General features: G+C 39.1%; 2 pseudogenes; both read right to left on the bottom strand.

The window, feature by feature from the left end:
- Nucleotides 1-11287: 11287 nt before the first annotated feature.
- On the bottom strand, nt 11288-11381 carry LOC130037111 (uncharacterized; annotated as a pseudogene).
- Nucleotides 11382-52668: 41287 nt separating this feature from the next.
- On the bottom strand, nt 52669-52765 carry LOC130037155 (uncharacterized; annotated as a pseudogene).
- Between the last annotated feature and the right edge of the window lie 8183 nt (nt 52766-60948).

Genomic DNA, 60948 nt, shown 5'->3' with positions numbered 1-60948 from the left:
GTTTCTGACTGACCTGATACTAACCAGTCAAGAGATTTTCCCAGGAAAGGGTAGTTGACTGGCTGGGAACAGAAAAACGTGAAAAGTGTTTTGCTACTTTTAATGTATGGCTAGAGGAAAATGATCCCAGTCAATTCTCAAAACTAACAAGCTTCAACTCCCTTGAAAGAAAGTTATATTAACTGAGGAAAAAATGCTGGGAGAAAAGTCTGAAATGATGGGAAAAGAGACAATAAGTGCAAAAGGAAGGACTTGAAGTTTGGCGAAAACAAAGCTTGAAAAAACAAGATCTGGTGGGAACATGATTTACTGGGAATGGGATCTGAGGAGGAGAAGAGTAATATCAGGGATGTGAACAAGGAAAATCCAAGTTAATGAAGACTTAGCTAGCTGACTACTCAATGGGCAACATGGTTCCAAGAATACCAGAACTTACCAAGGAATTTACTTTAATTTTCTTTCTTTTATATGGTCAATTACAACATGTATTCTTTGCCTTCTTAAAACACAATTTGGAGTGTTCATTTCTTTCTCAATATTCTGTTCATTTGTGTAAGCATCTTACATAACTGCTGGATAACAGAATTATTTTATCAGACTTATTTTTTACTTTAATGTTTAGTTGAGATTACTGAAAACTAGGTCTAAAGTGAAGTTTGTCTTGATTGCTACAAGTAGAGAAGGGAGGACTAGGGATGGAATTAGAGATTATAGGGTACCACATTTAGTTCCTAATAAAACAAGTAAAGCACAGTGTCCCAAATAGACTATTGAAGAAGATATTCATGTCAATTTAACCTGTAAATTCAGCCTTTTCTCTATTTAATTAAAAATGAAAGAATGTTCCTATATTTGGTCTTTTAAAGACATTCCAGGTTGGTTAAGGAAACAAACACTGCCTATGAAATCATAGCAACATAACGATAAAAACCTGATTACTACTTAAATTTACAAGAATGTCAGTGCTAAGAATTATTTCCCTGGATTTCCTTAGTGTACATGATAGTCATATGAATACACCTGTGTGAATATATCGCTGGTATCTAATTTAGAGAATAGATATATAGAGATTAGATCACATAGCTGAGTGTGATCTCAACTTTTCTACACACTCCCATGCCCCACACACCCAAAGACTTGTACTAATCCTTATAGATCCATGACTTTTCCTCCTCCCCTCTCCCAGAGTCTTTTAAAATTTCTTTTCAAGTACTAATGTGATGCGCTTTAGAAAATGTTGAGTTAAACTTAATTGTTGTCATTTAGCTTTTAGATAGAGAACCAAGAAAATCTTATTAAAAGAGTATTTTTGTATTCTTTGAAAATGATAATAAGAGCATTATCCTTGAGTCCCTCAATAGACATTATATAAAGAATTTTGTGAGGAATTCCCTGTACAAATCAATACTCAAAGAAATAAATGACTTCTCTGAATGAGGATGAACTGGGACATTTCAAAGTATCAATCAGTGAATCAAAGCTGAAACATAGCATCCTATAGCTAAAAATGATCTTGATTTAATCTAGTCAACACCATTACATTTTTTTCTTATACCAGCTGATAGCACTTTTAATTTTTTAGTTTTTGTTTATTTACTTTTATTAGTGAAACACCATGAGGTACAGTTGTAGACTTACATACCTTTGTACTTGGGTTTCAGTTTTACAAGAATCAAGTACCCATCTCTCCAACAGTGCCCATTCTCCACCCCAAGGAACCCAGTGACCCTCCCATCTCCCCTACTTTGCCCTAACTCAGGGCATTCACTTTTGCTTTTTCTTTGTTTTAAGGTGTTGTGGTTTGCAATGAAGGTCAATACCATTACATTTTCAAAGAAGAACATAGGCCCCTATATGTTCAAGCACTACTACTGTCCTGCGGTTCTTCCCACCATGTACCCTGCTCCAAGACAGCCCTTTGGAAATATGCTGGGAAGGACAACTGGATGTTCCATTCCTCACACTGACCTGGAAGACTCTTGCTGATTCTCAACCACATCACCTATTCATTTGTTGCCTGATATCACCTCCTGTCCTTTATTTTTTTAAAAAAAAATTTGATTTGTTTCTGGAATATAAAGAAAAAAATTAAATGGACCAATAAACAAAAGCAAAATCAAACCTTTATACTCTGACATCAAAATAGTCCTTAAGGAGGGGAACTAAATGACTGAAATGGGTAGGGGAGTGTTGTTAGTTAGTTGTGGACAGTAGCTGGATATTTGACAGTGCATGGAGTATGAATACACAGTTCCAGAGATCAGGAACTCTGTACTTGAAGCGAATACAGTTTGTAAACTTGTCATCACAATTATATGTCCATATGAAATTTATCTACATATGCTTTGTGCCTTCCTTGCATGTATGTGTTATGCATTCCTTTTTCATGGCCTCAGAAATGCATCTGAGGGGACTCGGAAAATTAGTTGAGCACCAACTATGGGGAGAGAAGTAGTAAAGAATTGGAGGAGGAAGAAATATGATTTGGAGCTTAAGAGCCGTGTAACAGGAATATATACATATGTATGTGTGTGTAAATACACATATATGTGTATAAATATATATATGGGCTGGAGCCATAGCACAGTGGGTAAGACGTTTGCCTTACACGTGGCCAACCTGTGTTCGATTGCTCTCCTCCTCTCAGAGAGCCCAGCAAGCTACTGAGAGTAACCCTCCCTCATGGCAAAGCCTGGCAAGCTACCTGTGAATTATTCGACATGCCAAGAACAGTAACAACAAATCTCACTATAGGGACGTTTCTGGTGCCTGCTCGAGCAAATCAGTGGACAATGGGAGGACAGTGCTACAGTGCTATGGTTAATTCAAACGTTGTTTATGTAAAATATGAAAGAATCAAATAAATATTCTATAAAGCTGATTACACCTATTAAATTAATATAACTTTAAATAGTGTTTAGAAATTAAGTTGGAGAATTTGAAGGCTATAGAAAGATATTGACAATATATCAAGAAACACATGGATTTTTGAGGAACAAGAACACATAGCAGTTGTCCTTTCTTAAGGTTATTATTTTTGGCATTTATAGAATATGCTTTCCCTGAGTTTTTGTTAATAGCTTCCTTTTTTAGAAAGCATCATAATAAATTATATTTTTTAAAAAATTTAAAAAAGTTCTATTAGTGAGTGGATTCTGTATGTTTGGAACGTGGGAAGTATTTTCCTATGTAATTTACATTAAACATGATATTTACAACAGAAATACCATCTGCAGTATCATTCACAATAGCCAGAAGAAACTATGGTATAACTACACAATTGAATACTACGCAGTTGGCAGGAAACTGACATCATGAAATTTGCTTATAAAAGGATGAACAGGGAAGAATATCATGCTCAATGAAATCAGTCAGAATGAAAGGGGTATACTGATTGGACTACACCATTTTTTGGATATAAAAAACCAGAAAATGAGACTAATACCCAAGGATAGCAGAAACACAGGCCAGGAGAATTGGTCAATGGTTGGACGCTTGCCACAAGTGCTGAAGGCGAGAATTTGGAATAAAGACGGGACCGCTCTGACAATGATAGTTGGAAGTGATTACTCTGGGTGAGAACTGAGTCCTGAAAGTAGGTAAAGGAATAAACGTGAGAACCTCTCACTCTCTGTATTACAATCCACAATGCCCAAAGGATGTGTGTGTGTGTGAGAGAGAGAGAGAGAGAGAGAGAGAAAGAGAAAGAGAGAGAGAGAGAGAGAGAGAGAGAGAGAGAGAGAGAGAGAGAGAGAGAGAGAGAGGTGCCTGCCATAGTGTAGAGACAGCAGGCTGCCAGGTGGGGTTTGGGGTTGGGAGAGGGAGTGGTGGGAGAGAAACTGGGGACATTAGCAATGGAACTGTATACTAGTGGAGGTTAGGTGTTAAAATATCCTATGATTGAAACTGAATCATGAAAAGGTTTGTAATATGTGTCTCCTGCAGATTCAATACAAAAACATGATATTTAGATTCTACCACCATGACTAACCTATGAATTTGCTGAAATTTATTTTTATCACCTTGGCTGGGCTCATTGCATGGATGGCTGTGTGGTAAAACTTTTTCATTTTATGGGGACTGAAGAGACAAAAATCATAGGGTTGGGACTTCTGGTGGAAGGAGAGAAGAGCACAAAACACCCTGTTGACCACACCTCAGCAGGGTCACCTAAGTTGCGTGATGACAGACCTCCTTCACTGATTTCTTCTGTTGTAATGTGGAAAACTGAAAAGACTTTGCAGGCTGACAAGAGGTTGTCTCCTCCAGTTCTCACTATCTTCTTTTCGATTAGAATTGTTTAAAGATTATTTGAAAAATTTGGAGCTTAATGATTTGTTCTCATATATTTCCCCTAAATTGTGTCAGTGGGCATTGATCCAGGAAGGCCAGCATGAAAAAGTTGAGGTGTATGTCTTAACCACCAATGCCAACACTACTGTAAGTATGGAATCCAAAGTACAATAGTAAAAATTCAAAATGTGTTTGTCAAGGAAATCGGTGGGAATGCAGGAAGAAATGGGTAATTTGTTGGTGGAGGGATAAAGACACTGGTGGTGTGATTAGAATTGGATATTGTATGACAAATCTCCAATATAAATGACTTTGAAAATCAAAATTGCCTAAATTTAAAAAAAGGAGAAGTCAACTTACGTCTATATTTCAAGAAGGCTTGCCTTGGCAAATTTTGGCAGAGAGACCATAGTTGGTAGAGAGAGGGAGAAAGAAAGGGAGAGTTGACAGTTGGGAAGAGAAGCCTGATCTCAGCTATTCTTGGGTATCATGGAAGAGATGAAAGCTGATCTTAGAAGATTTGGAGCCATCAGAGTTTAGAGAGTTAAATGGTGAGAACATTGCAGTTTAGATACTTAAATAGTGAGATTGGTTTCAGTCATCAGCACTGTATACATAGAAAGACTTCAAAGACCTCACAGATATTCAGGCTATAATAACTATCAAGGGAAGCGTTTTTTTCCTGAAGCAATATGTAAGGATAATATATTGCCAGGAAGAATGATAAGAAGTTGGTTCTCTTTTTTACAGATTAATACATTAGAGATGAAAACTTTTATACAAAGGAATCTATCATCTTGTCCTGTTGCTCTGTTTTCTTGTTATCATTCCATTCTCCCCCATGACCCTACCTAATCAGGGCTCTCGACATTTCTCAGCAGTGTCACCACATAGCCTCAGAGCATGTGTTAACTGCAGGTAGCTCACAGCTCTCATGTTTACCCCCCATCCAAGCCAGAGCCATCCTTCTGAAACCAAGGATATTTGCTGAAGGCCCATTCTTCCTTGAAGTGGCAGTCAGGGTTTACCTCTTCTTAATCATTTTGATTACAAATTTAGATGTATGTCACTATACTAGTGACAGGGATTTTCCAAACTATGGAAAGCATAAACATTTCCATTTCCCCCACGAATTTTGGGCTAGTTATTTTCTATCCACTGCTAATAATTTGTGATAATTAGGAAACAGAACTGAAGTAAAAACAGGGACATTTGTCAATTTGGTGCCATGACTAATCATTCTTAGTATAAGTATATATTTCTAGAAAAAAAAATGCAGAAGAAAATGAGTTGGTTGCTAGCAAAGAATGCCAAACCTCTGCCAAAAATTCTTTGAAAATAAAAATTCTGACTATGGACTGAACATGATTACAATTTAATGCCTCTTTTGCAGACCACAACACCCAAAAGGAGAGAGAGAACAAAAGGGAATGCCCTGCCACAGAGGCAGGGTGGGATGGGGGGGATCTGTGTGGGAGGGATACTGGAATACATGGTGGTGGAAAATGGGCACTGGCGGAAGAATGGGCATGTGATCATTGTATAATCAAAACCCAAGCACAAAAATTTGTAAATGTACAACTGTACATCATGGTGTTTCAGTAATAAAAATTTTAAAAAAATAAAATAAAATAAAAATTGTTTCGTCTGCCAGAGATCAGCAGATGGGAACCTGAATGAAGGCAAAAGATTGAATTGGTTGAGTTTTATTTTTCCTTGAGTATATTAATTTGATTTTGGAGTCAATTTATATGAGAGTTCATCAAGACACAGAAATTTTTAGCACTTCTCTTGTTTAAAAGTATAGTGATACACCATATCTCTATCTAACATTCTTTTTATTTCTGATAGTTTGACACAAAAGATATGTCATAATCATAGATAAATGTAAATTATTTAAATACTTTTTTGATTATTTAAAATTACCTTATAGAATTACATTATAAAATTTCATAAAATTTAAGATTATGCAGAATCAACTAGCATGTATCATATTACACTCACTACTGAAAGGCCTACTCTGTCATTCACCATTGTGCAGTTTTTCCACTTTGATAACACCTTTCCATCTGGTAAGTAAATAGTCTCATAGTTCTAAAGTTTGTTTTTATTGCTTTGAAAAGATCAAAATTATGTAATTTTCAACATTGGATGAAACTAGAGGATATCATGCATGTAAAGTTAGCCTTAGGGAAAGGAGCAGATACAGAGAGATCTTTCTCATATGTGGGATGTAAAGACACACAGCCAGGTAGCAACAAAGGTTCAAGAGCAATGCAAGGGGAGAACTGATCCACACAATTAGGTCAGGGGATTAGGAGGGAGGGATTCTGGGGGATTGGGGGAGAGGGAGGGTTTGTTATTTGAGAGAATGAGGAGTGTCATGTTGGAATTATGTGTATGAGAAACCATTGTTAATTGAATTATAAATCATAGAATATAAATAATGTTTTAGACGTTTGTCTGTCTCATTTTATTCTTTTAATTTGTTTTCTCCATATTCCACATATGCCTGAATTTGTAGGATGCCTATCTTTCTCTGCCTGGTTTTTGTCACTAAACATAATTTCCTCATGTTATACATTTTATATACAAATAATAAGAAGAGTTCACTTCATACAACTGAGTAGTATTCCATTGCTTTTCCACCTTTCATTTTCAAAATTTGTGGTTTAAAAGATACAAACATTGGTTTTAATAATGCTCTGGGGTTTTAAAAGTTTTAGTTTAGTGAAACAAAATATATTTTATTGAAAAGCCCTTAGAAACTTGTGAAACAGTTGTAGGGTGGAATGGAATATATGTTCAAGCGAGAACAGTCATTTAACAAAACAAGCAAAGAGAGACATAGAGAAAGGAAGCACGGTATTTCTTCAAGGGAGAACACAAGCTTGAGGAACAAGCCCACTCTGGTAGTTTAGGAATAAGAACTTGGATTGGTATGAACTTCACTTGTGCACTTTAGGGGAGAACCTGAGTGAAACTATTATAAGTACGTTCAGGATCATGATACACTGGAGTCTGCACTTGGAGTGAGGAGGGTAGAGAGTTCTTTGGGGAGATCCGAACTATAGAGAACAGTAATAGTATAACACGAATGATAGTATCTTACCGTGGGATTCCAAAAAAATCTTTAACAGTGGCGTCAGAAATGATAACATTCTTAGGTATTTGGGTTTCCTGTGGAAACAACGGGAAAGCTGAGTTTATGCTCTGGATGCCTCCGCCTGAAACAAGGTCAACAAGTCATGAATGAAAAATTTCAAGTTAGATGGATCAAGGATACTGATCCCAGGGGAAGGCTAGCTTTTGGGTGGAAAATTTCTACTGCTGGCCTGATGTAGGTTCTGATCCTGGGATACGTAACAGAAAGGAGGTAGTGACAGGTATCCTCAGAAGTGAAGCCTCTGAGACAGAATTCATTCATGCCAACTTATGGGTTATCAATGTTTGCTCATGGCTGCTACCATTATAACATGTCATTCAATGGTTTTGTGGTTTCAATTTACTGTGTCAATGTAAAGATGAAGTTTCCAAATGGAAGGTAAAAATCTGAGGCCCTCAAGATGATGAATTATGGGGAGGGGGGGAGCTTCAGCTATAGTACAGCAGGTAGGGCATTTGCCTTGCACACGGCCTACCCAGGTTAGATTCCCAGCATCCTGTATGGTCCCCCCAAGCACCGTGAGGAGTAATTCCTGAGTGCAGAGCCAGGAGTAACCACGGTGCATCGCCACGTGTGACCCAAAAACGCAAAGAATGATGATCTGGGATTGATCCTTAGCATTGCAAACGGCATTATTTTTTAATTTTTAATTTTTTCTTTCTTTCTTGCTTGCTTGCTTTGTTGTTTTTTGGGTCGCACCTGGCTATGTATAGGGGTTATTTTTTATTTTTTAAAAAACTTATAATTTTTCCTTTTTACATGTGGTTTAAAAGTAAATCTAAAATATTTTAAAGTAAATATATGTGAAGAAGAATAAAATTCACGGGAACTATTTAGTGTTGTTAATGATACAGGAGTCAGAATTTTGAGGTTAATTGTATGGGTATTGCATAAATAATTTTTCCCCATTACGTGGGCTGTCTTTCGATCACGGTCACCATTTTTTCTGAGTTGCAGAAACTTCTTAGTTTAATGTAGTCTCATTTGTTTATCTTCACTTCCTCTTCCTTGGTCAGTTGTGTTTCATTCTAGAAGTTTCCCTTAGCTTTAATGTCATGAAGGGATCTTCCCACATTTTTCTTCATATATCTTAAGAATTCAGGTATGATAGTGAGGTCTTTAATACATTTGATCTGACTTTGCGCCTGGCACTATAAAGAGGTCTAAGTTCATTTTTTTTTGCATATTGCTGTCCAGTTTTCCCAGCACCAGTTGCTGAAAATACTTACTAGCTCAACTTCATACTTCTTGAGCCTTTAAGAAAGATTAGGCAATAATAATCTGAGGGCCAGCATCAGGATATTTGACTATATTCCATTGATCTGAGGCCTGTCTTTATCTGAATATCATGGTATTTTGATTACTAAAACTTTGTAGTAGGGTTTGAAGTTGGGGAAGGTGTTCCCTTCTTCTTTTTACCAAAGATTGCTTTAGCTCTTCATGGGAGTTTATGGTTTTGTATGAGTTTTAAGAGTGTTTAATCTATTTCTTTGAAAAATGTTATGGGTATCCTTATAGAAACTGCATTAAATCTTTATAGAGCTTTGGGGTGTATTGCCATTTTTACAGTGTTAAACCTCTCAATCCATAAGCATGGGATGTGATTCCACTTCCTCATATACTCTCTTATTTCGTGAAGTAGTGATTTGAAGGTTTTTTTTTTCTTTGGTATAGTTCCTTAACCATTTTAGTTGATTCTATTATACTCTATTTTCTGAGGTATTATTTTGAATGGGATTGTTTTTCTCTATCTCTTTTTTCTCTTTCATTATTAATATATGGGAAAGCCATGTAGTACCAGATATTGATTTTGTAATATGATACTTTACTATAAAAATCTATTGTTCCCAGGAGCTTTTTTGTAGATTCTTTGGGATTTTATAAGTATAGTATCATGTCATCTCCAAATAGTAAAAGCTTGTGTTCTTCCTTTTTTATATGGATGCCCTTGATATCTTTTTTTTTTTACCGAAATCTTATGGCAAGTACTTTAAGTACTATGTTGAATAGGAGTGGTGAGAGTGGGTAGCTTGTTTTGTGCCTGATTGTATTCTGGGATTCTAGTTCATTGATTTCTGCTCCAAGACTTTGGTTTTTCCCCCTTGAGAATAATGCTTGCTGTGGGTTTGTGGTAATTTGCTTTGACTAGATTGAGGAAAGTACTTTCAACTCCAATTTTGTTGCGAGTTTTTCATCATGAATGGGTGCTGGATCTTATCAAATGCTTTATCTACATCTATTGATATGATCATATGACTTTTATCTTTATTTTATTGAGATGGTGTATTCTGTTGATTGACTAGAGAATGTTAAGCCATCCTTGCATCCCCAAGCTAAACCTACTTGGTCATAGTGTGTGATCTTTTGTTGAGTTTCTGGATTCTCTTTGCTGGTATTTTCTTGAAAATCTTTGTATCTGTATTCATCAAGGAAATAGGTCTGTAATTTTCTGTTTTTGTGGTGTCTCTATCGATTTGAGTATTAGGGTGATCTTTGCCTCATAGAAGCTATTTGGGAGTATTTCTGTTTCTTCAATTTCCTGGAAAATCTTAAAAATGTTGGAAGCAGTTCCATTTTAAAGGTTTGAAACAGTTCACTATTGAATCCATCTGGGCCATGGATTCTGTTTGCAGGGATACTTTTGACCATCATTTCAATTTCCTTGGTAGTGATAGGTTAAAGTATTCCAAATCATCTTGGTTCAGCCTTGGGAGGTAATTGGAATCCAATAATTTATCAATTTTTTCAAGATTCTCTCATTTCCTGCTGCAAAGATTCTCAAAATAATCTCTGATGATCCTATGGATTTCTGTACTTTCTATTAGGACACCCCACTTTGCATTTCTGATTCGATTTATTAAAATTCTTTCTCTTTGTTTCTTTGAGAGGCTTCTCATGGTTTATTGATCTTATTTATTTTCTCAAAGAATCAGCTTTTTCTTTTATTGGTCTTTTGGATTCTATTTTGGGATTCTAGCTCATTGATGTCTGGTACAAGTTTTATTATTTCCTCCCTCCAGCCTAGTTTGGACTACTTTTGTTGGTCATTTTCCAAAATCTTGAGCTCTAATTTATTCATGTAGGCCCTTTCTTTCTTCCTGATGAATTCTGGCAGAGGTATAATCTTTCCTCTTAACACTGCTTTTGCTGTGTCCCACAAGTTATGGTAGCTTGTGTCCTCATTCTCATTTGTTTCTGGAAACTTTTTATTTCCTCTTTGATATCTTCTCTAAGCCAATGGTTGTTCATTACTTCCATTAAAGAAAATATTTCCTTGCTGAGCTTCAGTCTGTTTGATCTATGGAGACGTGACAAAGAAGTGTTGAAATCTCCTTCTAGTATTGTGTTGCTATCAATGTTTTTCTATAAGTCAATTAGAAGTTGTTTTTAAGTATTTTGCTGGTCTGTCATTAGGATCATATACATTGAGGAGGGTGAGTTCTTTCTGATGTACATATCCCATGACCACTAAGAAATGACTTTCACTGTCTCTGATAACCTTTAGCCTGAAGTCCATGTGGTCTGATACTAGTATGGCCACTCCAGCTTTGTGGAGGTGATATTTTCTTGAAATCTTGTTTCCCAGACTTTTACCTTTAGCCCATGGGTGCTTTGATTGTTCAGATGTGTTTCCTGAAGGCAGCAGAATGAATGTTGGTTTCAGTTTTCTAATTCATCTTCCCATTCTGTGCCTCTGAATTGGCACATTTAGTCCATTGACATTGAGAGAGATTTTTGTGATTGGGATTTGTGCTCTCTTTATGTAGAATTTTTGTACTTGTGGGGATTGTCTTAGCTTAAAGTAGACCTGTTCATTCTTCTTGCAACAAAAATATGGAATGCTTTACAAGTTTGCATATCATCTCTGTGCAAGGACCATGCTCATCATTTTATCATTTCAATTTTAGTATATGTGTTAAACTTAGTAGGAGTTAATTTTTCCATATTTTTCTCTTCTTATTACTTTGAGTGTTGTCCTTCCTCACTCCTATGGCAGACAATGATTCCTAATCAAGGAATGTATTTCAAACAGCATGAATAAATAGATTTAGAAATTTAATGTCCCAGAAAGAAAAATATGGTTTTTACCATATTATCTTTTACCATACCCTAGGCATCAGTTTTACAAAATAATTCTTTTGGAAGATGGGATATGAGTTTGTTTAATGTCGTTCCCTGAAACCTTAATTAAGACCATTAAACTAGAGCCTTTTGCTTTTCTCGCCTCAGTCTCGTGTACATCTCCAGGAAAAGGTGGATGGTGTTGTCTGCACTTTGACCACCTTGAATGTATGTAGGATTTTTCTCCTGAAGGATGAGGTGAGAAGCATATTGATGATTTCATTCCACCTTATTACAAGTTCAACTTGAACGGAAGGTGAGACTCATGTGGCTCCTATAAAGGACAGAACAAAGGGTCTCAGTGAAGTTTAATGGCCAACTCACATTAACAACATAGATGACTCATAGTAACCTGTGTGCATCTTTGTGTATAGTGAGTTTCATATCTACTGATAGTGATTCTCAGTCATGACACATGGGCAAAACAGACCTGTAATTAAAAATCTAGTTCTCTTAGCAGAGTGGGCTCTCTGACGTGATTGAACAAGTTTGTAGTAATTTATTACTAAGCACATAAGTATTTTCAATGATGCGTACTTTTCGATCTAAAATTAATTCCAAATATGTCTAAAACAACAGTCTCCTGACCTCGCACCTGGCTTTCCTCACTGGGGCCCCTTTTAGATGGCGGGGTGAGATTCCCTCACCGCCCTGAGCATAGCCCCGGCAGCTGAAGACCTCTGCAACCAGCCATAGGTACGCTTAGAGACCACTCTTCCCAAGCTTGAAGGAGCCTCATGCATGAAGGAACTGGAAGAGGAACCCAAATGTGCGGGACCAGGGCATGAGATCTCCATGGCTGCTCAGATCAAGAATGTGCCCGCTCCTTCCAGATCCCCCATCTTCTAGTAATTAAGTGTTACAACCACGAACTACCCCTGGATCCATGTAATTCCCTCAATAGCCAACATCCAGAGACTGGATCTTATTTAGAAGACAGCAACTCTGATTGTCCAGTTCTCACTCTCAGAGAACCTGGTAGGCTTCTGCGAGTATCTTGCCCGCATGGTGGAGTCTTTGTTTCTGGTCAGTTTCTTTTGAGGTACAGAAGCTGCTTAATTTAAGATAGTTCCCTTTGTTTATCTCTGCTTCCTGTTGCTTGCCAAGTGGCGTGTTATATTTGAAGATACCTTTAGCTTCAATATCCTGGAGGGATTTGCCAACCTTGTCATCACTGTACCTGAGGGATTCTGGTGTGATGTTGAGGACTTTGACCTATTTTTATCTGACTTTTGTGCATGGTGTTAGGTAGAGGTCTGAGCTATTTTTTTTTTGCATGCAGCTGTACAGTTTTTTCTGCACCGTTTGTTTAGAAGGACTCTCTTAAACCACTTCACGTTTCTTGCTCCCTTATCAAAGATTAGATGATTATATATTTGAGGGTGTGTGTCAGTATATTCAATCCTTTTCCATTGGTCTGCAGCTGAGCCTTTGTTTCAGTCCCATGCTGTTCTCATTATTATCGTTTGCAGTAGAGTTTGAGGTTGGGGAAGGTGATGCCTCCATCGTCTTTCCCCCAAGAATTGCTTTAGCTATTCGTGTGCGTTTATTGTTCCATGTGAATTTCAGGAATGCTTGATCAATTTCTTTGAAGAATGTCATTCTTTGAAGAATACCCATGACATTCAATGGGATCAAGTTGAATTTTTACAATGCTTCTTGGAGAATGTCATTCTTTGAAGAATACCCATGACATTCAATGGGATCAAGTTGAATTTTTACAATGCTTCTTGGAGAATTGCCATTTTGACAATGTTAATTCTCCCATTCCATAAGTAGTATATATGTTTCCATTTCCTCGTGTCGTTTTTAATTTCCTATTGTATAGGTCCTTTACCTCCTTAGTTAAGCTGATTCCAAGGTTCTTGATTTTCTGAGGCACGATTATGAATAGGATTGCTTTTTCATGTCACTTTCTTCTCTCTCATTATTTTCATATAAAAAATCCATAGACTTTTCGGTATTGAGTTTATAGCCTGCAATTTTACTATAAAAGTCTATTGCCTCTAGGAGTTTTTTCGCAGAGATTTTAGTATTCTCTAAATATTGTATGATATCTTCTGTGAATAGTGAGAGATTATTTCTACCTTTCATACATGAAAAACCCTTAATATCTTTTTCTTATCTATTTTCTCTTCCAAGTACTTCCAGTACTACATTGAACAGAAGAGCCAAAATGAATTTTTACTTAGCTCATTCTGTCTGTAAATTTCTATGCTAAGAACGGTGGAAGAAACAGTGATATCTTAGTAATTTACAAGTAAATTATGAAGACAGATAATTTAAAAGAATTTCTTTGTATAAATTTCCAAAATGTGTAGCTTTTATTAAATATATTAAAAATAAATCGTAGGTCTTGATTATACCATGAAGATTGTTTTCCTGTTAGAAGTTACCCTTCTAAAATGCAATAAAGAGACACATTTTGAAAATGTTGATTATTCGTTCATTCATTCAATGAATATTTGTTAGTCTGGTTGTGCAGTGCCTGCAGGAAGTCAACCTGTACCCTCAGGTGAGTGCATCAATAGTCTGATGGTGTCTTCATGCTTCCTGATAACCTCAAATCGCCACTGTGCCTCTGGCTGGCTCCCAACAACTCAGGACTACGTTTCCCGAGAAATTAAACTCCCGAAAGATATGTGGGGGCCATGTTCACAAACCTACCCCTGGCTCAGCTATACAAGCTAATGGATTGGTCTTGTTTCAGAGACCCATAGACAAATCTCGAAGATATCAACAGCCACAGTTAACCTTGGAACTGCAAAAGGCTGAAGACACTAGGGTAAATCGGAGGGAAGCAGTTTAGTTTGGTGCCCACCCAACCAGAACCCAGTGCAGCCACTTTCTCCCACAATACAAAATCGCCACCATGCCCTCCTCTGGTTTCCACCGTCTCAGGATGGCTCTCCCTGAAACATAACAGCTGAAAATTCGGATATGTGTGTTTTGTGACTGAAATCTCCAGGCTTTCTCTGGGCAGGATGGGCATCCCACACCCACTTCCCTGTACTTATGGAAGCCTCAGCAGTCATTTCCATACCTCAAAGCTACTCCAGGCTTACCTTCCTGATAAAAATGCTAAATTCCTTGAACAAACATGATGACCTCTTAGTACCTTTATGAGACCCTTAATGCACAAAATAAAAAGGAGACAAAGAGAAAGAATTAAAGATCCTGCCATAGAGACAGGCTGGGGGTGGGGGTAGTTTGTTGGGGGATGGTTTTAGGGAACCAGGAATATTGGTTTTGGGAAATGTACACTAGAGGAAGGATGGAAGTTGGATCGTTGTATGACTGGAAGCAAATTATGAATAGATTTGTAATGGTCTATATCACAGATATTCAATAAATCATTAAAAATACTGATGTAACTTTAAAACCCAGCATAACTATTTTTGTGTTCTCTGTAGGAAAAAAATGTTACTCACCTGTGTGCCAATAGCTTATAGAAAGCTAAACCCAAAGATATATCAATGACTGTCTTTGGCATGAATACTGTAATTGCAGCTATGTTATGTTTTAGAATCAGTTCGTGGACAAGACGCCAAGAGGAGCAGTGGCAAAGTGCATCAATGTTGAATGGATAATGTTTCAGGAGCTTGCAAGGGAGATGGGAAGATTTGGCATGAGAAAATGGAAGAAACAGAAGAGTGAAGTACTAAAAGTATCATGAGAAAAATGCAAGGGAGGACATTTCCTGGCAAGTGTCACACTCTGTTGAGCTTTTGGTGAGGATAAGTATTAGAAAGTATCTTTCCCATTTAGTGGTAAAAAGGTTACTTTGATGGGTATATTTAAAATTTACTTTAACGATTAGAATCACTAAGAGATACACAGTTACAAAGTTGCTCATAATTGAGTTTCAGTCATCTAATGTTCTAGAACCTTTCCAGTATATTGGGGCATTTTTGAAGGAATATCCCTGGTGCGAAGACTAGGGCATCTGAATCTTAACACATTTCACCAAATATATGATCTGTACTCACATGATTTACACTGTCTCCCCTGCTCTTTGATTTATGTTTTCATGCAATATTTCCTTGTGAACCTCACCTCAACTGAGGCTCCCTTTTTAAGACAAGTACATGTTTCTGGAGCATTACATATTTTTTGGTTTCTGGGAGAGTCTGTAAAGCAATGCTCAGGAGGTGTGGGGGCACTACAGACAATTTTCAGAAAACGTGGCCATGGTGCTTGGGGTCCTCTGAGTCTATGCAGCCATGGAGACTCTGGCAATCATGTGGCGCTGGGAGTCAAATTGAGTGCATGTGAGACAAGTTTCATAAGCACTACACTATCTCTTGCGGCCCTGGGTATTAGATTTATGTCAGCATTCTGAGGTCCTCCCTTTTGTCAGAAAGCAGAGACTCGTGCAGGAGAAAGTGATAGAGACTTTAGGGTTTAGCTAGGTTGACTGAGTGGCTGGTGATACCATTAAGATTGGAACATAAAGTATAAATAAAACAAGAGCCCCGTGCTTTTTCCCGCTGAACTCGACACCCTCCACAGGGGGACAACTGCGGGGAACACCTGCAGCAGCTCCTTGGGACTGTCCATCACCTAATCAGCGCCTCCCCTCCAGCTGGGTAGGGGGAGCACAAGCCAGGTTCACCACTCCTCACCCGCAGCTCCCCGGGTTTTCCTGCAGAACTGGACACCCTCCAGAAGGGGACACCTGAGGCAGCTCAGGGGAAGTTATAGAGTTATGGAGAGGACAAAGGGGGAATACACAAGACTCTGAGAAAGATAAACTTGGTACAGGGTTATAAACCCATAAGAGGAGAAATTGCATGGGCCTGATGAATAGTGGGGTAGAGTCAGAGGAACAGTATTGCTGACAGGGCATTTTCTCTGCACGCAAGAAGGACCCAGTTCAATTCTTGCAATCCTTTATGGTCCTCAGAGAACCACCAGATGTGAAACTTGAGCGCAGAGCCAGGAGTAAGACCAGAGCACAGTCAAGTATGTCCCATCCCTGGTGTCCTCCAAAAAAAAAATGGGAGAAATGGGAGAGTCTGGGGATTAGGATTAAAAGAAAAAATTCGGAATAGGCTAAAGAAGAAAGATGAGTCAAAGGTGACCGGAAATAAAGTTAAAATTCTTTCATGGAGTCTGTGTTTATGCCTCATGGCCACTTTTGGAAAATAACGAAATTTGAGACACATCTCTAAAAGTTTCGGGTGGTCTAATCATAAATGATGGCTGGGGGTTGTGAACACATAGACTGGGGAATGAACCTTCCAGATGAGTGGTCAATGGCCTCAGAGTCATTCAAGGATGACTCTTAACAGGGACCAAGCCAAGAGAACTGTTGCAGCATGAAGCCTGAAGATGAGCTCCTGGGAGATGCAAAGATAAGTCACCATGTCCTCTGGCCCTCTGTTCAGCACCCCTAGCTGCACCATTTCCCTTATTCCTAACAATATTCAGAGTCGCTATCACGGTGACACTTTGCTAGCTAGTATCAACAATGAGGTCCATTGCCTCTGTAAGTCTTTGCATTTGTAAACTCCCCGCTGTGGGAAAGCCTGCTTTCAGGCAATGGCATCTGGACATTTCTGGCAGGGGGAGCTCAAATTATATTACCTTGAGGGGCTGCTCTGTGGTCTTCCATGGTTCCTGGTGCCTGTAGCCTTCTCTAAACATCGCTGTTAACTGCAGCTCACACAAGAACCAACGTTATCAGTGTCATTGGGGCTGCCTTGGGGGATGTACTGGACTAAGACATGCGCTCTAGGTCACCACGACCAAAGCGGTTGGTACCGCTTAACCTTGAGCCTGGAAGGTGGTGGTGGAAAGAGATGGTCCTGGGAGAGTTAATGGGGTGATGGATGGATGGCAAGGAAACCGGGAAAGGTAGGGAACTGGACAGCTGGTGATCATCATAGGAGAGTTGGTAGATGTGTTTTAATCACATTAATATGTTTTTCAGAAATGTTAAGCAAAACAAAAATATGAAAACAAGATAGGTTCCAAAGAACAGGTTACATATAAGACCGAGATAGCTGAAAGGGCTGGCATTCCTTCTGGAGCTTTCAATCATACCATTTACTAAGGTTGGTATTTTCACGTTACTTAGCTGTGGAGAGGAATAATGAGAAACAGAATGCCACCAGAAAAGCAAACTGGATGACCACCTTTCATAAAAGCCAGGTGAAAGGTGTTCACATGGATCCCAAATGCAAGTGGGTTAACAGGAACATATATTTAATTAAGTCTGCTTGGTACCAGTAACTACTTTTTTGGAAATGGAGGAAAACGAATACAGTTTCTGACACACTTGAGAATAAACTGCTAACAAATTTTCCCAGGAAAGGGTAGTTGACTGGCTGGGAACAGAAAAATTTGAAAAGTGTTTTGCTACCTTTCATGTATGGCTAAAGGAAAATGATCCCAGTAAACTCTCAAAATTAACAAGCTTCAACTCCCTTGAAGGAAAGTTGTATACAATGTGGAAAAAATGCTGGGAGAAAAGTCTGAAATGATGGGAAAAGAGACAATAAGTGCAGAAGGAAGGACTTGACATTTGGGTTCCTCTGAAAACAAAGCTTGAAACAACAAGATCTGGTGAGCACATGATTTACTGGGAATGGGATCTGAGAGGAAAATAGTGATATCAGGGATGTGAAAAAGGAACATCCAAATTAAGGAAGACTTAATTAGCTGATTACCACATGGGCAACATGGTTGCAAGACTACCAGAACTTACCAAGGAATTTACTTTAATTTTCTTTCTTTTATATGGTCAATTACAACATGTATTCTTTGCATAATTCAATGACAATTTGGAGTGTTCATTTCTTTCTCAATATTCTTGTCACTTGTGTAAGCATCTTAAACACCTGCTGTATAACAGAATTATTTGATCAGACTTACTATTTACTATAATATTTAGTTGAGATTACTGAAAACTAGGTCTAAAATGAAGTTTGTTTTGATTAGTAGAAGTAGAATAGCGAGCACTAGGGATGGAATTAGTGATTATAGGGTACCACATTCAGTTCTTAATAAAACAAGTAAAAGAAAGTGTCCAAAAGAGACTATTGAAAAAGACATCCATCTCTGTTTAACATGTAAATTCAGCATTTTTTATATTAAATTGAAAATTAATTAATATTTCTGTATTTGGACTTTTAAAGACATTCAAGTTTGGTTAAGGAATCAAACACTGCCAATGAAATCATAAAAACTTAATCATAAAATCGTGATTACTACTTAAGTGTCCAAGGATGTCAGTGCTAAGAATTATTTCCGTTGATCTCACTTGTGCATATGATAGGCATATGAATACATACATCTGTGTGAATAAATAATTGATATCTAATTTAGAGTCTCACCATACATGGTTGTGGGTAATGTGAAATAGTTATATATATTTTCATAATTTTGCAATAACATCTCTGGGTGTGAATCCTTGAATCATAAATACCTTTTCGTATGTTCCAGCACTAGCTCCTCCCATATTAATTACTATATATATGACCTCCTAAGGAGTCATTTGCTTTTTTCACTTTGTTTTAGTCCTTCTCTCTCTATTTTCAAATGTGAGTTATCTGTATCAAATCAAGGTGCATGTATTTGGTGTGGCAATTTTAATCTTTATGAGTAATTTATATTTTATTCATTTATTTTTTAATTGAATCACCATAAGATGGGCTATTACAAAGCTATTTTATGCAGTTTACTTTTTAATCCTCTCAGTTAAGCCAGGGAAAATCTCTTACTCGGGAAATTCAGAATTTCCATATTTCAAGTGAATCAAAACGGATTGTTCTTGTATTTTTTATTTTTTATTATTTTTTTGATAGAAACGGGACCACCAAATAATGGGTGTTGGGAGGATCCTCCCAGGATGCATGCTGTTCTTTCAAGAAGCTAGAGAGACGTCTTCAGGCAGGAAGAGCAGCTCAGCAGCAGGGTCTCTTGGATGGGTTTGGTGCATTTTTATTTCAGAAATTGATTTAGGGTTTCTAACCAATCTGAAAATGGCTTGGGATTTAAAATGAAGGTCACATAAAGAACTGAGTGCTGAAAGGAGGAAAAGGATAAGCATGATAATCTTTCAGTACCTGTATTGCAAACCATAATGTGCAAAAGGAAAGAATGGGGGGAACAGGAGAAAGAGACAGACAGCGAGACATACAGACACAGAGACAGACAGAGAGAGAGAGAGAGATAGACAGAGTCAAAGAGAGAAGAAAAGAGTCTGCCATCGATCACAGAGGCTGGCTGGGGGTGGGTGGCAGGAGGGAAAATGGGGACATTAGTGGTTGGAAATGTACACTGTCATGAAGGAATGGGTGTTGGAAAACTATGATGGAAACTCAATCACAACTTTGTAGCTGTGTATCTGTGTAATTGTGCATTTAATTTAAACATTTTAAGGAAAAAATAAGATTTCAAATGAAAAATTATAGAGATTTCTGACGAAACAGGCATTCTGACAGAAACCTCACTGCTTGAGCAACAAAACTTTCAGAGAGGGCAATTTCAAAATTTCAAAAATTCCCATATTAAAGCAGTCAGAAGCAAAACCCCTGTTGTGTCCCCAGCCATAAGAGTGAGCTGCACACACTCTTTACGATAGCCAGAATCTGGGAAAAACCTGAGTGCCCCATAAATGAAGACTGGTTAAAGAAACATTGGTACATTGCCACAATGGAGTACTATGTAGGGGTTAGAAAAGATGAAGTCATGAAATTTACATACAAGTGGTACTATATAGAGAGTATCATGTTAAGCGAAACGAGTCAGAAAGAGAGGAACAGACAGGGCAAGATTGCATTCACCAGGAGAACATAAAATAACAAAATAGGAGACCAACTCCAAGAGTGGCCGAGGTTAGTGTCAGGAATTTTTCTTCATAGCTTGGAGACCAACCACACTCGCTAGCAGAAAAGGCAGCTCAGATAGAGAACGGAGCACCAAATAAAGGGTGTTGGGAGGATCCTCCCAGGATGGGAGAGCATGCTGAACATAGACTATTAGAACAAACATGATTGTCACTCAATGCCTCTTTTGCAAACCACAATGCCTAAAAAGGAGAGAGAGAACCAAGGGGAATGCCCTGCCACAGAGTCAGGGTGGGAGGAGGGGATGGGGGATTGGAGCGATACTGGGACCCATTGGTGTTGGGAAATGGGCACTGGGGGAGGGATGGGTATTTTATCATTGTATAATTGAAACCCATGCACAAAAATTTGTAAGTCTACAACTGTACCTCATGGTGTCTCAGTAATAAAAATTTAGAAATTAAAAATAAAAAAAATTGGAACATAAAGTAAAAATGAAACAAGAGAAAGATCTAACAATAGCAAAGAGGACTATAGTACTCAAAACGTTGACAAACAGGCACATTGGCAAGTATTTTTAAATACGCATCCAGGAGAGAATATAGCATTGTTCATGAACAAATCTACTATATGGATTCCTCTCATCCTTGAAATGGAAAAGGACAATGTGTTACATTTACCAATTTGTAAATAAGATATATACCACCTATTGCTTGCTAGGTTTCTATGCTTTACCAAGTATTATTCTAATTTTTAAATTTACTTTAATGATTAAAACAGTGTTTGCCTGCATTAAACTTTTTAATTAAACGTTTTATTAGAAATGATTTTTAATTATTAAAAATGTTTTATTCACATTTCATTTTCTAAAAGAAACATATAGGCCAAAGAGCTAGTGCAGCATATAGAGGGTGTTTACCTTGTATGCAGCTAACCTGAGTTCAATTCCCAGAACCCTGAGCCCACCAGGGGTGATCTCTGGATACAGAGTCAGAAGTGAGCCCAGAGCTCATCTGGGTGCGGTCCCCTCCCCACATAAAAAGAAGAATAGAAAAGAAAAACATATAACTGATTCTTGAGTAACATAGAGCTTAAGGGTGCTAACTCCTCTATAACGTTTGAAAACCCCCAAATTTAATAGATAGTCTGCTCTTGACCAAGAAGATGGTTTTGTAATAGTATTTAATTCCATTGTCTGCAAGTACTGATATGTGTGGCCTGTCAATCTGTGAATTTTGATACATTTAAAAACTTATAATGGATTTTATAATAGACTTTAAAATAAATTTGTATTTTATGATAGTAAGTGATAATTTATAATTTTATTTTTGTGGGGTATTTGGGCCATAGTATGTGTTGCTTGGGACTTCAGACTCTGTGCTCAAGGGTCATTCCTGGTGGTGCCAGCCATTAATTTGGGTTGACTGTGTGCATGGTAAGTGCTTTAACCCCTATACTAAGTCTGGGTTTCAATCAAATAAACTATCCGCATATATTTTATACATGCATGGCATAATTTTCCTTAGAATTTTTTATATTTCTAGGATATATTGATCATCTTTAATTATTTTACATCCATACCAATATCCAAAAATTTTCAAAATATAATTATTGAAAAAATATCTCTCAGAAGTGCAAATTTGTATTGTTCATGGGATAACTATATTAAGAAGAAAATAGAACCACAATAAACATATAAGTAAAATGGAGGTACATTTTTTGGAGTCATTCAATTATGTATTTATATTAGTCTATATATAAGTATGATTTTTAAATAATCAATTTCAGTTAGTATAAAATGTTAATTGAGCTTTTATAATTGTAATGTTTACTGAGAAGATAACATTGATGTGAACTCTATATCTATTTGTCTACTTTTGTAATTGTTTACTTAAGATCAATTATTAAAATATAACTTACTTGTGACGTGATATGTCACTCAGGACAAAAGAACTTGGCTTGCATGTATGAAACTTTGGTTCTATTCTTCGCACTATAGAAACAAAGGCAAAGTCATGAACTGTGGTTGGAAATATGCCTCGGTGATAAAGTATTTGCCTCACATTTCTGAGGTTATGGGTTTGATCCCTGAATTTCCATAGACACACACAAAAGCTAACTTACAACAAAGTCTCACACTGGAGACCTGACTGGGGCCGCTCGAGAAAATTGATGAACAACGGGAGGACAGTGCCAGTGACAGTGACTTAAAGAACATTAAACTGCTTTAAAATATATATTGTCTAACTATTATACAGATTTAATGCTCAATCAAAGAGCTTGAAAAGGTCTTTTTTCTAGCACCTCTGCTAGGGAAAGATAGCACCTGATTTTTCAGTATTTGTAATTTGGGGGGACATTTTAATTTCTCATTTTAATTTGTGCTCTTTGTCTACTAGTGAGCTTGAAAATTGCTCTTGTATGGTACTACATGGAAAATATTATGCTATGGGAAATGAGTCAGAAAGAGAGGGACAGACATAGAAAGATTGCATTTTTCTGGGTAACATAAAGGAACAAAATAAGAGTCTAACACCCAAGAACAGCTGTGATAAATACCAGGTTGTTCACTCCATGGCTTAGAGGCCAGCTGCACTGTCTAGGGGTAAAGGCAGCGCAGATAGAGAATGGAGTACACAATAAAGGGTGCTGGGAAGATCTGCCCAGGATGGGAGATGCCTGCTGAAAGTAGTCTAAGGACCGAACAGGATTGCCACCCAATGTCTCTTCTGCAGACCACAGCACCCAAAGGGGGAGACAGAACAAAAGGGAGTGCCCTACCAAAGAGGCAGGCTGGGATGGGGGGTGGGGGGTGGGAGGGATACTGGGATTGGTGGGAATGGATATTGGGCACTGGTGGTGGGATGCGTATCGATCACTGTATAACTGAAACACAAGCGCAACAACTTGGAAGTCTATAACTGTACCTCACGGATTTTCACTAATAAAACAAAACAAAACAAAAATTTAAAAAAAAAAGAAAATTGTGCTTGTGTTTACTAGTCATTTACACTTCTTTCAATAGAGATTATATGATCATGGTTTATGCTTATTTTTTCGATTCAAGTTTAATAGCTAAATACTGATTTTTTTTAAAGCACAAATTTATTCAAAGCATTCATACTTGGCCCATCATATATCATATTAATTGCCAGTATTTGTTGGTTTTGCTTGTTTTTTGATCACTTAATTTGGTTTTTGTCCTTTTCTTTCAGATTGTAAAATTTTGAGACAAATGAGCGTATGTTTTTCTTTATCTTCTACAGTTTTAAACTGAGAACAACTGTTTGTTTTGTACAAATAAGATACCTGTGCATTTACTATTTCTTCTCATTTTATTTACATTTTAACACATCTCGATTCATCTACAACTTATCCTAGTAAGTGTTGTCATATTGAAAGAAACCACCATTTTTTCAATCAGAGCACTGTAGCCCTGTCCTCCAGCAGTTCTTCCATTTGCTGGAGCGGAACCAGTAATATCTTACAACAAATTGTGAGACTTGTTGTCACTGGTTTTGGCCTATCGAATAGGTCATGGGGAGCTTGCCAGGCTTTTGCTATGTGGACGAGATACTCTGGGTAGCTTGACCGACAGAGGAATCGGAGTCAGGGCTGGCCTCCTTCAAGGCAAATGCCCGACCCGCTGTGCTGTGATCGTTATCTAAAATATACTAGTAGTACCAAATGTTGTTTCTTTAGCAGTGCAATATAAATGATTATTTCGCAATTTTCTTGATTTGTTAATGAGATATGTAAGCTCTTGAGTATAATAGGAGTATTTTTCTAAAACAAGAGTCTGAGGAATGTGAAACTGTTATAACTGTCTTGTAGGATTCCATCTCCCTAGCATGCTTCATTCTCCCCCGCTTTCTATCCAATCCGGTCTTCTTCTTGGGATTCTGACCTCCTGATTGGCTAGCCTCTACCTTTCACCTGCCTACTTTATGACATCATTCTCCCACCAAACCAACCACCAACTGGTAGAATCTTGGGGGTCCCATGCAGTTGTTTGTAAACAAATGTGAATCATCATGGTAAGTGACGAGTGACCAATGACCACTCACCAGTGAGCAGTCGTCTATACTGAACACTTGTGGTCTTAAGCCGCTTCAGTGCTCAGACATACCGTTTCCTCTTCTCGTCTACCTTTCATCGGTATTTCCTCTTCTCTGACCATGTCAGGTAAGGATTTATTATACCTAAACTTAGCAGTCAAGTAAAAACAGCACGGAGTAATGAAAGAAAGTATTCAAGTAGAATTTTATAAGCCTCATTTTAGCTTGACTTTGACATTTGCTGTGTGATTTTAGACATTGACTTACTTTCTCTGACATACAAAGTGTTTTTCCTCATTGATTACATTATATTTTAGACATACTTAGGAGCTCAAATACACACATTCACAAACACACACACATATATATGAGTGTTGATTCTCTGTGTTTCTTTTTACTATTAATAGTAAATTTTACATGATATCCATTGAAAACAAGTAAATCAGAGACAGTATTTTTACAGAAACAGAAAATATAGATGCTGTTGAAAACTGTCAATATACACTAGCATGAGTTCTCTGTAATGGTCTCTCCACATGTATTTATACTTCAGTATTTTAAATATAGTGATATTACATAGTAATAATCATTGACCTTTGATTTTTCTATTTAAACCAGGTAATAAAAAATATGGGGCATTGGAAAGGTGTGGAGTGCTGAGCGGTAGGGTGGCAAGCCCTCAAAGGTAACAAAGTTTGGGATCACTTTCATCAAGAATTGACCAATAGTATCCAAGACGATATGGGGGACAATAAAATTGGAAAGAAAGAAAGAAAGAAAGAAAGAAAGAAAGAAAGAAAGAAAGAAAGAAAGAAAGAATAGGAACGTCAAGTATAAAGGAAAGGGAAAACGTTTGGAAAGAATGTTGAAGAGAACCAAAGATTTTAAATCAAAAAAGAAAGAATATATATTAAATATGCTGAGATAAATACACTGAGGGCAAGTCCAAGCAATATACTTCAATAAATGCCAGGACTAGAAAGGATATTATGCCTTGAATAGGGTACCATTAGGAAAAGCAGTTTATCAGAAAGCCATCCTTGCTGGTTTTTTCCCTTATTATCTCTTAGAACACAGTACTTGGTACTTGACAATTTGAGAATAAACATGCTTCAGAAATTATACTTCCCATGAATAGCTAATAGTGCTTCTCTAGGGTGGTGGAAGACACAGAATCTTCAATGTTATTATTACTTTCTGGTTTTTAAGTACATATACGCGCTGTCTGTTAAAATAAAAAAATGGTATATTCTAACTTGAATCAGGAGATTTAATTCATTTGTGTGGTAAGTAGGTTCCAGGTTAAAGCTGCTTGTCATCTTTACAAATATTATTTCATGTGATTTTTTTTTCCTAACATGAGAGTATTTTGATAATAGTGAACTTCTGTTTTTAGATCCTAAGAGTAAATAGAAAAATCAAGTCTCACATGTCTAATTACACATTTTTGTCATATTTGTGAATTATGATTTTTCCTACATTAAAGATAATTTATTAGATTTTGGTGCTCATTTATTAAACATTGAGAAGAACGTTTTCCTGGTTGATGAATATAATTCTAATCTAGGGTTTGAAAATAAATTTGCAATATTTTGTGATCACTTTTTAAATGGTCTTTTCTGTTTCTTGTGTGATCAAGTGAAATCCTCTGCTATGTTTAACACGTGTTGTTTGCTGTTTAATATTCAAAGGTACTGATGAGAATAATTTTTTGTACTTTCGAAATTTCTTTCTGAATTTTGCTCATTTCAAACATGTCTTGTCTCTGAAATACAATCACGATTACTCCTATTTTCTTTTTGTTATGTAGTTACTGGTAAATCCTTTCTCTTCAATGGAGTGGTAAAGTGTGCCCTCAAAAATCACCTTCTATTCCATTTTTTGGCTAGCAGTTTTTTCTAAAATAGAATACTGTCTTCATATTTTTTATGTGGAACAATTTATTAATAACCTTATTGTACTGTTTTATTTGGTTTTGTTTGGAATCACATCCACTGTTATTCAGGGCTTACTCTTGGCTCTGCTCTCCATAACTTACTGTACAATGCTGCTTGCTACAGAGCCCAGATTTCATTACTGTCTATATACTTCTTTTACAGTTCTGTGATACATATTTTTCATGATATTTTCTTCACACTTCCTCCTATGTAAATCATATGAAATAGAAAAATTATATTCATGTATGCATTATTATTCTCAGAATTATTAGTAACTTCACAGTAGATAAACAACGTAAGGCACAGAGTTTAAATAAAGTTTTCCTTCCAAAAACATTACTTGGGAGAAACTCAAGTAGTCATTTTTGAAGTGGATCAAAAATGAGGGTAACCGTCAGGGCATCCACAAGATTAAGTCGTATGTGAACCGAAAGTAACAGGTACTCATGGCACAAGTCAAATGGAAACCTGATGATTACAATGGTAATAGTTGTAAAGACCACAAATGCTTATATTAATGTAAGGTATCTTTCTTCCGGTTTCTGGCCTTGTAGTGATCATGCAGGGTCCTGGACAAAAGAACACATGCTTTAGTTTGTGTAACATGGAAATTCCTAAGGGACAGAGATATATAGTACTGGAGGGGATAACGCACTTGCCTTGTACACAGCCAATCCAGTTGAATCTCTGTCACAGCATACACTCTCCCGAATGTTATAAGGGGTTACTCCAGAGTGTAGAGCCAGGAAGAACCCAAGATCACTGTCAGTTATTGGTCCATACTCTACACCACCCTACGCCCCGCCCAACAAAATTTATTGGAATATATGAAATCTTTTTGCACCTCTGGGCCTCAGGTTTCTTCTTGTCCATAGACTTCCTATTTGAAAAAGCTTCTATTCTCGGAGATAGCATAGGAGTCAAATGGATAGCAAGCTACAGGCATTTCTAGGGTAAGGAGAGACTATCTGTAAGCAAGAAATCCAGGTACAGACACAATCACCTGGTTCTTCTACAGTTCTGTGTTCACTTTGGGAGCATGATATCAAATACACAAAGTGACAAAAGGTTCCTGGCTTTGAATCACCCCAAATTGTTGGAATTTTGGAAATTCAGTTGACTGTTGGTACTAGAAGCATCTTGATGGCTTAAAATTTAAGTTCATATTGTTCCTCTCAGCGTTGAAGGAGATTATTATTCTCACAGATTTTGTTTACAACCCTCTTGTTCCTTACAGAAAATTTTCAAATTCCATCTTTATTGGGAAATGCACATACTCTGCAGCTTTCCTTTCCCTTGGTTAACGATGCAGCTTCCGTAACAGGAAGTGTCTGCATATACTCCAGTGTATCTGCTTCAGCTGGTATTTCTGCTTGGCTCCTGCCCTCAGCCTCTGGCACCTCTTTCCAACCACTGATGGGTAGTGCCTATCTTTACCAACATTTCAGCACAACAATGCTATCTGGAGTGTTTCACCAGAGTCATATATCTACCTCAGCTGCTTCCTACCCGAGTGTTTTGGAATGGCATCATGCAGGAAGTGCTGAAGAGAAGTCTTCCATGGGAGACATTTCTGTGACTGTCCTTGCCCAAGACACCGCTGTCTCTTCCATGTCTATGGCAGCTCGCTATGAGAAAATCCTAGATACCAACAACACGGTGTCTGTGTACCCATCACTTTCTGCCAGTCTTGTTGAGAGAACACCATCTCTGGTTCCACATCAGAGTCGAAGCCTGTCACTTCCCTACCAGGAACGAAGTCATGTGTATTACAATCATCAAGGCACTCTGGTAACTCTCCTTTCTGGCCTGCAGTCCTATGACTCCATGTCATACATAGATCAAAATGTCTCTGCCCCCCAAGCTTACAGCAACTCATCTAGAGAAATATTTATGGCTCTGAAGGAGGTCCAGCCGCCAAATAACCAAATACCAGCCTCCTCCTCTGGAATCGACTTCTCTCTGTCTGCTCAATCCATCACAGAATCGAGTTATCAAGGTGAGTAAAACGGAGAGAAGGGAAGGAAAATTCAAAAATTGGGATCAAAAAAGAGGAAAACTGTCCGTAGACAGGTGGTATTCATATACACTGAGATTTTTAAGTTTATGAAAAGAACTTAACTAAACTCAGTTCATGCTTACTTCCGTAACTCCTTTTACAGCATGTTATTTTCACTCTCAACATAAGAGCTCCTAATGGAGATTGGAAGGTATGATGTTAAATAGACATCTAGGTTTCATATAATGAAACTTCAGGAGCACACAAAAGAATGCCACATTTTTCCCTAGTTATTTCATTTATTTTTTAATTTTTATTAGTTAAACATAAGGAGGGACAGATGTAGACTTAAAATTATTGTGCTTGTGTAGAAAGTAGACTATGGACTGAACATGTTTGCCACACAATGCCTCTTTTGCAGACCACAACACCCGAAAGGAGAGAGAGAACACAGGGGATTGCCCTGCCACAGAGACAGGGGGGATGGGGGGATGGGGGTGGGAGGGATATTATTCATGGTGGTGGAAAATGGGCACTGGTGGAGGGATGGGTATCTGATCATTGTATAATTGAAACCAAAGCACAAAAAATTGTAAATCTACAACTTTAAAAAAAATAAAATAAAATAAAGGGAAAAAAATATTGTGCTTGGTTTCATTTATACAATGATGTAGTACCTATCCCTCCACCAGTGCCCATTCTCCAGCACCACGGTTCCCAGTATTCCTCCCACCACCATAACCCCCATCCCACTCAACCTCTGTGCAGGGAATGCCACATTTTTCACATTCTATTTCAGCAGTCCTCAAGAATTACCACACTAAATGTAAAATACATGTCTTAAACTAGTATTTCGTTATTTTCTTAAGAAGTTTCAGAACTCTTATTGTAATGGTACATTTTATCTTTCCCTTCCATTAATGAACAGCAAGGTTCTAAATACACTTGTGGTTCAGAGATTCTGACTCAAATCATGAAACCTAGAATCTGTACTCCAGCACAAATATCATGCTGAAGTAGTGCTTCATTCATACTCTTATTCTATGATATTAACGTCCTCTTATTTTTCCATGAAAGTGAATAAATTGAGAGTACAATACATTACAATGCTAAGCTCTGTATGGCATTTATTAGTTTGAAAATCTATAATTTGTTTTAAAAACCTTTTGTTTGTCGGACGCTGAAGTTGTGTCAGAGACCGAAGGGCTCAGGGATTACTCCTGGATCTGTGCTAGGGATCACTGCTGAAGATGCTTAGGAGATCATACGTGATACGAAAGATCAAACTGACGTCAGCTGTGCGCAGGGCCATTGCCTTACTAACTATACTATCCCTCTGTCCCAAGTCTCTTATTTTTCAAGTTAGTTTACACAGAAACTCTTTCAAAAACAAAGAAAACCAAAAAACAAGAACATCACATGACAAACAGTAAGAACTACAATATTTACCTCCAATCTTCAAGCACAGGGACTTGTCCATTTTCCTTAGAATAGCCAGTAACAATGCCTTGACTATTGCTGGTAGGTGCACTGTTGTTGCACCACTAGTTTTGTGGAGTGAATATCTCATTTCGCAGGCACTGATTTCTTCCATGGTTCTTTTAAGTGTTGAATTTCCTGGGGAGGAAGACTTCCCAGGCATCGCAACCTTCAGGGAAGACATTTGGTCTGCAACAAATTTCCGAATTGCCCCCATGTTGCAGTAGCAGGATTCAAAGACCTGAGTATAATCCAGCACCTGAGATTCAGGAAGTTCCCATAATATCTCCAGCCAAATAACCTGGCGCTGACCCCAACTCCAACTCAGTAACAAAAAGTTAAGAATTTTGATCAGATGAAAACTGGGCTTTCAAAACCTCTGGAGACCTACCAGATCCCAGTAGACTTAGATCAATGCAAAGATCTGCAGGTAATGAACACCACTGACACAATCACTCTGAAGCAGGTGCAAGAAAACTCAAGTGGAACTAAGGGGACCTCCCATGCAAAACAGAACAACAAAAAGGAGGCTTCTGAAACTCTTGAGGGAGAACCCAAGGCCAAAATCCAGCCAAACGTCCGAGAATGCATGCTAAGTGGAGCGGGGATTTTTCGTAATGATGCAGTCAGTGATACGTGTCCTAAGACCAAAGCCAAAGCTAACAGCAAATCTCACAAAGCTGCCTCCAGCAGTATCAGCAAGACAAAGAGCCATGGGCAGGAGAAGATAAAAAACACCAGAGAAAACTCTAAGAAAGCTAAGGAGTGTAAGCAGCCAGGGAACAAGGTCAAGGCAGAAGAAAAGCCCACCATTGGCAAGAGGAAACGCAAGGAAGCTCAACCTGAGCTTTGCCAAGAGGCAGTTAAAAAGCCCTGCTGGTACCTAGGCATACACATGCTGGATTCTGTCCAAGTGTTTCATGCTTTGGGGAAGGAAAGTGATCCAAAACTTGGAATCACTTCCTCCCAGGTCCTGAGTACTCAAAGAAGCCTAAAGATGTCAAGCCATCCTCAGCTGTCAAGCTATGGCTAGGTGCTACACAGGATGGAAAAGGCCTTGAGAAATCTCAGGTCAAAGCACACAAACCAAGTAGCAGTGCTGAAAAACGCTCATCGCCAGCAAAGTCTGAGCTGCCACATCCTGGGAAGGTCAAATTGGTACCTTTGCCTTTTCTTACCATGGAGAATCCACAAGCTGCACCTGTTCCTCGGAGACGACAATCTTTGTCCTCACATGGTCCTGCTGCAGCTTACCATGCCAAGCCTGGCTCTACCAATGCAGCTCAGCCAACCAGTGCCAATTCTTCCCGGTCAACCACTGCATTTTTGTCGGGTTCTGCTAAACCTGCTAAGTCCATTTCAACCAACCCATCTCGACCAGGTTTGCAGAACCCTAGTAGCCGACCTATTCGTCTCCCCACAGCTTCTAGACCTGCTCCCTACAACAGCAGCTGGCACTTCTCTCCAGCGTGAACCTCCTCCAGTCTCTGTGAACCAGCGGCAGTCGTCACCCAAAGGTCAGAGTCAGTTTCTCCTCCAAGATTTCCGTTTCCAATCGATTCCATGGAGAAAGCCCAATGTTCCCGAGCCAGTCATATCAAAGCCCATCACCAAAGAGCAGAGACCAGAGCGTGAGGCTATGAAAAGGAAGGCTCTGCAGGAGCGTGAGAACGCTGCCAAACTCACCTCTTTGGGGGAAAGTGTAGTACTTTATTGAGAGGGAAAAGAGATGGACATCTCTCTCTACTATGGCTACGTAATGGGAGTAGCTGGAATGGTAGGTTCCATTTGAGGTACCAGATGGTTTTCCTAGGCAAACACTGACATGCCATACACCATTTATTTATTCTAATATATTTTTTCAAATTAAAGAGATGCATCATAGTTATTTGTTTGTTAATAAAAATTCTAAATTTTGAGATGCTGCCTATTGTGGTTGTTTTGGGGAGTGGCTGGGGGTCGAAGGATGGGATGGGAAAGAATGGGAAGTTAGAGACAGGAAAAAGGATGAATAGACAAAACTCTACGAAATACAAACTTAGTCCAGGGTTATAAAGCCCATCATAGGAGAAATTGCATGGGCCTGATGAAGAGTGGGGTAGGGTCAGAGGAAAAGTATAGCTGACAGGGCATTTGGTCTGCAACCACGAAGGACTCATTTCATTTCGTGCAGACTTTGATGGTCCCCAGAGACCCACCAGATGTGGAACTTGAGCACAGAGCAGGCAGTAAGACCAGAGTACAGTCAAGTATGCCTATCCCTGGTGTCCTCGAAAAAAAATGGGACAAATGGCACAGTCTCCAGTTTTCAGTTAATAGAACAAATTTGGAATAGGCTGAGAAAGTCAGATGAGTCTAAGATGACCAGAAGAAAAGTAAAAATTCTTCAATGGACGCTCTGTTTACATCCCATGGCCACCTTTGGAAAATAACCAAATTTGAGACACATCACTAAAAGGTTTGGGTGGTCTATCAATAAATGATGGCTGGGGATGCGAACACAAACACTGGGGAATAAACCTACCAGATGAGTGATCAACGCCCTGAGAGTCATTTAAGTATGACTCTTAACAGGGACAAAGCCAAGAGAACAGTTGCAGCTTTAAGCCTGAATATCAGCTACTGGGAAATGCAAAGATAAGTCACATGTCCTCAGGCCCTCTGTTCAGCACCCCTAGCTGCACCATTTCACTTATTCCCAACAATATTCAGAGTTGCTATCATGGTGACACTTTACTAGTGAGTTTCAACAATGCGGTCCACTGCCTTTGTAAGTCTTTGGATTTGTAAACTCCCCAAGTTAGCCAAGCCAGCTTTCAGGAAATTTCTGGTGGGGGGAGCTCAAATTATATTAGCTTGAGGGGCTGGTCTTTGGTCTTCCATGGTTCCTGGTGCCTGTAGCTTTCTCTAAACATCGCTTTTAACTGCAGCTCACAGAAGAACCAACTTTATAAATAGCGTTGTGGTTGCATTGCGGTAGGTACCATACTAAGACATGCGTCCTAGGTCACCACTCCCAAAGCAGTTGGTACCAGTTGACCTTGAGCCTGGAAGGTTGTGGTGGAAAGAGATGGCCCTAGGAGAGTTAATGGGGTGATGGATGGATGGAAAGGAAACCGGGAAGGGTAGGGAAGTGGAAAATTGGTGATCATCATGGAATAGTTTATGGATGTTTTTCAAATAAGTTAAAATATTTTTTGAAAGGAGATTCAAGACAAAAATACGAAAATAAGATAGGTTCCTAAGAACAGGTTACATATAAGACCGAGAGAGCTGAAAGGGCTGGCATTCCTTCTGGAGCTTTCAATCATACCATTTACTAAATATGTTATTTTCACATCACTTAGCTGTGGAGAGAAATAGTGAGAAAAAGAATGCCACCGGAAAAGCAAACTGGGAGACCACCTTCAATAAAACCAGGTGGAAGGTGTTCACATGGATCCCAAGTGCAAATATATGTCAACAGGATCACATATTTAACTAACTCTGCTTGGTACCAGTAACTTCTTTGTTGAATATGGGGGGAAATGAACGCAGTTTCTGATTGACCTGAGACTAACCAGTTAATAGATTTTCCCAGGAAAGGGTAGTTGACTGGCTGCGAACAGAAAAACGTGAAAAGTGTTCTGCTACCTTTAATGTATGGCTGGAGGGAATTGATCCCAGTAATCTCTTAAAACTAACAAGCTTCAACTCTCTTGAAGGAATGTTGTATTCACTGAGGAAAACATGTTGGGAGAAAAGTCTGAACTGATGGGAAAAGAGAAAATAAGTTTGAAAGGAGGGCTTGAAATTTGGGTTCCTCTGAAAAGAAAGCTTGAAACAACAAGATCTGGGGGTAACATGATATACTGGGATCTGAGCAGGAAAAGAGTGATATCAGGGATGTGAACAAGGGAAATCCAAGTTTAGGAAGACTTAGCTAGCTGACTACTCCATGGTCAACATGGTTCCAAGACTACGAGAAATTACAAGAAATTTACTTTAATTTTCTTTCTTTTATATGGTCAATTACAACATGAATTCTGTGCCTTCTTCAAGCAGAATTTTTCTTTCTCAATATTCTGTTCATTTGTGTAAGCATCTTAAACAACTTCTGGATAACAGAATTATTTGATGAGACTTATTTTTTACTTCAATGGTTAGTTGAGATTACTGAAAACTGGGCCTAAAGAGAAGTTTGTCCTGATTGGTACAAGTAGAGAATGGAGGTCTAGGGATGGAATTAGAGATTATAGGGTACCACATTCAGTTCCTAATAAAACAAGTAAAGGACAGTGTCCCAAATAGATTATTGAAAAAGATATTCATCTCTATTTAACATGTAAATTCAGCATTTTCTATATTTAATTAAAAATGAAAGAATGTTCCTATATTTGGTCTTTTAAAGACATTCCAGGTTGGTTAAGGAAACAAACACTGCCTATGAAATATAACAACTTAATCATAAAAACCTGATTATGACTTAAATTTACAAGAATGTCAGTGCTAAGAATTATTTCCCGGGATCTCACTAGTGTACATGATATTCATATGAATACACCTGTGTGGATATATCGCTGGTATCTAATTTAGAGAATAGATATATAGAGATTAGATCACATAGCCGAGTGTGATCTCAACTTTTCTACACACTCCCATGCCCCACACACCCAAAGACTTCTACTAATCCTTATAGATCCATTACTTTTCCTCCTCCCCTCTCCCAGAGTCTATTAAAATTTCTTTTCAAATACTAATGTAATGCGCTTTAGAAAATATTGAGTTAAACTTAATTGTTGTCATTTAGCTTTTAGATAGAGAACAAAGAAAGTCTTATTAAAAGTGTATTTTGGTATTCTTTGAAAATGGTAATAAGTACATTATCATTGAGTCCCTGAATATACATTATATAAAGTATTTTGTGAGGAATTCCCTATACAAATCAGTACTCGAAGAAATAAATGACTTCTCTGAATGAGAATAAACTGGGACATTTCAAAGTATCAATCAGTGAATCAAAGATGAATCATAGCATTCTATAGAAAAAATGATCTTGATGTAATCTAGTCAACACCATTACATTTTTTTCTTATACCAGCTGATAGTGCTTTTAATTTTTTAATTTTTATTTAATTATTTTTATTAGTGAAACACCATGAGGTGCAGTTGTAGACTTACATACCTTTGTGCTTGGGTTTCAGTTATACAAGAATCAAGTACCCATATCTCCACCAGTGCCCATTCTCCACCACCAGGGAACCCAGTGACCCTCCCACCCCCCATCTCCCCCACTCCGTCCCACCTCAGGGCATTCCCTTTTGCTTTTTCTTTGTTTTAGGGTGTTGTGGTTTGCAATGAAGGTCAATACTATTACATTTTCAAAGAAGAACATAGGCCCCTATATGTTCAAGACACTACTACTGTCATGCGGTTCTTCCCAGCATGTACCCTGCTCCAAGCCAGCCCTTTGGAAATATGCTGGGAAGGACAACTGGATGTTCCTTTCCTCACACTGACCTGCAAGACTCTTGCTGATTCTCAGCCACATCAACTATTTCATTTGTTGCCTGATATCACCTTCTGTCCTTTATTTTTTTAAAATATTTGATTTGTTTCTGGAATATAAAGAAAAAAATTAAATGGACGAATAAAACAAAAGCAAAATCAAACCTTTACACTCTGACATCAAAATCGTCCTTATCGGAGGGGATTTAAATGACTGAAATGGGTAGGGGAATGTTGTTAGTTGGTTGTGGACAGTAGCTGGATATTTGACAGTGCATGGAGAATGAATACAGAGTTGCTGAGATGAGGAACCCTGTACTTGAAGTGAATACAGTTTGTAAACTAGTCATCACAATTATATGTCCATATGAAATTTATCTACATATGCTTTGTGCCTTCCTTGCATGTATGTGTTATGCATTCCTTTTTCAGGGCCTCAGAAATGTATCTGAGGGCACTCGGAAAATAGTTGAGCCCCAAGTATGGGGAGAGAAATAGTAAATAACTGGAGGAGGAAGAAATATGAGTTGGAGCTTAAGAGCTGTGTAAGAGGAATATATAGATATGTATGTGTGTGTAAATACACATATATATGTATAAATATATATAAGGGCTGGAGCCATAGCACAGTGGGTAAGACATTTGCCTTGCATGCGGCCAACCTGGGTTCGATTGCTCTGCTCCTCTCAGAGAGCCCGGCAAGCTACTGAGAGTAACCCTCCCTCATGGCAAAGCCTGGCAAGCTACCTGTGAATTATTCGACATGCCAAGAACAGTAACAACAAATCTCACCATAGGGATGTTTCTGGTGCCTGCTCGAGCAAATCAGTGGACAATGGGAGGACAGTGCTACAGTGCTATGGTTAATTCAAACGTTGTTTATGCAAAATTTGAAAGAATCAAATAAATATTCTATAAAACTGATTACACCTATTAAATTAATACAACTTTAAATAGTGTTTAGAAATTAAGTTGAAGAATTTGAAGGCTATAGAAAGATATTGACAATATATCAAGAAACACGTGGATTTTTGAGGAGCAAGAACACGTAGCTGTTGTCCTTTCTTAAGGTTATTTATTTTGTATTTAATAGAATATGCTTTCCCTGAGTTTTGTTAATAGCTTCCGTTTTTTAGAAAGCATCATAATAAATTATATTTTTTAAAAAAGTAAAAAAAGTTGTCTTTGTGAGTGGATTCTGTAGGTTTGGAACCTGGGAAGTATTTTCCTATGTAAGTTACATTAAACATGAGAATTATAACAGAAATACCATCTGCAGTACTATTCATAATAGCCAGAAGAAACTATGGTATACCTACACAATTGAATACTACACAGTTGTCAGGAAACTGACATCATGAAATTTGCTTATAAATGGATGTACAGGGAAGAATATCATGCTCAATGAAATCAGTCAGACGGAAAGGGGTATACTGATTGGATTACCCCATTTTTTGGATAAAAAAAACCAGAATATGAGACTAATACCCAAGGATAGCAGAAACACAGGCCAGGAGAATTGGTCAATGGTTGGACGCTTGCCACAAGTGCTGAAGGCGAGCATTTGGAATAAAGAAGGGACCGCTCTGACAATGATAGTTGGAAGTGATTACTCTGGGTGAGAACTGAGTCCTGAAAGTAGGTAAAGGAATAAAGGTGAGAATCTCTCACTCTCTGTATTACAATCCATAATGCCCAAAGGATGAGAGAGAGAGAGAGAGAGAGAGAGAGAGAGAGAGAGAGAGAGAGAGAGAGAGGTGCCTGCAATAGTGTAGAGTAAGCAGGCTGTCAGGTGGGGTTTGGGGTTGGGAGAGGGAGTGGTGGGAGAGAAACTGGGGACATTAGCAATGGAACAGTATACTAGTGGAGGATAGGTGTTAAAATATCCTATGATTGAAACTGAATCATGAAAAGGTTTGTAGTATGTGTCTCCTGCAGATTCAATACAAAAATATGCTATTTAGTTTCTACCACCATGACTAACCTATGAATTTGCTGAAATTTATTTTTATCTCCTTGGCTGGCTCATTACATGGATGTCTGTGTGGTAAAACTTTTTCCATTTTATGCGGACTGAAGAGACAAAAATCATAGGGTTGGGACTTCTGGTGGAAGGAGAGAAGAGAACAAAACACCCTGTTGACCACACCTCAGCAGGGTCACCTAACTTGCGTGATGACAGACCTCCTTCACTGATTACTTCTGTTGTAATGTGGAAAAATGAAAAGACTTTGCAGGCTGTCAAGAGGTTGTCTCCTCCAGTTCTCACTATTTTCTTTTCGATTAGAATTGTTTAAAGATTATTTGAAAAATTTGGAGCTTAATGATTTGTTCTTATATATTTCCCCTACATGGTGTCAGTGGGCATTGATCCAGGAAGGCCAGCATGAAAAAGTTGAGGTGTATGTCTTAACCACCAATGCCAACACTACTGTAAGTATGGAATCCAAAGTACAATAGTAAAACTTCAAAATGTGTTTGTCAAGGAAATCGGTGGGAATGCAGGGAGAAATGTGTAATCTGTTGGTGGAAGGATGCAGACACTGGTGGTGTGATTAGAATTGGAGTATTGTATGACAAATCTCCATTATAAATGACTTTGAAAATCAAAATTGCCTAAATTTTAAAAAAAAGAGAAGTCAACTTATATCTATATTTCAAGAAAGCTTGTCTTAGCAAATTTTGGCAGGGAGATCATAGTTGGTAGAAAGAGGGAGAAAGAAAGGGAGATTTGATAGTTGGGAAGAGAAGCCTGGATATCATGGAAGAGATGAAAGCTGATCTTAGAAGATTTGGAGCCATCAGAGTTTAGTGAGTTAAATGGTGAGATCATTGCAGTTTAGATACTTAAAGAGTGAGATTGGTTTCAGTCATCAGCACTGTATATATAGAAAGAGTTCAAAGACCTCACAGATATTCAGGCTATAATATCTAACAAGGGAAGCGTTTTTTTCCTGAAGCAATATGTAAGGATAATATATTGCCAGGAAAATGATAAAAAGTTGATTCTCTTTTTCACAGATTAATACATTAGAGATGAAAACTTTTATACAAAGGAATCTATCATCTTGTCCTGTTGCTCTGTTTTCTTGTCTTCATTCCACTCTCCACCATGACCCTACCTAATCGGGGCTCGCCACATTTCTCAGCAGTATCACCACATAGCCTAAGAGCATGTGTTAACTGTTGGTAGCTCACACTCTCATGATTGCCCCCAAATCCAAGCCAGAGCCATCCTTCTGAAACCATGGATATTTGCTGAAGGCCCGTTCTTTCTTGAAGTGGCAGTCATGGTTTACCTCTTCATAATCATTGTGTTTACAAATTTAGATGAATGTCACTATACTAGTGACAGGGATTTTCCAAACTATGGTAAGCATAAACATTTCCCTTTCCCCCACGAATTTTGGGCTAGTTATTTTCTATCCACTGCTAATAATTTGTGATAATGAGGAAACAGAACTGAACTAAAAACAGGGACATTTGTCAATTTAGTGCCATGACTAATCAGTCTTAGTATAAGTATATATTTCTAGAAAAAAAAAAGCAGAAGAAAAGGAGTTGGTTTCTAGCAAAGAATCCCAAACCTCTGCCAAGAAATCCTTTGAAAATAAAAATTCTGACTATGTACTGAACATGATTGGCACTCAATGCCTCTTTTGCAGACCACAACACCCGAAAAGAGAGAGAGAAAAAAAGGGAATGCCCTGCCACAGAGGCAGGGTTGGATGGGGGGTATTGGTGTGGGAGGGATACTGGAATCCATGGTGGTGAAAAATGGGCACTGGCAGAAGAATGGGCATGTGATCATTGTATAATTGAAACCCAAGCACAAAAATTTGTAAATGTACAACTGTACATCATGGTGTTTCACTAATAAAAATTTAAAAAAAAATAAAGTAAAATTTTTTTTTGTCTGTGAGAGATCAGCAGATGGGAACCTGAGTGAAGGCAAAAGATTAAATTGGTTGACTTTTATTTTTCCTTGAGTGTATAAATTTGATTTTGGAGACAATTTATATGAGAGTTCATCAAGACACAGAAATTTTTAGCGCTTCTCTTGTTTAAAAGTATAGTGATAGTCCATATCTCTATCTCTCATGATTTTTATTTCTGATAGTTTGACACAAAAGATACGTCAAAATCATAGATAAATGTAAATTATTTAAATACTTTTTTGATTATGTAAAATTACCTTATAGAATTACATTATAGAATTTCATAAATTTTAGGATTGTGCAGAATCAACGTGCATGTATCATATTACACTCACTACTGAAAGGCCTACTCTGTCATTCACCATTGTTCAGTTTTTCCACTTTGATTAAACTTTTCGATCTGGTAACTAAATAGTCTCATAGTTCTAAAGTTTGTTTTTATTGCTTTGAAAAGATCAAAATTATGCAATTTTCAACATTGGATGAAACTAGAGGATATCATGCATGTAAAGTTAGCCTTAAGGATATGAAGAGATACAGAGAGATTTTTCTCATATGTGGGATGTAAAGAAACACAGCAAGGTAGAAACAAAGGTTCAAGAGCAATGTAAGGGGAGAACTGATCCACACAATTGAGTCAGGGGATTGAGAGTGAGGGATTCTGGGGGATTGGGGGAGAGGGAGGGTTTATTCTTTGAGAGAATGAGGAGTGTCATGTTGGAATTATGTGTATTAGAAACCATTACTAATTGAATTATAAATCATAGAATATAAATAATGTTTTAGACGTTTGTCTGTCTCATTTTATTCTATTAATTTGTTTTCTCTATATGTCACGTATGCCTGAATTTGTAGGATGCCTATCTTTCTCTGCCTGGTTTTTGTCACTAAACATAATTTCCACATGTTATCCATTTTATATACAAATAATAAGAAGATTTCACTTCATACAACTGAGTAGTATTCCATTGCTTTACCACCTTTCATTTTCAAAATTTGTGGTTTAAAAGATACAAATACTGGTTTTAACAATGCTCTGGTGTTTTAAAATTTTTAGTTTAGTGAAGCTAAATAGATTTTACTGAAAAACACTCAGAAACTTGTGAAACAGGTGTGGGGTGGAATGAAATATTTGTTCAAGCGAGAACTGTCATTTAACAAAGCAAGCAAAGAGAGACATAGAGAAAGAGAGCACGGTATTTCTTCTAATGAGAACAAAAGCTTGAGGACCAAGCCTACTCTGGTAGTTTAGGAATAAGAACTGGGAGTGGTATGAACTTAACTTGTGCACTTTAGGGGAGGACTTGTGTGAAACTATTAGAAGTACTTTCAGGAGCATGATAAACTGGAGACTGCACTTGGAGTGAGGTGGGTAGAGAGTTCTTTGGGGAGATCCGAACTATGGAGAACAGTAATATTATAACATTAATGATAGTATCTTACCGTGGGATTCCAAAAAAATCTGTAACAGTGGCGTCAGAAATGATAACATCCTTAGGTATTTGGATTTCCTGTGGAAACAACAGGAAAGCTGAGTTTTTGCTCTGGATGCCTCCACCTGAAACAAGGTCAAGAAATCATGTATGAAAAATTCCAAGTTACATGGATCAAGGATTCTGATCCCAGTGGAAGGCTAACTTTCGGGTGGACAATTTCTACTGATGGCCTGATGTAGGTTCTGATCCTGGGATACGTAACAGAAAGGAGGTAGTGACAGGTATCCTCAGAAGTGAAGCCTCTGAGACAGAATTCATTCATGACAACTTATGGGTTATCAAAGTTTGCTCATGGCTGCTACCATTATAACATGCCATTCAATGGTTCTGTGGTTTCAATTTACTGTATCAATGTAAAGATGAAGTTTCTATATGGAAGGTAAAAATCTGAGGCCCTCAGGATAATGAATTATGGGGAGGGGGGAGCTGGAGTGATAGTACAGCAGGTAGGGCATTTGCCTTGCACACGGCATACCCAGGTTAGATTCCCAGCATCCTGTATGGTCCCCCCAAGCACCGTGAGGAGTAAGTCCTTAGTGCAGAGCCAGGAGTAACCACTGTGCATCGCCACATGTGACCCAAAAAAGCAAGAAAATGATGATCTGGGATTGATCCTTAGCATTGCAAACAGCATTATTTTTTAATTTTTATTTTCTTTCTTTCTTTTCTTTCTTTCTTTCTTTCTTTCTTTCTTTCTTTCTTTCTTTCTTTCTTGCTTGCTTTTTTGTTTCCCTTAGCTTTAATGTCATGAAGGGATCTTCCCACATTTTTCTCCATATATCTTAAGAATTCAGGTATGATAGTGAGGTCTTTAATACATTTGATCTGACTTTGCGCCTGGCAATATAAAGAGGTCTGAGTTCATTTTCTTTGAATGTTGCTGTCCAGTTTTCCCAGCACCAGTTGCTGTAGAGACTTCCTAGCTCAACTTCATATTTCTTGAGAATTTATGAAAGATTAGGTAATAATAATCTGAGGGCCAGCTTCAAGATATTAGACTATATTCCATTGATCTGAGGCCTGTCTTTATCTGAATATCATGGTATTTGGATGACTACAACTTTGTAGTAGGGATTGAAGTTGGGGAAGGTGTTCCCTTCTTCTTTTTACCAAAGATTTCTTTAGCTCTTCATGGGAGTTTATGGTTCTGTATGAGTTTCAAGAGTGTTTAATCTATTTACTTGAAAAATGTTATGTGTATCCTTATAGAAAGTGCATTAAATCTTTATAGAGCTTTGGTGTGTGTTGCCATTTTGACAGTGTTAAACCTCTCAATCCATGAGCATGGGATGTGATTCCATTTCCTCATATACTCTCTTATTTGTGAAGTAGTGTTTTGTAGGTTTTTTTTTCCCTTTATTTTATTTTATTTTTTTAAAGTTGTAGATTCACAATTTTTTGTGTTTTGGTTTCAATTATACAATGATCAGATACCCATCCCTCCACCAGTGCCCATTTTCCACCACCATGGATAATATCCCTCCCACCCCCATCCCCCCATCCCCCCTGTCTCTGTGGCAGGGCACTCCCCTGTGTTCTCTCTCTCCTTTTGGGTGTTGTGGTCTGCAAAAGAGGCATTGAGTGGCAAACATGTTCAGTCCATAGTCTACTTTCGACATGCATCTCCCCTCCTGGGAGGATCCTCCAAACATACTTTATTTGGTGCTCCCTTCTCTATCTGAACTGCCCTTTTCTCTAGGATACCTGGCTGGCCTCTAAGTTATGGAGTAATCCTCCTGGTGCTGATCTCAGCTATTCTTGGGTATTAATCTCATACTTTGTTACTTTATATACCCCAGATGAATGCAATCTTTCTATGTCTATCCCTCTCTTTCTGACTCATTTCGCTTAGCATGATACTTTCCATATTGTACCACTTGTATGTAAAGTTCATGACTTCATCTTTTCTAAGAGCTACATAGTACTCCATTGTGTAGATGTACCAAAGTTTCTTTAACCAGTCATCTGTTCTTGGGCATTCAGGTTTCTTCCAGTTTCTGGCTATTGTAAAGAGTGCTGCAATGAACAAACAAGTGCAGATGTCAATTCGACTATACATTTTTGCCTCTCTGGGATATATTCCCAGGAGTGGTATTGCTGGGTCAAATGGGAGCTCAATTTCTAATTTTTTGAGAATCGTCCATACTGTTTTCCAGAAGGGCTGAACCAGTGGACATTCCCACCAACAGTGAAGGAGTGTCCCTTTCTCGCCACATCCACGCCAGCATCGGTTGCTTTTTTTCTTTTGAATGTGGGCCAGTCTCTGAGGTGTGAGATGGTATCTCATTGTGGTTTTGATCTGCATCTCCCTGATGATTAATGATGTAGAGCATTTTCTCATGTGCTTTTTTGCCATTCGGATTTCTTCTTTGAGAAAGTTTCTGTTCATTTCATTGCCCCATTTTTGGATGGGGTTGGATGTTTTCTTCTTGTGGAGTTTAACCAGTATTCTGTATATCCTGGATATCAACCCCTTGTCAGATGTGTATTCGGTGAATATCCTTTCCCATTCTGTAGACTGTCTTTGTATTTTGGTCACTGTTTCTTTGGAGGTGCAGAAGCTTCTTAGTTTAAGATAGTCCCATTTATCTATCTCTGTTTTCACTTGCTCAGCCAGTGGCGTGGCATCTTTGAAGATACCATTAGCTTCAATGTCATGGAGGGTTTTGCCAACTTTATCTTCAATGTACCTTATGGTTTCTGGTCTGATGTTGAGGTCCTTAATCCATTTTGATCTTACTTTTGTACATGGTGTTAGGCAGAGTTCTGAGCCTATTTTTTTGCATGTAGCCATCCAGTGATGCCAACACAATTTATTAAAGAGGCTTTCCTTACTCCACTTCACATTACTTGCACCTTTATCAAAGATTAGATGAGCATATGATTGAGGAGAGATGTCAGTGTATTCAACCCTGTTCCATTGGTCTGCAGTTCTGCCTTTGTTCCAGTACCATGCTGTTTTAATTATTACTGCTTTGTAGTACAGTTTGAAGTTCGGGAGGTTGATTCCTCCCATTTTCTTTTTCCCAAGAATTGCTTTAGCTATTCGTGGGGGCTTATTGTTCCATATAAATTTCAAGAGTGTTTGCTCCATTTCTTTGAAGAATGTCATGGGTATCCTTATAGGGATTGCATTGAATTTATACAATGCTTTCGGTAGTATTGCCATTTTGACAATGTTAAGTCTCCCGACCCATGAGCAGGGGATATCTTTCCATTTCCTCATGTCCTCTTTTATTTCCTGAAGTAGCGTTTTGTAGTTTTCTTTGTACAGGTCCTTTACTTCCTTAGTTAAGCTGATTCCTAGGTACTTGATTTTCTGGGGCACAATTGTGAATGGGATTGTTTTTTTCATGTTGCTTTCTTCTCTCTCACTGTTTGCGTATAGGAAAGCCATGGACTTTTGGGTATTGATTTTATAACCTGCAACTTTACTATACGAGTCTATTGTTTCTAGGAGTTTTTTGGTGGAAGTTATTGGGTTCTCTAAGTAGAGTATCATATCATCTGCGAATAGTGAGAGCTTGATTTCTTCCTTTCCTACCTGAATGCCCTTAATATCTTTTTCCTGCCTAATCGCTATTGCAAGTACTTCCAGTACTATATTGAACAGCAGTGGAGATAGTGGGCATCCCTGTCTCGTCCCTGATCTTAGAGGGAAGGCTCTCAGATTTTCCCCATTGAGGATGATGCTTGCTGTAGGCTTGTGGTAGATGGCTTTAATTATGTTGAGGAAGGTCCCCTCTATACCCATTTTGGCTAGGGTTTTCATCATAAAGGGGTGCTGGATCTTATCAAATGCTTTCTCTGCATCTATTGATATGATCATATGCTTTTTATCTTTTCTTTTGTTGATATGGTGGATTATGTTGATTGATTTCCGAATGTTAAAACATCCTTGCATCCCTGGGATGAATCCTACTTGGTCATGGTGTATGATCTTTTTGATGAGTAGTTGGATTCTATTTGCTAGTAGTTTGTTGAGGATCTTTGCATCTGTGTTCATCAGGGATATTGGCCTGTAATTCTCTTTCTTTGTGGTATCTCTGTCTGCTTTTGGTATCAGTGTGATATTTGCTTCGTAGAAACTGTTCGGAAGTGTTTTTGATATTTCAATTTCGTGGAAAAGCTTAAAGAGCATCGGGAGTAAGTCCTCTTTAAAGATTTGGAAGAATTCACTAGTGAATCCATCCGGGCCAGGACTTTTGTGCTTGGGGAGACTTTTTATTACCATTTCAATTTCCTTGATGGTGATAGGTCTGTTCAGGTATTCCAGGTCTTCTTGATTCAGCCTTGGGAGTCTGTAGGAGTCTAGGAATTTATCCATTTCCTCGAGGTTTTGATGTTCCGTGGCATAAAGCTTCTCAAAGTACTCCCTGAGGATCCTCTGAATTTCTGTGGTTTCTGTTGTAATGACCCCCTTTTCGTTTCTGATTCGGTTTATTAGCGTTTTCTCTCTCCCTTTCTTTGTGAGTTTTGCTAGAGGCTTATCGATCTTGTTAATTTTCTCGAAGAACCAGCTTTTGGTTTCATTGATCTTTCGGATTGTTTTTTGGGTTTCCATCTCGTTAATCTCTGCTCTCAGTTTTATTATTTCCTTTCTCCTGTTCGGGTTGTGCTCCTTTTTTTGGTCCTTCTCCAAGCTCTTAAGCTGTGAGGTTAGGTTACTTATGTGTGCTCGCTCCTCCTTCCTGTGGAATGCTTGTAGAGCTATAAACTTTCCTCTTAACACAGCCTTTGCTGTGTCCCATAAGTTTTGGTAACTCGTGTTCTCATTTTCATTCGTTTCTAGGAATCTTTTGATTTCCTCTTTGATTTCCTGTCTAATCCACTCGTTGTTCAATAGTGCGCTGTTTAATTTCCAGGTGTTTGATTTAGTTTTCTGTTTTTGTGTGTGATTTACTTCTAATTTCAGCGCATTATGGTCTGAGAAGATTGTTGATACAATCTCTACCTTCTTAATTTTATGGAGGCATGTTTTGTGGCTCAGCATGTGGTCTATCTTGGAGAATGTTCCATGTAGGCTTGAGAAGAATGTGTATTCAGCTTTTCGTGGATGAAGTGTCCTGTATATATCTACTAAGTCCCTTTCTTCCATTGTTTCCCTCAAATGAAGTATGTCCTTGCTAAGCTTGAGTCTGGTTGATCTATCAAGAGGTGACAAAGCAGTGTTGAAGTCTCCCACTAGTATTGTGTTGCTATTGATGTCTTTTTCCAAATCTATGAGTAGTTGTTTTAAGTACTTTGCTGGTCTCTCATTAGGTGCATATACATTTATTATTGTAAGTTCTTCCTGTTGTACAGATCCTCTGATCAATAAGAAATGGCCTTCACTGTCTCTTATGACCTTCCTCACTCTGAAATCGATGTGGTCTGATATAAGGATGGCTACCCCAGCTTTTTTATGGGAGCTGTTTGCCTGTAGGATTGTTTTCCAGCCTTTGACTCTGAGTCTGTGTTTGCTTTGACTATTGAGATGCGTTTCTTGCAGGCAGCAGAATGTTGGGTTCAATTTTCTAATCCATCCTGCCACTCTATGTCTTTTAATTGGTGCGTTTAGCCCATTGACATTGAGAGAGATTATTGTTATGGGATTTTGTCCCATTGTTCTGTTAAAGTTTGGTGTATTTGAGAGGCCTTTCTTGCCTTAAAGTAGCCCATTTAGTTGTTCTTGTAACCATGGTTTTGAGTCTATGAAGTTCCTGAGCTGTTGTTTGTCTGTGAAACTGTGTGTTGTTCCTTCTATTATGAATGAGAGTCTTGCTGGGAAAAGTATTTTTGGGGAGGCATTTATTTCATTGAGTTTTTTTACTATGTCCCACCACTGTTTTCGGGCCATGAGGGTTTCATCAGAAAAATCAGCTGTGAATTTTAAGGATGCTCCTTTGTAAGAGATTTCTTTCTTCGATCTTGCTGCTTTCAGAATTTTGTCTCTGTCTAAGGTTTTGGTCATTTTGATCAGAATGTGTCTTGGGGTATTTTTATTCGGATTTCTTCTAGCTGGTACCCTTCGGGCCTCCTGAATGTGGTCACAAGTTTTCTTCAGCTCTGGAAATGTTGTAGCAATGATTTCTTTGACAGTTTCTTCTTCATCGAGGTTTTCTTCCTTTCCCTCTGGGACTCCAATAATTCTTATGTTACCCCTCTTGGCTTCATCCCGATCTTCTCTTGCCATCTGTTCCCGAATTGTGAGTCTCTTTTCCATTTTCTGCTCTTTTCTGGAGAGTCTCTGAACTTCATCTTCGAGCTCACTGATTCTGTTCTCAGCCGCTCTTACTCTGCTGCTGAGGCCTTCTACTGAGCTTTTCAATTCGCCTACGAGATTTTTCAGGTCTGACATTTCTGATTGCATTTTCTTCATTTCTGCCTTTAGATCCTCTTGTCTTCTATTGGTATTGTTTTCCATTGTTTCCTTTAATTCCCTAAGCATCCTAAGTAGCTCCCTTCTGAATTCCTTGTCAGAGAGGTTGTCTAACACTACAGTACTGTTGGTGTCATCTGGGCTCGACTCTTCAATATGAAAGTTTGGTGGGCTTTTGCGTTGCTTTACCATTGTGAGAGGTGTGGTTTAGTCCTTCACGTTCACTGTTACTATTCTGCTTGATATGCAGTGTGAGTTAAGATAGGCTTATGAGTTATTGGGTACTGTGTTTCTAGTGGCTGAGCTAAAATAGAGAAGTTTCCATCTAAGAAGTTAGCTTATGGTTCCTATGACATATGTAGTGGGAAAATATTTCACGGCCGCGTAAGCGGCCGCGACTCCGGAAAGAGTCCCTGGCACTGGGCGAGGAGTTGGGAAGGTCTCCTGTTTGGAATTGGAGCCGTTCAGCTTTGTTGCCCAGAGCTGGGCCTCTGTGCCCGTCCCACGCAGATCAGGGGTTGAAAACCGGCTGTCTAGGGGCTGTTTCTAGCTGCGCATGCCCAGAAAGGGACCCAGGCCCTTGGGGGCGGGCTGTACCTGTGGGAATTGCAGCCTTTCAGCTTTGTTGCCCAGAGCTGGGCCTCTGTGCCCGTCCCACGCAGATCAGGGGTTGAAAACCAGCTGTCTGGGGGCTGTTTCTAGCTGCACATGCCCAGAAAGGGACCCAGGCCCTTGGGGGCAGGCTGTACCTGTTGGAATTGCAGCCGTTCAGCTTTGTTGCCCAGAGCTGGGCCTCTGTGCCCGTCAGGTTTTTTTTTTTTTTTTTGGTATAGTTCCTTAACCTTTTTAGTTGATTCTATTATACTCTATTTTCTGAGGTATTATTGTGAATGGGATTGTTTTTCTCTATCTCTTTTTTCTCTTTCATTATTAATATATGGGAAAGCCATGTAGTACCAGATATTGATTTTGTAATATGCTACTTTACTAAACAAATCTATTGTTCCCAGGAGCTTTTTTGGAGATTCTTTGGGATTTTCTAAGTATAATATCATGTTATCTCCAAATAGTAAAAGCTTGAGTTCTTCCTTTTTTATATGGATGCCCTTGATATCTTTTTTTTTTTTTACCAAAATCATATGGCAAGTACTTCAAGTACTATGAAGAATAGGAGTGCTGAGAGTGGGTAACTTGTTTTGTGCCTGATTGTATTCTGGAATTCTATTTCATTGATTTCTGCTCCAAGCCTTTGGTTTTTCCCCGTTGAGAATAATACTTGCTGTGGGTTTGTGGTAATTTGCTTTGACTAGATTGAGGAAACTACTTTCAACTCCCATTTTGTTGAGAGTTTTTCATCATGAATGGGTGCTGGATCTAATCAAATGCTTTATCTACATCTATTGATATGATCATATGACTTTTATCTTTATTTTATTGAGATGGTGTATTCTGTTGATTGACTAGAGAATGTTAAGCCATCCTTGCATCCCCAAGCTAAACCTACTTGGTCATAGTGTGTGATCTTTTGTTGAGTTTCTAGATTCTCTTTGCTGGTATTTTCTTGAAAATTTTTGTATCTGTATTCACAAAGGAAAAAGGTCTGCAATTTTCTGTTTTTGTGATGTCTCTGTCGATTTGAGTATTAGGGTGATCTTTGCCTCATAGAAACTATTTGGGAGTATTTTTGTTTCTTCAATTTCCTGGAAAATCTTAAAAATGTTGGAAGCAGTTCCTCTTTAAAGGTTTGAAATAGTTCACTATTGAATCCATCTGGGCCCTGGATTCTGTTTGGGGGTATAATTTTGACCATCATTTCAATTTCCTTGGTAGTGATAGGTTCAAGTATTCCAAATCTTCTTGGTTCAGCCTTGGGAGGTAATTGGAATCCAATAATTTATCAATTTATTCAAGATTCTCTCATTTCCTGCTGCAAAGATTCTCAAAATAATCTCTGATGATCCTATGGATTTCTGTACTTTCTATTAGGATACTCCCCTTTGCATTTCTGATTTGATTTATTAGAATTCTTTCTCTTTGTTTCTTTGAGAGGCTTCTCATGGTTTATTGATCTTATTTATTTTCTCAAAGAACCAGTTTTTGTTCTTATTGGTCTTCTGGATTGTATTTTGGGATTCTAGCTCATTGATGTCTGGTACAAGTTTTATTATTTCCTTCCTCCAGCCTAGTTTGGACTACTTTTGTTGGTTATTTTCCAAAATCTTTTTTTTTTATTTTTTTATTTTTTTTTTATTTATTTATTGAATCACTGTGGGAAAGGTTACAAAGCTTTCAGGTTTAGGTCTCAGTCATGCAAATATCAAACACATTTCCCTTTACCAATACTTATTTTTTACCATGAAGAACCCCAATAAAACCCCACGCCCCACCCCTCCCCGTCCCTGTGAGGCAGATGAATTCTAGTTAACACTCTATCTGCTTTGATTAGATTCATTGTTTCAATAAAAGATTCACCACTATTATTTAGAGTTTACACCCCCCCCCAATCAGACATGCTGAAAAAGCATTGTGAAGTGATTTGCTTTCTACAGCCTGCTTCAAGAATTAAATGTTGGTTTTGGATTTCTGCTATTTTACCTATTGACCCTGGAAGTATTTCTACTGAAAGTCAGATAGTTAAGAAATTGGTTTCTGTGTTCTGGAGTCGTGGCCGTGCTGGAGAGCCGCTCGCGGGGGGCAACCGGTGGCCTCGGTAGGGCGTGAAGGGCGGAGCGAAACGCCCCCCTTCCCATGAGGTTTTAGTCGCCCCCACACTCCCGGCTCATACCTGCTGTCCACAAGGCTCCCATGTGGCCGCCATCATTTTTTCCAGAGAGGAGAGGGCGAATGGGGCAACACCCTTTCCCCTCCGGCAGACTTGATGGGCTGGATCAACGCATAGTCTGTTCACTTTTCTGCTCCAAGTTGCTGGGTTCTGCATTAAGTCCTTGTGCTTCTGGGGCCATGACCGTGCTGGAGAGCCGCTCGCGGGGGGCGACTGGTGACCTCGGTAGGGCGTGAAGGACGGACCGGAACGCCCCCCGACCCATGAGGTTTTAGTCGCCCCCACTCCCCCGGCTCATACCTGCTGTCCACAAGGCTCCCATGTGGCCACCATCTTTCTTTCCAGAGGGAGGAGGGCAGAAGGGAGCAACACCCTTTCCTCTCTGGGCAGAAATGATTGCCTGGATTAACGCATAGTCCTTTCACTTTTCTGCTCCAAGCTGCTGGGTTCTGCATTAGGTCATTGTGCTTCTGGGGCTGTGGCCGTGCTGGAGAGCCGCTCGTGGGGGGCAACTGGTGGCCTCGGTAGGGCGTGAAGGGCGGACCGAAACGCCCCCCTTCCCATGAGGTTTTAGTCGCCCCCACACTCCCGGCTCATACCTGCTGTCCACAAGGCTCCCATGTGGCCGCCATCTTTCTTTCCAGAGAGGAGAGGGCGAATGGGCAACACCCTTTCCCCTCCAGCAGACTTGATGGCCTGGATCAATGCATAGTCCGTTCACTTTTCTGCTCCAAGCGGCTGGGTTCTGCATTAAGTCCTTGTGCTTCTGGGGCCGTGGCTGTGCTGGAGAGCCGCTCGTGGGGGGCAACTGGTGACCTCGGTAGGGCGTGAAGGACGGACCGGAATGCCCCCCTTCCCATGAGGTTTTAGTCGCCCCCACACCCCCGGCTCATACCTGCTGTCCACAAGGCTCCCATGTGGCTGCCATCTTTCTTTCCAGAGGGAGGAGGGCGGAAGGAAGCAACACCCTTTCCCCTCTGGGCAGAAATGATTGCCTGGATTAACGCATAGTCCTTTCACTTTTCTGCTCCAAGCTGCTGGGTTCTGCATTAAGCCCTTGTGCTTCTGGGACTGTGGCCGTGCTGGGGAGCCGCTCGTGGGGGGCAACTGTTGACCTCGGTAGGGCGTGAAGGACGGACCGGAACGCCCCCCTTCTCGTGAGGTTTTAGTCGCCCCCCCACACCCCCAGCTCATACCTGCTGTCCACAAGGCTCCCATGCGGCCGCCATCCTTCTTTCCAGAGAAGAGAGGGCGAATGGGGCAACACTCTTTCCCCTCTGGGCAGAAATGATGGCCTGGGTTAACTCATCGTCCGTTCACTTTTCTGCTCTAAGCTGCTGGGTTCTGCATTAAGTCCTTGTGTTTCTGGGGCTGTGGCCGTGCTCCAAACTTAACTCTGATTTTCAGGGAGAGAGATTGGGTGGTTTACTTCTCATTGATCACTTTGTATATAGAGAGATGTCCACGCCGCCGCGCGGTTTTGAGAAAAAGTCCTCATTCCCGCATACTCGAGCTGTGTTTGTAGAGGCTTCTGGTCACCAGGGTTCCATCTGGGGGAGGCGGGATGCGGCACCTACTCCATCTGGAACTTGCCGGTGGTCTCGGCTCTTTTTGGAACCTGTTTTTTCTTTTTTTTTTTTCCTCCGGGATCCCGCACCCACCATGTGTTCCTTCTCTTATGCTGAACGCTTCAAAGATGGCGCTGGGGGGCAGGCTGTGGGCGTGACTTCCGGGATCAGAGGTTACCTGGGAGGTGTAGTCCGGCAGATTTGAGGAAAAGTCCTCGTTTCCGCATACTCGAACTGTGTTTGTAGAGGATTCTGGTCACCGGATTCCATCTGGGGGGGGCGGGATGCGGCACCTACACCATCTGGAACTTGCCGGTGATCTCGGCTCTTTTTGGAACCTGTTTTTTCTTTTTTTTTTTTCCTCCGGGATCCCGCAACCTCCATGTGTTCCTTCTCTTATGCTGAACCTATTTTCCAAAACCTTGAGCTCTAATTTATTCAGGTAGGCCCTTTCTTTCTTCCTGATGAAATCTGGCAGAGCTATAATCTTTCCTCTTAACACTGCTTTTGCTGTGTCCCACAAGTTATGGTAGCTCGTGTCCTCATTCTCATTTGTTTATGGAAACTTTTTATTTCCTCTTTGATTTCTTCCCTAAGCCAACGGTTGTTCATTACTTCCCTTAAAGAAAATATTTCCTTGCTGAGCTTCAGTCTGTTTGATCTATCGAGAAGTGACAAAGAAGTGTTGAAATCTACTACTAGTATTGTGTTGCTATCAATGTTTTTCTATAAGTTTATTAGAAGTTGTTTTAACGTATTTTGCTGGTCTGTCATTAGGATCATATACATTGAGGAAGGTGAGTTCTTTCTGATGTACATATCCCATGATCATTAAGAAATGAACTTCACTGTCTCTGATAACCTTTAGCCTGAAGTCCATGTGGTCTGATACTAGTATGGCCACTCCAGCTTTGTGGAGGTGATATTTTCTTGAAAACTTGTTTCCCAGCCTTTTACCTTTAGCCCATGGGTGCTTTGATTGTTCAGACATGTTTCTTGCAGGAAGCAGAATGTTGGGTTCAGTTTTCTAATTCATCTTCCTATTCTGTGCCTCTGAATTGGCACATTTAGTCCATTGACATTGAGAGAGATTGTTGTTTTGGGGATTTGTGCTCTCTTTATGTAGAATTTTGGTACTTGTGGGGATTGTCTTACCTTAAAGTAGACCTATTCATTCTTCTTGCAACAAAAATATGGAATACTTTACAAGTTTGCATGTTATCTCTGTGCAAGGACCATGCTCATCATTGTATCATTTAAATTTTAGTATATGTGTTATCAAACCTAGTAGGAGTTAATTTTTCCATATTTTTCGCTTCTTATTACTTTGAGTGTTGTCCTTCATCACTCCTATGGCAGACAATGATTCCTAATCAAGGAATCTATTTCAAAGCAGCATGAATAAATAGATTTAGAACTTTAATGTCCCAGAAATAAAAATATGGTTTTTACTATATTATCGTTTACCATACCCTAGGCATCAGTTTTACAAAATAATTCTTTTGGAAGATGGTATATGAGTTTGTTTAATGTTGTTCCCTGAATCCTTCATTAAGAACATTAAAATAGAGCCTTTTGCTGTTCTCACCTCAGTCCTGTGTACATCTCCAGGAAAAGGTGGATGGTGTTGTCTGCACTTTGACCACCTTGAATGTATGTAGGATTTTTCTCCTGAAGGATGAGGTGAGGATCATATTGATGATTTCATTCCACCTTATTACAAGTTCAACTTGAACGGAAGGTGAGACTCATGAGGCTCCTATAAAGGACAGAACAAAGGGTCTCAGTGAAGTTTAATGGCCAACTCACATTAACAACATAGATGACTCAAAGTAACCTGTGTGCATCTTTGTGTATAGTGAGTTTCATATCTACTGATAGTGATTCTCAGTCATGACACATGGGCAAAACAGACCTGTAATTAAAAATCTAGTTCTCTGAGCAGAGTGGGGTCTCTGAGGTGATTGAACAAGTGTGTAGTAATTTATTACTAAGCACATAAGTATTTTGAATGATGTGTACTTTTCGATCTAAAATTAATTCCAAATATGTCTAAAATGAGAGTGTCCTGACCTCGCACATGGCTTTCCTCACCGAGGCCCCTTGGAGGTGCCGGGGTGAATTTCCCTCACCGACCTGATTAAAGCCCCGGCAGCTGAAGACCTCTGCAACAAGCCATAGGTACGCTTAAGACCACCCTTCCCAAGCTTGAAGGAGCCTCATGCATGTAGGAACTGAAAGAGGAACCCAGATGTGCGGGACTGGGGGATGAGAACTCCATGGCTGCTCAGATCAAGACTGTGCCCCCTCCTTCCAGATCCCCCATCTTCTAATAATTAAGTGCTACAACCACGAACTGCCCCTGGATCCATGTAATGCCATTAATGGCCAACATCCTGAGACTGGATCTTATTTAGAAGACAGCAACTCTGATTGTCCAGTTCTCACTCTCAGAGGACCTGGTAGGCTTCTGTGAGTATTTTGCCCGCATGGCGGAGTCTTTGTTTCTGGTCACTGTTTCTTTTGAGGTACAGAAGCTGCTTAATTTAAGATAGTCCCCTTTGTTTTTCTCTGTTTCCAGTTGCTTGGCAAGTGGCGTGTTATATTTGAAGATACCTTTAGTTTCAATGTCGTGGAGGGATTTGCCGACCTTGTCATCAATGAACCTGAGGGATTCTGGTCTGATGTTGAGGCCTTTGACCCATTTTTATCTGACTTTTGTGCATGGTGTTAGGTAGAGGTCTGAGCCATTTTTTTTTCATGTAGCTTTCCAGTTTTTTCTGCAACGTTTGTTCAGGAGGACTCTCTTGATCCACTTCACATTTCTTGCTCCCTTATCAAAGATTAGATGATTATATATTTGAGGGTGTGTGTCAGTATATTCAATCCTTTTCCATTGGTCTGCAGCTCTGCCTTTGTTTCAGTCCCATGCTGTTCTCATTATTATCGTTTGTAGTAGAGTTTGCGGTTGGGGAAGGTGATGCCTCCATTATCTTTTCCCCAAGAATTGCTTTAGCTATTCGTGTGCGTTTGTTGTTCCATGTGAATTTCAGGAGTGCTTGATCAATTTCTTTGAGAATGTCATGGGTATCTTTACAGGGATCAAGTTGAATTTTTACAATGCTTCGTGGAGAATTGCCATTTTGACAATGTTAATTCTCCCATTCCATATGCAGTATATATGTTTCCATTTCCTCGTGTCTTTTTAAATTTCCTGATGTATAGGTCCTTTACCTCTTTAGTTAAGCTGATTCCAAGGTTCTTGATTTTCTGCGGCACGATTGTGAATGGGATTGCTTTTTCATGTCACTTTCTTCTCTCTCATTACTTGCATATAAAAAAGTCATAGACTTTTGGGTATTGAGTTTATAGCCTGCAATTTTACTATAAATGTCTATTGTCTCTGGGAATTTTTCGTAGAGATTTTAGTATTCTCTGAATATAGTATGATATCTTCTGTGAATAGTGAGAGATGATTTCTAACTTTCAAACATGAAAAACCCTTAATATCTTTTTCTTATCTATTTTCTCTTCCAAGTACTTCCAGTACTACATTGAACAGAAGTGCCAAAATGAATTTTTACTTAGCACATTCTGTCTGTAAATTTCTATGCTAAGAACTGTGGAATAAACAGTGATATCTTAGTAATTTACAAGTAAATTATGAAGACAGATAATTTAAAAGAATTTCGTTGTATAAATTTCCAAAATGTGTAGTTTTTATTAAATATATTAAGAATAAATCGTAGGTCTTGATTATACCATGAAGATTATTTTCCTGTTAGAAGTTACCCTTCTAAAATGCAAGAAAGAGACACATTTTGAAAATGTTGATTATTCGTTCATTAATTCAAAGAATATTTGTTAGTCTGGTGGTACAGTGCCTGCAGGAAGTCAACCTGTACCCTCAGGTGAGTACATCAACAGTCTGATGGTGTCTTCATGCTTCCTGATAACCTCAAATGGCCACTGTGCCTCTGGCTGGCTTCCAACAACTCAGGACTACGTTTCCCGAGAAATTAAACTCCCAAAAGATATGTGGGAGCCATGTTCACAAACCACCCCTGGCTCAGCTATACAAGCTAATGGATTGGTCTTGTTTCAGAGACCCATAGACAAATCTGGAAGATATCAACAGCCACTGTTAACCTTGGACCTGCAAAAGGCTGAGCACACTAGGGTAAATCGGAGGGAGGCAGGTTAGTTTGGTGCCCACCCAACCAGAACCCAGTGCAGCCACTTGCTCCCACAATCCAAAATCGCCACCATGCTCTCCTCTGGTTTCCATCGTCTCAGGATGGCTCTCACTGAAATATAAAAGCTGAAAATTCGGATATGCGGGTTTTGTGACTGAAATCTCCAGGCTTTCTCTGGGCAGAATGGGAATCCCACCCCCACTGCCCTGTACTTATGGAAGCCTCAGCATTCATTTCCATACCTCAAAGCTACTCCAGGCTTACCTTCCTGATAAAAATGCTAAATTCCTTGAACAAACATGATGACCTCTTAGTACCTGTACGAGACCCTTAATGCACAAAATAAAAAGGAGACAGAGAGAAAGAATTAAAGAGCCTGCCATAGAGACACACTGGGGGTGGGTGTAGGGTGTTGGGGGATGGTTTTAGGGAACCAGGAATATTGGTTTTGGGAAATGTACACTAGAGGAGGGACGGATGTTGGATCGTTGTATGACTGGAAGCAAATTATGAATAGATTTGCAATGGTCTATCTCACAGATATTGGATAAAATATTAAAAATATATATCCTTCATTTGTACCTCAGAATACTGATGGAAATTTAAAACCCAGCATATGTATTTTTGTGTTCTCTGTAGGAAAAAAAAATGTTTCTCACCTGTGTGCCAATAGCTTGTAGAAATCTAAACCCAAAGAGATATCAATGACTGTGTTTGGCATGAATACTGTAATTGCAGCTATGTTATGTTTTAGAATCAGTTCATGCACAAGACCTCAAGAGGAGCAGTGGCAACGTGCACCAATGTTGAATGGATAATGTTTCAGGAGCTTACAAGGGAGATGGGAAGATTTGGCATGAGTAAAGGGAAGAAACAGAAGAGTGAAGTACTAATAAGTATCATGAGAAAAATGCAAGGGAGGACATTTCCTGGCAAGTGTCAAACTCTGTTGAGCTTCTGGTGAGGATAAGTATTAGAAAGTATCTTTCACATTTAGTAGTAAAAAGGTAAATTTGATGGTTGTATTTAAAATTTACTTTAACGATTAGAATTACCAAGAGATACAAAGTTACAAAGTTGCTCATAATTGAGTTTCAGTCATCTAATGTTCTAGAACCTTTCCAGTATATTGGGACATTTTTGAAGGAATATCCCTGGTGCGAAGACTAGGGCATCTGAATCTTAACACATTTCACCAATTATATGATCTGTACTCACATGATTTACACTGTCTCCCCTGCTCTTTGATTTATGTTTTCATGCAATATTTCCTTGTGAACCTCACCTCAAGTGAGGCTCCCTATTTAAGACAAGTACATGTTTCTGGAGCATTACATATTTTTTGGTTGCTGGGAGAGTCTGTAAAGCAATGCTCAGGAGGTGTGGGGGCCCCACAGACAATTTTCAGAAAACGTGGCCATGGTGCTTGGGGTCCTCTGAGGCTATATAGCCTTTGATACTCTGGCAATCAGGTGGTGCTGGGAGTCAAATTGAGTGCATGTGACACAAGTTCCATAAGCACTACACTATCTCCTGAAGCCCTGGGTATTAGATTTATGTCAGCATTCTGAGGTCCTCCCTTTTGTCAGAAAGCAGGGACTTGTGCAGGAGAAAGTGGAAGAGACTTTAGGGTTTAGCTAGGTTGACTGAGTAGCTGGTGATACCATTAAGATTGGAACATAAAGTAAAAATAAAACAAGAGCCCCGTGCCTTCTCCCGCTGAACTCGACACCCTCCACAGGAGTACACCTGCGGGGAAAACCTGCAGCAGCTCCTTTGGACTATCCATCACCTTATCAGACCCTCCCCTCCAGGTGCGTAGAGGGAGCACCAGCCGGTTCACCACTCCTCCACTCCTCACCCCCAGCCCCCCGCCTTTTCCTGCAGAACTGGACACCCTCCAGCAGGGGAAACCTGAGGCAGCTACATGGGATTTTCCATTGCTCTTCCTACATTCCAGGATCCTGGGTGGGAGTGACCCTGGGATCAGAAAAGAGAGCCAAGAAAATACAAGAAGAAAAGAGAACAGAATTTTAAAAAGCTACAAAAAGAAGATTCACAAATAAAGGATTCAGTGGATGAAATTAGTAAGTTAGTAAGTGCCCTGAGCAATAGGATAAGTGCAGCTGACGAGAGGATCAGCGAGCTTGAAGATGAGCAACAGAAATCCCACTGGGAAGAACAAGCAATAGGAAAAGACCTCAAAATGGCTCTAAGTAGAATCAGAGACATAGTGGATGACGCCACGAGGAACAACATTACAATCATTGGTTTACCAGAAGGACAGGGAAACAACCCCAATGAAAAAGCTAGAGTAAAAGAAACCATTGCTGAAAAGTTCCCAGAGTTAAGGAAAGCAGACATCCAGATCCAAGGAGCCAGAAGGGTACCAGCTAAAAGAGACCCCAGAAAAAACACTCCAAGCATATCATAGTCAGAACGATGGATGCTGTGGACAGAGACACAATATTACAAGCAGCAAGGTCAAAGAAGGAAATTACATACAAAGGAGCACCCCTTAGATTCACAGCAGACCTATCAGTGGAAACCCTCAAAACCGAAGGCAATGGTTGTATATAGTGAAAAAATTCAAAGAAATGAACGCCTCACCGAGAATACTCTATCCAGCTAAACTCTCACTCAAATTCGATGGAACGATACACCACTTTTTAGATAAACACAAACTCAGGAACTTCATACACTCAAAACCAAATCTAAAAGAAGAACTAAAGGGGCTCCTGTAAGAAAAGAAGGAAAACACGTGCAAACACAATCAACTCCTACAGGAAGATGGCAGAAAACCCCATGACAATACTCTCCCTTAATGTCAATGTCTAAATGCACCAACCAAGAGACACAGAGTGGCAAAATGGATCCAGAAACTGAAACCAGCATTCTTCTATCTACAAGAAACTCATCTGAACAATCAGAGCAAACACAGACTCAAAGTGAAAGGATGGAAAACAATCCTGCAAGCAAACAGCTCCATCACAAAAGCTAGGATGGCCACACTAGTATCCGACAACATTAATGTCAGGCTGAAAAAGATTAGAAGGGACAGCCAAGGCCACTTTCTCTTCATCAAGTGATACATACACAGGAAGAAATCATACTCTTATATGTATAAGTACCTAATGAAGGAACAGCTAGTTACTTAAAACAACTGCTAACAGATTATAAAGAGGAGAGTGCTAGCAACACAATATTAGTTGGAGACTTCAACATCGCCTTATCACCTCTGGATAGATCAACAAGAACAAAACTCAGCAAGGAAACATTGGCTTTGAATGAAGAAATAGAAGAGAAAGGACTTATAGACCTATACAGGGCTTTACACGCCCCAAAGAAAGAATACACATTCTTCTCCAGTGCTCCTGGAACATTTTCCAAAATCGGCTATGTGCTAGGCCACAAAACATACCTCAATAGAATCAGGAAGATAGAAAGAGTATCAACAATCTTTTCAGACCATGATGCACTGAGGATAGATGTGAATCACACACAGACACGGACAACCAAATCGAACACCTGGAAAATAACCAAGTCACTGCTGAACAATGTGTGGGTCAAGAAGGACGTCAAGGAAGAAATCAAAAGATACCTGGAAACAAATGAGAACGAAGACACGAACTACCAGAGCTTATGGGATGCAGCTAAAGCCCTATTAAGGGGAAAATTCATAGCTCTGCAAGCATATCTATGGACGGAAGAAAAGATGCACATAAGCAACTTATTTCACAGCTCAAGATATTATAAAAGGATCAAGAAAAGGAGCCTAAATCGGGCAGAAGGACAGATATCATAAAACTTAGAGCAGAAATCAATGACATGGAAACCTAAGAAACAATCCAAAAGATCAATGAAACCAAGAGCTGCTTCTTTGAGAAAATAAACAAGATAGATAAACCACTAGCAACACTCACAAAGAAACAGAGAGAGAGAAAACTAATAAACCGAATCAGAAATAAAAATGGAGATATCACAATGGAAACCAAAGAAATTCAAAAGATCATCAGAGACTACTTTGAAAGTCTGTATGCCAAGAAAAAAGAGAAGTTAGAAGAAATGGATAAATTCCTGGATTCCTATAATCTCCCAAAAATGAGTCAAGAGGATATAAAATACCTGAATAGACCTAGTCATAAAAATGAAATTGAAACTGTAATCAAAATTCTTCCCAAAAACAAAAGCCCAGGTCCAGACAGATTCACTACCGAATTTTTCCAAACATTTAAAGAGGATCTACTGCCCGTCCTCCTCAAACTTTTCCAGGAAATTGAAAAAACAGAAACTCTCCCAAACAGTTTCTATGAATCCCATATCTCTCTAATACCAAATGGAAACTAAGACACCACGAGAGAAGAAAACTACAGGCCGATATCACTGATGAACACGGATGAGAAAATTCTGAACAAAACACTAGCAAGGAGAACTCAGCAGCTCATCAAAAAGATCTTACACCATGACCAAGTGGGATTCATCCCGGGGATGCAAGGATGGTTTAACATTCGGAAATCAATCAACATAATCCATCATATCAACAAAAGATAAAAATCATATGATCATATCAATAGATGTAGAGAAAGCAATTGAGAAGATCCAGCATCCGTTTATGATGAAAACCCTCGCAAAATTGGGGATAGAGGGGACTTACCCCAATATAGTTAAAGCCAGCTACCACAAGCATACAGCAAGCATCATCCTCAATGGGGAAAATCTGAGAGCATTCACCCTAAGATCAGCAACGAGATAAGGATTCCGACTCTCTCAACTGCTGTTGAACATAGTTCTGGAAATACTAGCAATAGCAATTAGGCAAGCAAAAGAGATTAAGGCCATCCAAATAGGAAAGGAAGAAATCAAGCTCTCACTATTCGCAAATGATATGATATTATACTTAAAGAACCCTAAAAACTCTACCAAGAAACTCCTAGAAATGATAGACTCGAGAGTAAAGTTACAGGTATAAAATAAATACCTAAAAGTCCATGGCTTTACTATACACAAATGCTGAGAGAGAAGAAAATGACAAGATGAAAACAATCCCATTCACATTTGTGTGCCAGAAAATCAACTACATAGGAATTAGTTTAACTAATGAAGTAGAGGAACTGTACAAAGAAAACTACAAAACGCTGCTTCTTGAAATAAAAGAGGAAGAGAGGAAATGGAAAAATATCCCCTGTTCATGGATCTGGAGAATTTATATTGTCAAAATGCCAATGCATCCAAAAGCACTGTACAAATTCAATGCGATCCCTATTAGGTTAT

Source organism: Sorex fumeus, unplaced genomic scaffold (genome assembly GCF_029834395.1).
Source record: "Sorex fumeus unplaced genomic scaffold, SorFum_2.1 ptg000070l, whole genome shotgun sequence".
Classification (NCBI taxonomy): domain Eukaryota; kingdom Metazoa; phylum Chordata; class Mammalia; order Eulipotyphla; family Soricidae; genus Sorex; species Sorex fumeus.
The sequence above is the reverse complement of the archived record's forward strand: the minus strand, read 5'-3'. Positions and strand labels throughout refer to the sequence as shown.